Here is a 72089-nt window from a genome sequence, read left to right as displayed (position 1 = left end):
TGTAGGTTTGTTAAGCCGAACAATTTAAATTTTGGTGTTGTGTGTGATTGATCTATTTTTCTATTCTGTACTTTTCTTCTTCTTTGGGATCTTGTATTTTTAATTTTGTGCACAACATCTCCCATTAGGGTGGAAATCCTATGTAGGACAAAGTGATAGAAGTCAGAGAATGAAAGAATAGAATGATACTTCAACTCTATTTATAGAGTCATGATTAGCTCTTCACTAAGAGTTATATCTTATCACTTATCATAACTACCATGGAAGGGTATGATTGTCTATGAGGATAACCACACTAGTTATGGTGTGATCATCCCTAAATTATCATCTCTCACTTGATCACACTATAACATTATATATATAATCTAGTTGAACATTATCAATTTGGAACCAATAATAACTTTTATACATGTCAACTCTCATCTGTAGAGATTACAGATCGCCGTTAGATTATGACATTTTATAATGTATATACAATTTTGTCATCTTATCTAACCGCAGCTTTTACCATATACTTTCTCACCAATTGTATATTAGGGTGACTTCATTTCGCTTTTTAGCTAAACGAATGACATCAATTCTCTGTGGTTAGGAATATTAGTTCACACCTATTCTACAATTGACGATTCCAGGCATACACAAAACTATGTGCTGACTTGCACTGATTCTTGATCAAGTGTTTCCTCGATACACCTTATCAATGTCTTTTAAACTTTTAGAACATGAATATTACTTACTTTAATATAATTTCTCTCGATGAACCTTACATCTATGAGAGTTGTAATATCCGTATTTCTTTAGTGTCTTCTATCTATTATCTAATCAATTATTCCCCTTATATAAACATAATTGCATAGAATCGTTCATTCAAGCGTCCCCGAATCCTTTCGTCTTTGCTTTAACATATATATAGCTACCACCTACGTGTTTCTTAATCTAATTGTAGCTACATGCATTTTGAATTTATCTATTGTAACTACATGCTCTTTGGTCATAAGATCGGCCACAATCTTTGTTGAGGGAATGAATTCAACTTTTATTTTCACTCTTGAATATAATAATAATTTACATCAATATGTTTACCTTTGGAGCTATGTGCTCCAATTTTGATTAAAGAGATAGTAGACTTGTTGTCGCAAAACATATTGACTTGTTTGCTATTTAAACCTAATTTTAAACTTTCTGCAAAACGTTTAATCCACACTGCATTACTTACTGTTGTGTTGCATGATATATATTCAGCTTCCATAGTGGATTTTGCAGTGCAATTTTGTTTCTTGCTTAACCAAGAAACAGTTGTTCCACCAAACAAGAACACATACCCACTTATTGATTTTCTATCATCAGCATCTCCAACAAAATTTGCATCTGTGAATCATGCAATTTCTAGATCACTTATACTAAAACATAAGCCCGTGTTTTTAGTACTTTGTAAATATCTAAATATACGTTTTTTTGCTTGCCAATGTGTATTCCCTGGATTAGATTGAAATCTGCTTACTAATCCTATTGCATGACAAATATCAGGTCTTGTACTTGTCATTGCATGCATGAGACTGCCCACTGCTTAGGCATAGGGGACAGATTCCATTTCTTGAATCTCTGTCTCATTTTGAGAACACATTGTTTTGCTTAATTGCTAAACTTTTAAAACATGTGTACTTAAAGGTTTACATTTATTCATATTAAACCCCTTAAGTATCTTTTCCATATATTTTTCTTGATCCAAATATAATGACTTTAAATTTTCTATTTCTAGAAATTCTTATTCCCAAAGCATAGGTAGCAACACCCATATCTTTCATTTCAAATTTGGACGACAAGAAGCATTTTGTTTTATTTATCATATCTAGATAATTACCAGTTAGCAATATATCGTCTACATATAATGATAATATTGTTAATTTATCATTCTCATTACATATGTAAACACGGTGATCTAGTGGACTTACCTCGAAACCAATTTCTAGTATTGCTTGGTGAAACTTTAAATACCATTACCTCGAAGATTGTTTAAGCCCATACAGTGACCTTTTTAATTTGTAGACTTCCTCTTCGTGTCCTTTGATCTGGAATCCTTTAGGCTGTAGCATGTAAATCTCTTCTTGTAATTCTCCATTGAGAAAAGTTGTCTTAACATGCAACTGATGTAATTCCAAACTCATTTTAGCTACAATGGACATGATTATTCTCATTGAGGCGAATTTTGCCACAGATGAGTATGTGTCAACAAAGTCTACATTGGGTTGCTGAGTAAATCCTTTAGCCACTAGTCTAGCTTTGTACTTATCAAGACTTCTGCCAGCTTTAAATTTCTTCCTTAGAACCTACTTGCATCCAATTGCTTTCCTTTGACTTGGCAAATCCGTGAGCTCCCGCACATTATTTTTCTTGATTGATTCACAGCTTCAATCCATTTTTCAACATCATGACTAGTTACAGCTTCTTTGAAATTTGCTGGATCTTCTTGCAAATTTACATCATATGTACTTAGTACATAATCATTCTTGAGTGTAATTGATGGTCGCCTTTGTCTTTTACTCCCACTGTTCTAATTATTTATAACCAAATGAGGTGGATCATTGGATTTTCTTCTGCTCCCACTGTTCTGAAGATTTGTGTTATGTTAATTTTCTGTCAAAGTATCTTGTGCTGTTTGACACTTAAGATCTTCACCTTGTAAGAGTCTGATTTCATCCATGCGAGTAATCTAATTGGTATTTTCTAGAAATGCAGCATCCTTGCTTTCTATTAATCCCTTATTTGGATGGTAAAATCTATATCCATTACCATTTTCTATATACCCTATAAATCTGTATTTCCATGTTTTACTTCCCAACTTATCCCTTAAGGGTTTCGGAATAAGTACATGTGCCTTACATCCCCATACTTTGAGGTTGTAAAAATCTAGTTTTAGGCTTGTCCAACATTCATAAGGTGTAAGAGGTTTTGTTTTAGTTTTAATTCTGTTAAGAATATATGCTGCAGTGGATAAAGCCTCTCACCAAAAATGGTTGGGTAACTCAACATATGCCATCATGGATCTTGTCATATTCATTAAAGTTTTATTTGTTCTTTCCGCAATCCCATTTTGTTGAGGCTTATAAGACATTGTTTATAATTGCCTTATTCCATTTTCTTTGCAGAAGAAATCCATGGCTTCATATTCACCTCTCCTATCATTATTCAAGTTTTTAATGGACCTTCTGATCAGGACGGCCTATCTTATCTTTCAGTCTTTTATTTGATTTAGTTTTCTTTGTTAGTCTTTTATTCTATCTTATCTTTCAGTTTTTTATTTGAATTAGGTTTCTTTATTAGTCTTTTATTTGGTTTAGTTGTCTTTCGTAGACTTTTAAACTGACTTTATTTCATTGTTATCTTAGGACTAGGAGTCTTGGGGACTTGGGGTTATAAATAGATGCTTAGAGCCCTGAGAATGGAGATTTGGTTTATATGTGATTTTGCTTAATAAGAATTACTCAAAGTTGAGTTTCTTCTTTATTTTCCTTCAAAACCTAGAGAGTATCTAGTTTGTCAAGAAGATTTCTTAGATCATTAATAGAATTAAGATCTAGAAGTATCTATCCGCTGCTTATTGATGTTCTTTGCTGCAGCTCACTAAGTCACGCTGCATTGGTTGGTATCAAAGCTCAAGTTACTTTCCATGAATGGGCAGGAGCAACCGTCTGGTAGACATGAACGAAGTGCATGTGCGCACAGAGGCAGCACATAAAGAGCAACTAGTGATTCATTTGCGGCACATGGAGGAGAGGTTTGGTGGTCTAATTGTGCGGAAGGAGCGTGCGCACCCAACATGGGGTCCCTACTGATCACTTGGTCTACATGGATGGTTCGAACTTTCGTCGTCGTCAACCAAGACCACGGCATGCAGTGGTGGGAGACAAATTTATCATTGAGAGTGAACCTGTCAATCCTTATGCGGGGCGTAGAGTACTGAAGGAATTTCCAATGGCACAAGCCCATGCTATATCACGGGACGCAGGCGTCAAGCTCGACACCGAAAAAGGAAAGGTAAAAAATTCTGATAAAATGAAGGGGCCTAGAGAGGCAAAATAAAATAGGAGTCAAACGGAGATTCGTTGGTGGCAACATATGGACGATTGAATAGAGATCTTGTGGGAAAAGCTACAGACCCTCACAACTCGATTTGGCAATCCCTATCGACCATATCCACACTTTGTGGATGAATATAACGGGGTTGTCATTCGTAGGGCGCAATTGCAACGACGGAGGGCACGGATTGAGGTGGAGATGCCGCCACAGTCCAACTCTACCATCATTCGCGAGCCTCAAACCCATCAACCAAATCCATATTTTGTTGAGGAGGGAAAGGAATCAGTGGATGAAGAGTTTCAAGAATCCGATTTCATTAATGAGGAGTTCATACATGAAAATATTGAAGATCCTTCGTAAGGATCTGTGGATTGGAATTCTCCACCAATCTATGACAGTTATCCCGACGAAGAGGTGAGTTCTATAGATCAAGTGTTCGATGAAATTCCTAAAAGAGAAGTCTTTGATTTGGAAGCTGATTTCCTTGGAGTAGATGCTATCTTATCAAAAACTTTTAATCAAAGTTGTGATGAGATCTACGGGACGGAGACGACTTTTCTATCAAAGAGAATGGGTTTTTGTGAGTACTTTGGGAATTCTCATAGCATGTGGGAAGGCTAAGGCACGACAAGAGCATGGCAAGCCTACATGGCAAGGGAAGGTGCAGGGTCTTCAATATAATCGTGGTGGTGTGTTGATGAATAAGGCCATCACGTTTATTATGTGGTGTGGCCTTGTTGTGATTTTGAGAAGAGAAGATTGGAATGAGCTGACTGGACACCCGAAGGACCGTTGAAAATACAGTTTGAATTCGGGGCAAATTCTCTCCAACCTAGGGAGGATGATGTAGATCAAGACGGCCTATCTTATCTTTCAGTCTTTTATTTGATTTAGTTTTATTTGTTAGTCTTTTATTCTATCTTATTTTTCAGTCTTTTATTTGAATTAAGTTTCTTTGTTAGTCTTTTATTTGATTTAGTTGTCTTTCGTAGACTTATAAACTAACTTTATTTCATTGTTATCTTAGGATTAGGAGTCTTGTGGCTATAAATAGATGCTTAGAGCCCTGAGAATGATGATTTGGTTTATATATGATTTTGTTTAATAAGAATTACTCAGAGTTGAGTTTCTTTTTTGTTTTCCTTCAAAACCTAGAGAATATATAGTTTTGTCAAGAAGATTTTTTAGATCATTGATAAAATCAAGATCTAGAAAAATCTATTCGCTGCTTATTGATGTTCTTCGCTGCAGCCCACTAAGTCACGCTACATCACCTTCCCTATTGTTTTTCTAACTCTAATTTATAATTTTTCAATAGCTTCAGATTTATGTTTGATGAGATAGATATGTCCATATCTTGAATAATCATCTGTAAAAGTAATAAAGTATTCCATTTCTCTATGTGTTTTAGTTCTTAAAGGCTCACATATATCAGAATGAATTACTTCCAATAACTCTGATGATTTCCAGTGTTTTGAAAAAAATTTACTAATCATTTTTTCCTTAATACATGATTCACATGCATTAAAATCTTCAGAATTAATTTTAGGTAGTAGTTCACTCTTACTCATTCTTATCATTTTTTTTTTGTTGATGTGGCCTAATCTTAAATGTCATAAGAAAAAACTATCTTCAGACACATATGAATAATGTGAAATAGAAACTTTATTATCAATTTTGAGTAAGTACATATTATCTATTTTCACACCTTTAACAGATACATTTCATTTTCTAATATAGACCCTCACAGACTTAAACTTAATACCATATCATTTGCCATCTAATACGGGAATAGATATTAGATTTCTCTGGATATTAGGCACATACAGAACGTTATGTAAAACAACGACTGACCCTTTAACATAAATCTTACATTTTCTTTCGCCTAGCACATTATTGTAAGTGTTGTTACCCATGTATACTTTGTGTTCTCTGACTGCTTTGTCCTTAAAATCTACGAAGAATTCTCGGTCACTTGTGATATGCCTGGTTGCTGTTGGGTCGATCCACCAAGAATTTGTAGTCCGTTTTGCCATCATCACTTCAGTAATGATCATAACTATTTCTTTATGTTCCTTGTCATCATTGTTCTTTGGACAATTCACGTTGAAATGTCCAATTTTACTACATTTGAAACACACTCATTTGATTTTGTTTTTACCTTTCGACTTACCCTTCCACTTCTTGAACTTTTTAGGCTTGCCTTTAAATGATGGAGCACGTGAAGTCTGAGCTTTGAGTTGAGCCATCATGAAGTTGCTGGATTACCCTTCTCTCCTTCTTCTTTTCATCATTTCTTCTTCTAACACGAGCAGCACTGGTAAGGAAATCATGGATATATCTTTTTCATTATGGGTCAACGAGGTTATCACATGTTTCCAAGACAAAGGAAGACCATTTAGTATTGTAGTTACTTGCATTTTGTTGGATATTGGATGACCAGAAGATGCAAGTTCTGTTGCAATAAGATCCATTTGATTCACAAAGTCGCCCACATAGTCTCCCTCACTCATACGTGCACTATTATATTTGTCTAATAATAGTTGTCTGTGAGTGTCCAACCTATGACCATACTTTTTTTCTAGTGCCTCCATCATGTCCTTAGCTGTCTCATGTCCTTCAAAGAGATAGATAATGTTATCTTTCATGCTATGGAGAAGAGTGGCCCTTGCCATTAGATCATCTTCCATCCATTTTTCTTTTTTCTTGATGAAATCATTATCTTTTTGGTCGGGTTTGTGTGTTGTGAGAGTGTACAAAGTTCTCTCATGCATCGGTACATAAAAGATGTGACGTTTCCACATTCTAAAATTAATTCACTTAAGGCTTCGATCGCTTTTAATAGCCATTTTAAAATGTGGATTCGATAATTTAATATAAATATTTATTTACAATAACTGTAATATATTTGATATTCATTACAAAACACCAACAGAAAAATTAAAAATGTGTTTCTAACTTATTACAAACTAGCAAATAATAATAAATAAATAAGTTTATTATTGTTTTTATATTATGAGATCACTTGTCTCTGAGATAAGTTAATCTTGTCTGATAATTATTCATATAGGCCCTGTAGTACAAGAGGTTTGAATCTAACGGCATAAACTTGTCACCTTTAGGTGGAAGGGTGTATTGATTGTTGCTCATTGGCCATGAGTCCCTTGGATTTTGTACAATTGTCCTTGCAATCCTCAAAGGACGTGGAATCCTCAAGCTTCTATCACTTAAAATTTTTGATTGAGCCAAATCTAGTACAATGAATTCCACTTCCTTATGTTGCCTTGGTGACAACCAACATGGGTGAACAAACCTCCGATTTGTGTGCCTTTGACTTTGATAAGAAGATCGGCCCCTTTCTCAATGTGGTTTATAATATTTTCTTTGAGAATTGTAGTTTGAAAACCCTGCAATACTCTTCCCCCTCAAATTAGCTCTCCAATGGCTTTGAAATGAGTTAAATCGAGTTTGAAATGAGTGAGAAGGGGCAAAAAAATTACCTTGGGGTTGAAAATGGTAGTTCTGGCGGTTCAGTTGAACCGGATTGGTTCGAACTGGACCGGTGTCCGTTGGCTCCATCTGCTGGGTGTGCCACACGCGCCTCAGGTTTGGTGAGTGGAGCGATTTGATTTTGACGTGTGTCAAATACGACACGTGGGTCAGATCTATACTCCGGGTTGGATTTCAGGTCGACTATCGGGTATGATCTGGGCCCGTGGATAGTTGGCTGGACTTGGGCTTGGGCCTTTTGTGTTTGGGCTTGGGCCCTTAGAACTGATTTTTAGGCCATAAATTTTCACTTTGGGTCGGGTCGGTTTGGATTTTGAATCGGGTTTTGAAAATCTAAAAACGGCGTCATGTTTGGTACTATCCACAACGACATTGTGTCTTTTTTATGTGCTTGTTCGAGTGTACAAGGAGCGGCCCCATTTCAGCGTCGTTCCAAATAGGGCTGAAAACGTCCTCTTGTAAGGCCGAAATAGAGTCGTTCCCGATATGTAGAATGACGTCTTTTGGAGAAGCGGGGTGCGCCCCGTTGGAGACACCGAAACGGCGTTGTTCCGAGGGGAAGCTTTAGGCGCCCCTAGATTAGACGCCAGAATGACGTCGTTCTAAATATCTTATTCAGAGGCACTTTTTGTGCCTTCCTTGTTGGTCAAAATGACATAGGTTTGACAACAAGGGTTTTTTTCTCCGTTTTCTGACTCTAAACAGTGAAAAAATACAGATCTATTTCCAAAAAATTCAAATTCTTCAACCCTAGAATTATCCCATTCCATTGAAGATCCAAAAACCGTACCTTTGGTTGGGGATGATTCAACAACAATGTCAAAATCCGAAGGTGGAGAATTTTGCCTTTGAAAATCAACTGAAGAAGATGCTTCAAAAGGAGAAGAAAAGAAAATTTTCTAGTATTTTTGCTCCTACATGTAACACTTCTTCAATAACTGAATATCTCCAATGTATTTTAACCCACCCATAGTAATTTTAAGAAGTTCTTCTTATGGATTTGAAATCAATAGATGTAAATTATAAAAAGCCACATAAGAAGCCAAACCTAAAAGTTGTATGTTGATGGTTTGTAAGATCTTCTGCATGTAATCCCTAGATTCCTCTTCATTTGAACTTTCTTTTTCTTTGTCTTCATCCATGACCTTCCGCTTTGATACCACTGTAGGAAAATATACGTATGATTTTTGTATGTAGGAAGTCTCCTGTTAGGGTGGAAATCATATGGAGGACATGTGATAGAAGTCAGAATAAAAGAATAGAATGATACGTATGTTTTCTGACTTCAACTCTATTTATAGAGTCATGATATAACTCTTCACTAAGAGTTATATCTTATCACTTATCATAACCACGATGGAAGGGTATGATTTTCTATGGGGATGACCACACTAGTTATGGTGTGATCATCCCTAAATTATCAATTTTGTCTATGTGATACTTGTATTTTAATGAAAGTTTGTCTATGGTAATGGTATTCAGAAGATGTTTTGTGAAGATCCTTGTATTTTAATCTCCTCTATTTGTTAGGAAAATGATGTGATAAAGAAGAAGAATTAAAAACAAACACTGAAATTGTTAGAGAAATATTTTGTAAGAAAGAACAAGAATTAGAAAGAAAAAAAAAAAAAAAAAAAGGGCTTTGAGGCGCGTAGAATTGCCATCTTTAAGACAATATTTACCCCCAATCAAAAAGAGCTTGCTACCACATAGATCGTCTCTAGAATATAACAAAGCGTATAAATTTTATCGACAATTCTAAAGAATTCCAACAATTTCACTTGTGAACTTTTAAAACTGTGAATACAAATTGAATGAGAAAATTGATGGAGGAATGTCTTATTTATAAATGTTGAAGGGGCATGTGTGAAAAAGGTCATAATTTTTCATTTTGTGTAACTGACAATTGTTATTTTCAAACATAAGTGCACCTATATAGTTAAAAAATTTTAGGGGAAGCTTCACTTAACCCTCTTAAACTTCCAAAGCTTTTAATTACTCCTTAAAGTTTAAAAACTCTCAATTTAGTATATCAAACTTTCAATTTTTTGCAATCTCATGCATAAATCTAAAAATGACATTACCCCCTAAACTTTTACCCCTTCTGCACTTACACATCTAAACTTTAAAAAACGAAATTAGGGCTTCTCATACTACCATCGACACTTTTGTATTTTTATCTCCTAAAATATCCTTAAATTTATTTTAAAATAACCATTTGAAAAAAAAATTAAAATTCTTAAAAAAATAAACATAAAAAAAATTTAAAGCACCAAAAGGGGTGGCCCTTTTCATATAGCCCCATAACATATTTTTTCAGATGGTTATTTTATATACTTTTAATTTTTTATTTATTAATAACTTCAAGGGTATTTTAAGGAGAAAAATACAAAAATGCCTAATTTGACACACGATGATAGTATGTGGGGTCTCGATGTCACTTTTAAAAATTTGGAGGCATAATTGCACATAGGGGTGTACAAGCGGGGTTACAGTTAGCGGTTAATGGCTCTAACCATTTGAAAGAAAAAATTTTTGTTTTATATTTAAAAAAGAGAAAAATGAAAATGAAAAGAGTCCTAGCACAAACAAGAAAAATGAAAATGAAAAGAGCCCTAAACCGCTAACCGCCCACCCTTATCTCTAAAACCGATAACCGCCCCCTAGGCGGTTAGCAATTTTTTATAACCGCTTACCAAAACAGTTATGCGGTTAACGATTATACGGGCAGTCATAACCATCATTTGTAATTTGCAAAATGGGTGATAATTTTGGGGGGTTAAAAATTTATTTTCCCCTTGTTTTTTCATTCAAATTGTGGAGATTTTCACATATCAATATTTATCACTTCATTATTTTGTATATTTTATCACTTCCTATGATAAATTAAGAGATAAACAATGTTGATAAATATGAGAAATAATAAAGTGATAGATGCAGATATGATGCTGAGTTCTGGTTGTCGGTAAATGGATTGAGATAATGGTTTTTGTAAAAAGGGAATGAATAGAATTGAAAATAGTTCTCTACTTCGGACAGGAGTTCCCGCATACATGCTGCTTGACTCAATGGCTCCTTGTAGACTTAATCGACTTCTCCCATAGAAGGATTACATGATCATTATTCTACTGCCTTAGGATTACATGATGATTGAGTCTTTTTAAAATTCACTGTGGAAAATAGTGGCTCATATTCTCTAAAGTAGAGAGTAATATTAGAATACCGGTGATTGGCAAAGTAAATGGAGTAGAGTAAATGAAGCGAAGAGATGTTCACGGAGCGGGAGTCTACTGGCCCATATGTGTAATTAAGTTTGCGGGGGAACGATTAGGTTGTGGGGGTGTGGGGGAAATGCCCTTGCGGTATGGTACACGGTATTTTGGGGTTTTCCAAAATACGTTTGTACAATTAAGACTTTCCTATATACATATGTTATATTGTAACCCTGAATCATTAATAGTAAAATATAGCCGCACTCTCTATGGGCATAGGCACCTTGCCAAACCACGTAAATCTATGTCTCGACTCTCTCTTACTCTCTCTATTTTTCGATTTCATATTATTCATCATTGTTATGTACAACAAGAACAACCACATTAGTATAATGGCTGATAATTTTTTTTCTTTTCTTAATTTACTCAGTAGAATAACTTAAGAATTCTAAGGGAATAGTTCTTCTTGTGTAATGTTACATACACTCTTACATTTCTTGAAGTGGCTTTTAAAATCACTATTAAATCAAATTTTAAATTTTAAATTTTGATAGTGATTAATTTCAAATCCAATAATGATTTTAAAAGCCACACTAAAAAATGTAGAAGTGGGAGTACGAGAGAGCGCTATGTGTAGCATTACTATTCTCTGAATGAAATATATTCATCAAAGGTAACCATCATAATGAGAAGAGAAATTTTATTTTGAAATCTCATAGCATTCTCTCAACATACTCAGTTAACATATCATGCTTAAGTCACCCTTAGATTAATTTTAATTAAAAAGGAAAAAAAAAAAAAATCAAGGATGGACTGAGTATACTAGTGTTAAATTGTTAAAATATTGATTTATAAGTTCTCTATATTTGGCTCATATCCTTCTATAGATTCAATGAGTAATACTAGAGACCATCTTTTTATCCTCCTAAAGCTGATATGACTTTCAAAATTACCATTGGATTAAAATTCAAGTATGATTCATCTAAAATTTAATGGTAATTTTGAAAGCCACATCAACTTTAGGAGGATAAAAAGATGGTTTCTAGCATTACTAAACTTCGATAGATCAACTCATTAACTATTAGGTTTGTGGAGTCCACCATTGCCTACATAAGTCCACAAATTTAATAATTGATTTTAAGAGAATATGAACCAAATATGAGAAAAATATGGACAAAGTTTTCCTCCAACCTAGTCTATAAAAGTGACACGTGTCCCTTGAACATGTGAGATGCACATATTTTTTTGATAACCGGGGCAAAGTTGAAATAAATTTTATTAAAAACTCATGTGCATCTCACATTTTATTAAAAAGAGGGACACGTGTCTATGGAGGAAAACTTTATCCGAAAAATATTGACCTCTAACATTTCGCTTGATTAAATGATTAAATTTATTTATTCTTATTTACTTAGGGTGCGTTATAGACAAAATGCAATTTTAAATTAAATCGTATAAAATAAATTGTTTGGGAATGCGTTTTTAAATAATTGCGATTTGAAAAAACAGAAAATATTTGTTTTCGAATTGCAGGTAAGAATGTGTTTTATTTTTTTATTTTTTTTAAAACGCCTAATTTGAAATGTTAAATTGCGATTTTAAAGGTCAAATCGCGATTTTAAAAATCGTAAACCTAAACGAATCCTTAAACTTTTAAGATAAGTAATAATTTAATGTTAGGAGAATGCAAAATAATTATTTCTCTTATGAAAAAAGATGAAACAGGCTTGTTTTACCAAAACCGAACTTATCTAATCAACTATTTGCTGATTTTGATTCCAACTTTAACCGATGGTGCCAGTAATGAGTATATTGTTTGAGCAAATACCATATGACAGTGGACCACTCTTTTATTTTTTTTTGGTAATCATAACATATGCATTCAGTGATATTTAATAATAAATTTTTTTTAATATAATAGCTCAAAAAACAAAATTCCACATTTTACTTAATTAATAGTTTTATATTTCTTTTTTGGAGTGGCTTACACAAAATGATGATCAAATAATTCTCTAGTCCATAAATATCTATTGGCACGTGACAAGACCATATTTTATATGGTATCATTATCAACATGGGTCATTGCTCCACCCCAACACCCTCGCCATGAATAGACATCTCTACAAGTTTGTTGTTTTTTTAATTAATGATATTAGAGTTTTGATTTGACTACAACCAATTTGATAATGATGTTCTGAATTGAATGAATATGTGTAAGTTGGTTTAATTAATGATGTTCTACTTTTCTTTGTGTTTTTAATTTTCTCACCCAATTGCGCTCTAATCATGACTAAAAGAAAATTTTCTAAAAAACAATTTTCTAAGCCGACCCTAGTTTTCCGGCCAAATCTTTCTTTTTCATATTCTATGGTCTTCTAAGATCCAATCAGCCACTTGCTCATTTTCTATTTCTTTGGATCCAACCTGAGATAAAGACTTTTTTTTTTTAAAAAAATATCTCTCAAACTATCACCCATTTATAATAATATTTTAAAAATTTGCAAAAAAAAAAAAAAAAAAAACCTACAGTAGCTGTGAAAGACCCATTGCTGTTGTCGTAGATCACCAGTTTTCTTTATTTTTTTTTTTTTATAATGTTTTTATTTTTTTTGTCATTTTTTGTTCGGAGAGAGTTCATTACAATATTTGAGTAATTTGAGAAGAATATTACTTAAATTAAAAATTTAGAGAAATATTGTATATTGCTTGATAGCTTGATGGGTGACTAATGCAAATACATCATCTCTTTATTTTATCATTCTCAGAACTTATATGATGTGTTTTTCCAATACAAAAGATTTGGGAAAAAATATAAAAAAAACATCATAAACTATCAGCCGTTTGCAATATATTAGTCCCTAATGTTGAAAATATACTAAAGAAGCCCCAAACTACCAAAATATATCAAAACACCCACTTATTTTTTTTTTATATTCCTATAATACCCATATTCTTTTAACAAATAAAATAATTGTAAAAAAAAAAAAAACCAAACAATTTTTAAAAATACAAAAAAAAACCATTCGGCGAATAAATACAAAAAAAAAAAACAGAATAAATAAATAATTAGTCATTGTAGTTAGCCTAAATTTCAAATTGCTTCATGTCATATTATCAATGGGCGAATAAAAACAATTTTTTAACAGAGTTTGGTTTTTTTTTTTTTTAACAATTATTTTATTATTTTATTTGTTAAAATAATATGAGTATTATAGGAATATAAAAAAATAAATAGCATTTTTGATACATTTTGATAGTTTGTGTGGCTATTTAAGTACCTTTTGAATATTGAGAGCTATATTGCAAATGGTTAATAGTTTATGAGGCTTTTTTATATTTTGACCCCTGCCATATAAATTTTGGAAGCCAAGAAAAAAATAATGGTATATATATATATATATGTTTTCTAATTAATGAAATGATATATATGATTTATCTTTTGAAAGCTACATTTCCTCAAAGACTTTGAATACAAGTTTCTCCAACATACACGCCACACCCAAACTATTAAAATCGTAGACAACCCCAAAGAAAGGGTCGAAGGAAAAAATAAAATAATAAAAAAAGAAAAAAGGAAAAAGAAAAGGACCTTCGCGGTTGCTTCTCATCGAAGTTAAGTTCATGAAAGTGTACCTTTATAAGCACAGCTGCTTATCGTTCCCCTTCATTAACTCAATGTTGACTGGGCTTATCAGTCGTCCTTTTCCTAGGAGCCTCACAGTCACTGACATATACGAAAACCAAGCCCATGCGCGTGGAAAACTATGATGTATTGGTACCATCGTGTCTTTTGCATAGGTTGCCATGCTCTGCCTATTTTCTGACAACGTTATGTTTTCTCATCATTTGACGGTATGGCTATTCGATACGCGCTTTCTGGCGCGTAGAATCGTTCTTTTCTTCACGGAAATTAATAGATATGATTATTCTAATGAGAATTATCGCCTGAGATGCCACCCAGAAAAGCTTCACGCTAAGTGTTGATCAGATGACATTAATTATACAACAGATTTTAAAAAACAATATCTACTTAAGATCATGATCCCTAATATTTCTCTTAAGAAAACCATAATTCTATATGCTAGAGATTAAAAAATTTGAATGGATGGCAATTCTATTATGCTTCTCAGTGGGATTTTTTTTGGGCTTCAGTTGCAAACAATTCATTGAGCCATGCCCGCCAACAAAGTAATAGTCTTTGCATGGGTGCAGGATTTGTCCAACAACATCCATGGATACATGAAGTATATATACATACCTTGAAAGGGTTTCATGTCATTAAAAAAAGAGATGTTGAGCTTACAAAATATTTTAGAAAAATAAATAATTGGTGTAAATAATTTTTTTTATATTTTCTCATTTCATCTTATAAATCAATTATTAGATTTGTTGATTTCTGTGGACTCAACATAAGTCAATGACAGACCATATAAATCTAATAGTTGATTTATTGAATTTGTAGGAGAATATAAGAAAAATATGGGCAAATTATTTATACCAATTACTTTGTTTCTCAATCATGTTGTGCCAAGTAATTTGTAAGATTTTTTTTTTTTTTTTAAATTTTTAATTTTGTAAGGGTAATATTCCTCTAAAAAAATCAACAAATAAAATGATACTTCATATCTTATATATATATATAAAAAAAGGATTTAATCAACTCAATTTGATATGGTCTTGTGTAGAAGGGTTCTATCTGAATACTCTTTGTTGAGATTGTTTAAGATAGGTAATTAATGCAACAAGAACCTCGTAACATAAGTGTGTTTTGCATTGCAATTTCACAAATTAACAGTACAATTTTATATATAAAAAAAATGTGGGATGTAGGGTGCATTTTGAAAAAAATAGAAAAATATGTATTTTTAAATTGAAGGCAAAAAGTGAGTTTTTTAAGAACGCAAATTTTAAAAGCCAAACTCCAGTTTTATCAAACATTTAACTGCGTTTTTCAAATCATGTATTCAAATTGTACATTTTAAAATTGGTATTTTTAGATCGTACATTTTAAAATCGGAAATCCCAACCGAAAACTTGGGTTTGTTTAATAAAACATTTTAAATAGTATATTTTTTTTTTGACTTTTTGGTTGTGACGTGACAGCAAAAAATAATTTGTAAGTATTTTCTCAAAAAAAGTATTTTGTATTAAAGTTGTTTATTAATATTTTTAATTTTTAAAAATTGTCTTAATTAGATTGTGATTATCCTTACTTTTACGGATTTGACTTAGGTATGTGCTGTAGTTTTTTATTGGCTAGATTTATTTTTTAAAAAGAAAATTGAATTTCAACTATTTAAAAAACTAAAATACATATCCTTTACTGTAGGCTTAAGCCAAACCCTAATTTTACACGACATAACAATTAATTAATTTTTGTTGTTGTTAAAAACAATTAATTAATTTGATCTCTCATAATTAGACTTCTATTATAGTGTAATTTTGTATGAGGGATTAGGCCAAGTATTAAATGGTCGCTCTATCGTGAATAATAGGACGGCGGCACACCGGAGAATCCTCCTTTTCGTAATTCCCTAGAAGTTGAAGGCAGTTATATAAGCGGCAGGCGCGATGGCGTTATAGTAATAATGGCCTTTTCACTTCAATTAATTCCTTTTCCGTAGTGAGAGAGAGAGAAAAAAAAAAAAAAAAAAAGGAAAGAAAAGAAGAAAAGGACATTATATAAACCCCACCAGTCATTTCGTCGTTGTCCTTCACGTCTACGCTGCTCTCCAAGTCTCGATCCGCTGCCCTCTCTCTCTCTGAGTCAAGTACACGAAGAAACAAAGAGGTCTCTCTCTCTCTCTCTCTCTCTCTCTCTCTCTCTATATATATATATATAATATATATGTTGTGTATCTGTGGCTGTGGGTATATGTACGTGTTTGTGTGAGGTTTGGTTGGGTTGAGGGTTGTAATTTTGGGAATTGGGAACTCAATTTGGAGTGGTTTTGCAGGGGGTTTGGGATCGGTTGGTGTTTCTTTCATTTGTGAGGTTTTGGATGCGTTTGGATTGGAGGAAAAATGACTTCGCTGAGCAGAGAACTGGTTTTTCTGATACTTCAGTTTCTTGATGAAGAGAAATTCAAGGAGACAGTTCACAAGTAAGGAGATGCTTTTTTTTTTTTTTTTTTCTTTTCTTTTGGGGTTTATTTTTTCTTTTCTTTTGGCGGAATTGTTACTTGTCTCTGGTTGGTTGGTTGGTTGCCAAGAAATGTTGATGAAAAAGAAAGAAAATGGAAAAAGATGTTGGATAGTGTTTTCTGTGTTGTTTTGGTGGAAGTGATGAATGTTGTCAAATGTTTCAAGAATTCAGTATTTTTTTTTTCTTTAATTTTTTTTTTAAATTTTTTATTTTATTATAATTTTCTGGGCAACCAAACAGAGGTTAAATTGTTTAATTGATGCTGATTGTGTATTGGTGTGTACGGTTGTGGTTTTGAACGAAGGTTGGAGAAAGAGTCGGGGTTTTTCTTCAATATGAGGCATTTTGAGGATTGTGTCACGAATGGTGAATGGGATGAGGTGGAGAAGTACCTCTCTGGGTTTACTAAGGTTGATGATAATAGATATTCAATGAAGATTTTCTTTGAGATTCGGAAGCAGAAATACCTTGAAGCACTGGACAGGTGACTTTTTCGATTTTTTTATTTATTTTTTATTTGAATAAATGCTAGTAATACATTTATGTTTGAAATGATCAGTGTGCACTAAAATTTTCAGGGAATAATGGCTTTCTCAATTCTTTAAGTGGGTAATGTTTGTAGGGTTGTTTTCATTTTGCAGGAATGACCATGCTAAAGCTGTTGAGATTCTTGTAAAGGACCTGAAGGTGTTTTCTGCATTCAATGAAGAACTCTTCAAGGAAATCACGCTGCTTCTAACCTTGGGAAACTTTAGGTGCGTTGAATGTTTCTTATTGAAATGGTAGAATAAGTACTTTCAGATCTTCCTTTCCCCATAAGATTAGGTTGGAGGGTGAGGTATTGGGTTCAAGACCCGTACGTGTTAATTTACCACTTTACATCTAACTATCTACCAAGCATTGATAAATTTCATTACATAACATAAGGTCCAATTTTAGACATATGCCTCTAGTTCTCCACTCATTCATAAATCTCTAATACTCCTGTATCTTTTTGCCCTCTTTCTAATCTCAAATTTTGTAGGAGATGGCATACAGTGTTCTCACTTTAAATTTATTTTTTTGATAAGTCAGTGTCCTCACATTTAATTTAAAAGCTACTATCTTCCAGTGGCATTCATGCTACATCGAATTTGCTTAAGCTTGCTATGAGATTTAGTATACAAGCCATTGTTATGATTGTTTCCTATTTACACTTTCATTATGTCCATTGCAATCTCTGCTGAACGTAGAAGAAATTTTCAGATAGGTGTCCGGAAAGTGTCCTAGAATTGAATCATACTTTTGGACTTGGGCTCTGATAAAGAAGCGCTGAAACAAAATAAGATGTATTTAATTTACCTCCATGGTGGAATTCTCTAATACCCATAATTTTGAAATGGTGGCATGGGCTCTGAATGTAATGCAAGTGGAAGCTTATTCTAATGTATAAATGCTGGATTCAAAGAGAGGAACTCATAGTTATAGGTGTTGAACTATGCTTGTGTTCGCATAAGCAGTATATCATGTGTGTATTTGTTCTAAATGAAGTTTCACGGAAACATTTTTCTTCGTCAGGGAGAATGAGCAACTGTCCAAGTATGGGGATACTAAGTCTGCGAGAGCTATAATGCTTATTGAGCTTAAAAAGTTGATTGAGGCAAATCCACTTTTCCGGGATAAGCTTCAATTTCCTACCTTAAAGAACTCAAGGCTGAGGACATTAATCAATCAGAGGTAGTTGGAACAGTTATCCATTTATGCTCATGTTTTATTATTTTATTCAAAAGCAATGTCAATTTTTTCTTGTCAACTCTGATTGTCTTATGTTATTCTTGTTAAATTGCAGTTTAAATTGGCAGCATCAGCTTTGCAAGAGTCCAAGGCCAAACCCTGACATAAAAACCCTTTTTGTAGACCACACTTGTGGAACATCGAGTGGTGCCCATGCTCAGTCCCCTGTAACTCATCCTCTAATGGGTTCCATTCCTAAAGTTGGTGGCTTTCCTCCATTAGGTGTTCATGCTGTAAGTCAATAAAATAACATCTCTATCTCGGTCGGGGACAACAATCTTCTATTTTTCCCAAAAATTTGACTTGGCTGTTTATTTCTTATTTATTCATTTCAGACTTTTCAGCCCGCCCAAGCATCTCTTTCAACATCTCTTGCGGGATGGATGGTTAACCCTTCTTCTGTGCCGCACCAAACAGTTCCTGTCGGGCCTATTGGCCTTACTGTTTCTAGTAATGCAGGTACTCCTTGCTTTCTTTGGATTATTTCTTTAAACTACATTCTTTAAATACAAGTTGTCATTAACGGAAAACACCTGGGATTCACTGGTGTTTCTTGTTTTGTTTTGTTTTGTTTTTTGTTTTTTGTTTTTTTTTTTGTTTTTTTGTTTTTTTAATTTTAAGTATGCCTTACCTGTATATGAGAAATTCACAGTTATGATATTATGGCTATTTAAATTGTAATTTAAGTTCCTGTTACAAGTGATCTATAAATCGCTTTGTAATATAGGTTTAAATGCTCCTTTCATAGTTTTGGCTGGTATGGACTGTTTGAAGGACTTAATTTAAGCCCTTAAATTTTTCTTGTATTCTTTGTGGTTTGTTGGCAGTTCAGTAGTTGGGTTGCTTGTAAGTTGTTGCCTTTTTAGTTGTCTTAGTCATGGAGTTACAGTTGCCATGATCATTAGTAGACATTGATAATCTCTATAATATACTTAACTTCCTTGAATGTTTTAATGTATTAATCTGCAATTTTAAGACAAAAAACTTAGTTTCAAGTTCGTTAATGCAGTATCTTGTCAGAACTGTGCAACAGATAGGGAAAGGGGTATTTAAGCCAGCTTCTCCATTGATTTCCTGGGACTTTCTGATACTTATTATGCTGACTTTCAAATTGACAGAGTTGCACCAGTGATTTTGATGGGAATCTTATTAGCATTTGGTGACCATGGAAAGTACGTTGGTTTTAGTTGCCAAGGTTGGTTTTGGATAGAGCATTAGACCATAGGGCCATGGCGATTTTGTCTCTGAAATATTTTCTGATCAAATCACATGTTTAGAGGATCTGTGAACCTTTGATCAGTGTACACAGACATGATGACTCTCTTTAAGATGGAGATAAGTTGTTGTATTCAACAGATTTGCATATGTATTAATCTCATACTTTTCAGTATAGAAATTCTTAATAGGAGTTCTTGTTTGTTTGCTGAAGCTCCCTAAAAGTTAAATGATGAAAAAATGGATGACATCTTACAAATGTATGAATCAATGAAGATGGACTTTCTTTTAAGTTCCAGAGCTCTTATTAGACATGGATGTTGTATTGACAAGTGTCTGATATGTTTATTAGATATGAGGATTGGGTAAGCGTACCATAGCTATGAGCACATCTAATGTGGCTTTCTAGTTGCAACTGATCTATTTTTTCAGAAAAGGACCCTGACTTATTGTGGTAGATTTCCTTTCACGAGGTATATGATTGAGATTGTTATCTTTTATCTCACCGGAGGAATGGCTTCAAATGCAGTTTAACATCTGTAGTTAGTTGTGCATGATTGATAATATCCAAGTAATAAAGGGATTTATTAATCATATTGATCTATTAGTATATAAATTTGTTCTAAGGTTGATGTCTTTCTAAGGTTCACATCTTCTATTTTCTATTTGGATTCTTTTCCACTCTTCTTCCCATTGATTATTACATATGCCAATGCGTTTAAAGATAGGCTTTTCTATATTATATTCTCTTTTCTCTGCTTTTATTCAGAGAACATGGTCATTTTAATTCTTTAGTAATGCTTTCCTTTTAGAGAAGTGGTTGAGGAGGGTCTGGCTAGTGCCTGCCATGATTGCACTCGTTGGATACATGCCAATCAATCTTCTTTTGGATGAAGGAATGTTCCTTAGAATGCTCATGATACACACCTATGTTTTCTTATTCTATGTTCTCTCATTCCAACTTTACTTTTTCAACTGAGTTTGTCATCCTTCTTGCATATACTTTTTGTGGTAGCTTCTATGCTAAAGCGCCCTAGGAGTCCTACTAACAACCCGGCAATGGATTATCAAACTGCAGATTCTGAACATGTGCTGAATAGATCAAGACCTTTTGGATTATCAGATGCGGTATGAAAATTTTGTTGTAGACTTTGCTTTTTCTAATTACATTGATTATTAGCCACTTTCTGAATAATTTCTTTGACAACTTATTTCTTGAATGGCTTAGATGTTTATTTATTTATTTTTCTCAATGCGGACCCAAAAATTGCTTATAACAATATTTGAAACATCTTGTGGCTTCACATTTCAGATAATGTCTCTTTCATGTTGTTGATGTAGATTTATGGTTAAATGACTGTTCCACTACATGCCTCTCTCCCCTTGCAGGTTAATAATATGCCGGTCAATATCTTGCCAGTGATGTACGCTGGCCAGAGTCATGCCCATACTTTGCACTCTTCTGATGACCTGCCAAAGACTGTTGTCGTGAACTTGATTCAGGGTTCTGCTGTCAAGAGCATGGATTTTCATCCAGTGCGACCAATTTTGCTTCTTGGTAAGCTCTTGCTGTTCATATATTTGTTTCTGCTTCTTGAATCTATGAAGTCAAAATGTAGTTGTTTAAGGCTTTCATTAATGTGTTTCCTATTATATATTTTATGTTCTGTCAACTTCAGTTGGAACGAATATTGGCGATATAACAATCTGGGAAGTAGCTGGGAGGGAGAGACTTGTTTATCGAAGCTTTAAGGTTTGGGACATTGGAGCATGTTCAATGGCTTTGCAGGTCTGACAACTTTCTCTATATATCTGTGTTTATATATGTAGATGTATGTAGTAGTAAATATGTACCCACACGAACATGCATACATACATATAAAATTTTAAGCAAGACTACTGTAGGAGCAATTATGCAGCTAATCTGTCTTTATGTTATGTGATAGGCGTTGTTGGCCAATGGACATACTGCATGTGTAAATCGAGTGATCTGGAGTCCTGATGGTGACCTTTTTGGTATGTCCAAGGGTATTTATTTGTGTATACATATATTTTCTTTAGCTTTTCTTATCTGTGATTTATAACTCGATATAACAGATATGACTAACACACATCACAGTTTTTAGTTCAAGCATGGGACTTACCTTTTTAACAATCGGACATTTTAGCGCACAAGGCTGTTTTACTTTTCTAAAAGAGGGCATAAGAGGACTGATGTCTCAAGAAACAATTTGTATCTCTGATGATTTTTTTCCTGCTTTCCATTTCAGGCGTTGCATATTCAAAGCATATGGTGCAGATATATTCCTATCATGGTGGTGATGATTTACGGAACCACCTGGAGGTTTGTCTCTCTCTCTCTCACACACACACACATAGCTTTTGGGGATTATCAAGAAAAAGAAGTCGCTTTTGTTAATAATTGGATATCTATCATGAAATTTTTTCAGATTGAGGCTCATGTTGGTAATGTTAGTGATCTTGCCTTTTCACATCCAAACAAACAACTATACATTGTAACTTGCGGAGAGGACAAGACCATTAAGGTTTGCTTTATTTGGGATTCTTTCAATTAAATGATGATGATGGACTACATTTATAAACGTCCAATGCCGTGCAGGTATGGGATGCTATCACTGGTAATAAGCTGTACACTTTTGAGGGGCATGAAGCACCAGTTTACTCTGTGTGCCCACATCAAAAGGAAAACATTCAGGTATTCATTTTGTTTTATTTGCATTGTTGCTATAGTTAACAGTCTTCCCTGGTTGAAACTTTTTCTTGAGATACATCCAAGGCTTATTTATTGTGCCTTGCCAGAGTTTTAGGCTTGGGGGATATTATTCATGGTTAACCTTAGCAGCTTTGCATAAAGTTTTTGCTGTAGTTATTACACACCAAGTCCATGCTCCAGGGGGGCCTTATGCATTGATCTGAAAAAAGGTTTAGCAAAAGGATTTGAAGGAAAACATTTTTCTTTCTCCCATTTCTTCTTTGCCTTTAATTTTCCAAATTAACATTTCAGCTTTCTTCATTCCATATGAAATTTCCTTATGTTTGTCAATGATCTATGTGTTTAATTTATAACTTTTTCTTTCATTTTTTTTTTGAAATTCGTTTGTACAAAAAGTGACTATTGGTTGCAGCTTTTTATTCTGAATTGTTTATGAAGAATGGGAAATATGAAGCTTAACTCACACCCTAAGGCTATGGTTGCCATTTTTTTTTTCTTCTTTCTGCTATCTAGATTTGGTTTGCATCATTAAAGGTTTTCTTCCTTCCAACAGTTTATCTTTTCAACGGCTATCGATGGGAGAATTAAGGCTTGGTTATATGATAACATGGGTTCAAGAGTTGACTATGATGCTCCAGGTCAATCTTGCACAACAATGGCCTATAGTGCTGACGGGACAAGGTAGTAGTGAGACCAATCAAAGAGTTTATTTCCTCCATATTTTCAAAATGATTGGGTGATTGCTCAAACTTTATATCATCTTTCTCTTGTTACGTGCATTATAGGCTATTCTCATGTGGGACTAATAAAGGAGGAGAATCACACCTTGTCGAATGGAATGAAAGTGAGGGGGCTATTAAGCGGGTATATAATGGTCTTGGAAAGCAGTCTGTGGGGGTTGTGCAGTTTGACACAACGAAGAGCCGGTTTTTGGCCGCTGGTGATGATTTCCAAATTAAATTTTGGGACATGGACAATGTTAAAATCTTGACAACTACTGATGCAGAGGGTGGATTACCGGTAACTCCCATGGAGGCACTCTTGTTGACGTACTTCTCTGTATACTGAAGAATCTCTTCTTATACTTAAACAATTTTTACCTTGAACATCTTTTAGGCTTCTCCTTGCATTCGATTTAACAAGGAAGGGATATTGCTGGCTGTATCAACAAGTGGGAATGGTGTCAAAATTCTTGCAAATGCGGATGGTGTACGGCTTTTTCGTTCTATAGAAAGTCGTGCAGGTGATTCATCCAGAGTGCCTTCTGCGACTGTTGCAAAGGTGCTCCTTTCCCTTCAACTACTGTAGGAACTTCAACTGTGTACATGCTTGTTAAATGCATTGTTCAATTTTCAGGGACCCAGAGTTGGCATGTTTGCTGGTTCTGGTTCAACTCATGGAACAACCATAGTTGATGCAGATAGGAGTGCTCCGATGACAATGATGGCTGGACTGGTAAGCTTGATTTCTGTCATGTCAATAATTGGGATCTTCCTTTGTTAAAAATTTAATGGTTTTGGTATTTAGGAGCCCTAAGTTCGGTCCAATCAATAATTAATTGTCCCACAATTTTGTGTTTGTTTTTTTGGGACATAAGATTTCATGCATTAAATATTGATTTTGATCTTTAAAATTTATTAGAATGGAGATAGCCGAAGTTTTCCTGATGCAAAACCAAATCATACTGATGAATCGGAGAAATTAAAGGGTTGGAAGCTGACTGAAATCAATGAATCATCTCAACTTCGTTCCCTGCGACTTCCTGACAGCCTGCTGCCAGTAAGGGTAATTATTATTATTAATATATATATATATATATATTTTTTAAGCTCATTTGAAGTTAATATCATGTATCCTTGTCTCTTTTTCTTAGTTAATTGGGTCCTATTAGTTGATTGTGTTATTAATATTTAATTGTAAGTGTCAATAGTATGGATTTTGGTTATTTAATAAGTAGGTCATTGACCTATATTATGTAAGATAAATTAAGAAATGGGTGTTGCCCTAGATTATGTTAGGCAAGTCAATAGATGGGCATTGCCTTAGGGTTTAGTCGTTAGTCTCTTTAGTGTCTTTTGTATTCCAATGGAAGCAGACTTAGATGGAATAAAATGTATGAGAAATTGAGTCACCCACCAACTTCCAAACACCCAAGTCTGCCACCATTGAAAAAATCATAATAAAGGAAAATCCAAAATTCCCAAACACCCCATGCTATCGAGCCACCGCCACCCAGCAACCACTTGTAGCTTCTTTCCCCTACTTTCAGCTTACTCTCTGTGATTTTTCTGATTATTGTTGTCCTACATCAAATTGGTATCAGAGACTAACCCGATTGTTTCCCATAACAATCCTGCGATCCACGCCGTGCTACCCCAACTGAGCCAATGCCATGTCCATCACCATCCCTACACGGCTGCTGTCCGCCATCCCAAGCTTCTCCATTGTCGGCCAAATCAAACCCTAAAAAACCCACCAACTTCCAAACACCCAAGTTTGCCAACGTTCACAAAATCATCAATTAAAAAAATAAAAAAATAAAATTCAAAGTCCCCAAAAACACCCAATGCTATCGCGCCACCGCCACCCAGCAACCCATCGTGATGGACATAATCCTTCGTATGGCCCAGGCACCACCACCAAACCCCCAAGCCAACCGATCAAACACACCACTCCAACACCCAAATATCCACTAAAACCAACCCACAAATCTAACCTGCCATTTAATCCTAAAAAAAAAACAAAAGCATTCAGAGAACCCCATCGCAACATTCTTCCCCATTGGAGCCAACCTTGTGCTGCAACAATTAAGAGATTGGGCTTGCACTCAAAATGTTCTGAGCATACTTTTCACATGTTCACATTTCCAAACTCGAGGTGGAGTTTTCTTTAATCAAGAGAGAATCATGCGATACAAGAAGTTCATTGGGTCCTATTAGTTGATTGAGCTATTAATATTTAATTTTCAGAGTCAATGGTGTTTTTTTGTTAATTCAATAAGTAAGTGATTGCCCTAGATTATGTTAGGTTAATCAATAAATAGGGTTGCCCTAAATTATGTTAGGTAAGTGAATAAATGAGCGTTGCCCTAGGGTCTAGCCATTAGTTTATTTAAGAGTTTTTTTTTTTTTTTGACATGTCCGCACAAGAGGGGAGAGGGTGATTTGAACTGATGACCTCTGTTTCATTAGGCGTGATCCTAGCCGATTGAGCTTCCTCTTGGAGACTATTTAAGAGTCTTTTGTACTCCAATGGAAGCTGACTTCGATGGATAAAATTTATGAGAAATTGATTCTCTTCTCCCTTTCTCCACCCTCCTTTCTCTCTCTTTGCCCTAGCTTCCCTCTCACTCTTCTTCCCCTTTCTCTTCCCCTGGCTTCTCTCTTTTTAGCTTCTTCTTTCTCTTTCTACTTCTAGCTTCTTTCCCCTACTTTCCTCTTTCCTTCACCGTGTGAATTTTCTGATTATTGTTGTCCTACATCATTTGGTTTTCTAGGTAGTTGGTTCTTTTCTTTTTGATAGTTTTTTTTTTTTTCCCAAGTCAAGGGTTGGCCAACAAATTGCAATTGTACTGTTATGGACCAGAAATTTTTTACAACCAAAGTATTTGATGCAATTATTATCCCCAATGACTTTATATTAAGAATGTGAGAGGTCTTGATCGTTCTCTTTGAAAAAAAAAAAAAATTGGTGCTTATAGTACTACCTATTGTTTCAAGTCCTAGTCCATTTTGTTAGGATCACTTCTGATTAGCTGTGGATGAGCTTAATGTTATAATAAAAGTTCAGTGTGGCTGGATTAGTTATAGACTTGTTGGTAGTACAAGCTGATAGCATGTGGGTAACAAAAGTGGAGGGCATATATATCTATTGCCACATGGTGGCATATAGATTTTGGCTGCCCTTGAACTTATGTTTTGCTTGTCAAGTCAGAGACCAAGTTATTTGATATGATATATCCATGAATCCATGCATTTGGTGATATTTATTTTCATGGTAATTATGCGGTTCCATGGCACTATTGCCATTCATGAACCAATGCAATCTTCGCTGTATCTTTTTGTAGACTGTTACATATATGAGCACTTTTGAGAATTTAATTTGTAAGTTGTCTGACCATGCGGTTCACCAGTGCCGTATATTGTGTTCAAATACCCTTGCAGTGGGGTTCATTTTCTCATCATCCTTTCTTTGCACTACAAAGCGTATCAAGCTTTTTTAATTATTAGAATGTCTGGAAACACCATTGCTACTTGGTTATTTTGGATTTAGTCTCTGCTCTACAGTTTTGAATGCATCCAAAATAGCTTTCCTTATTTATAAGGTCCTCCTCTGTTATGAGGGATATAAAGACTAAGCTGGATTGGAAGCATTGGATTAATGGAAGACGTTATACTTTTCAATTGTCTCACTTTTAATGTAAAATCAATGATAGAGATGTAATGATTACCTTTTGCCCGCCTGATGGGATCATCTGGTATTTCAGATTAATCCACAATTAGTCTTTAAGTCTTCGGTGTTGTTGAAGGAGCAGGTCTAGTGACAAAATTGTTTTGTTTTGGGTGTTACCTGGTTCTCTCCATCCATGGTCTTGAGCACTCTAGTATCTGGTGTAATTGGGTTTGATGGGTAAGCCATACGATGATAGTTATTGTGTATGTGTTTGTATTGTGCCTAGGTTTTACAGACAGTGGAATTTTACTTTACTTGTTATCCGATAAAAAGCTATGGTTTCATTTTATGTTTCCAGTATGTGGTTGGATCTCTGGAAGATGAATGGACAATTTTTATGAATTTAGCATGATATGACAGAAATGATCATATATTTAAGGGATAAATGTAAATCAGTCCCTGTAGTTGGCCTAAATTACAAATTACTCCCTGTGATATAAAAAATAATTCAGAAGTCCTCGAGGTAAGCCAATATAACAATTTAGTCCCTATAGTCAAATTCCGTTAAAGCACTTAATGAATTTTGTTAGTGTGCCACATAAATACCAATAGAATGATGACACTGGTCACTCTTAATAAAAATATATATAAATATATAAACTAAAAAGTTGTTAAAAAAAAAAAGAAAAAAAAAAAAAAAAGAAAGGATTTTTTGTTTTCTCTATCTGTAATCATCGCTGTCCTCAGACTCTTCCATCTCCAAGAGATTTTTTTTTTTCTGCTTCGTCTCTCTCTCTGAAGATTATATGGATAAGAGATGCAAAAACGGTTCACATGTGATTGCAAAATTTCTGTATATTCTTGTGATTCTGTCCATATCTGAGTTGTTCGATCGATCAACACATTGGGTACCAAAGTTCCTCCCCAAATAACACCCACTGAAAAATAACAAAAAAGATCAACACAAGCTGACAAAGTATCCTATTTCTAATCTACTTGTAATTTTTTCCAGATCCATTTTCTTGAAATTATTTAGATGTATGAAACAGAATTTCCATTGGTGCCAGCTCTTTGGCAACGACAAACATGTCACTGGGAGGGGTAAATCTAGTGGTTGGGTCACCTTTGACCTGAAGCAGTGACATTAACAATTTTTTTTTTATTAACTTTTTAAGTTTTAGTTTTATATATTTAATATATTTATATTACGATTGACATGTGTCATCATTTTATTGGTGCTAATGTGGCATACTAACGGAATCCGTTAAGTGTTTTGATGAAATTTAATTGTAGGGACTAAATTGTTATTTTGGCTTACTCCGAAGACCTCTAAATTATTTTTTATACCGTAGGAGCAATGTGTAATTTAGGTCAACCACCGGTACTGATTTTCCATTTATCCCTATATTTAAAGGTGATGAAGTAGGTTAATTTGTACCATTTTTAAGGTTCATGGACCTTTCATTTTTATTTTATTATAAGAATGTTGGGTCCTATTTTGGCTTGAACTGGACAAACAGATATTTAAGGACATAGTAATTGCTTAAATCTAATACTTTATTTTTTATTTTTAAATCTGTTTTTAATTTATAGAAAGTTCATTCTTTCACGTTTACAATCCAATGTCTGAATTCCCAAGCAATGCTTTTGCGAATATATGCTACGATAAAACAAAAGTAGGCCAAAGTACGAAATGCTTTAGTTACTATGGTTTTTATCCTAATTTTAATAGTTCTTTCTCTATTTCAGATTATTAGGTTGATATATACAAATTCAGGAGGCGCCATTTTGGCATTGGCATTCAATGCTGTACACAAACTATGGAAATGGCAGATAAATGAGCGGAATCCTTCGGGGAAGGTATGGATGCCTTTGTTTATAAGGCAACATGTCCAACTTTATTGTTAACATATAAAGCTTAGCATTTTACAAATGCTTTACTGTAGGCAAGTTCAAGTGTGCCACCACAGTTGTGGCAACCTTCCAGTGGAATATTAATGACCAACGATATAAGTGAGATAAATCTTGAAGATGCTGTTCCATGCTTTGCTCTTTCAAAGAATGATTCTTACGTTATGTCAGCCTCTGGTGGAAAAATTTCCCTTTTTAATATGATGACATTCAAGGTAATACTATTTCAGGCAGTCTAGTATCTTTCCAGGAGTCTTTTGCAATGTCTATAATAATCTCAAATGCCAACTTTTTCCACTCTTATCTTCTTTATTTGTGCAGACGATGACAACATTCATGGCCCCACCACCTGCAGCAACATTTCTTGCCTTCCATCCACAGGACAATAACATTATTTTCATAGGCATGGATGATTCTTCTATTCAAATCTACAATGTCAGGGTTGATGGGGTATTTGCCTGAACTGAGACCTATATTTATGTTAAAATTTCTTGAAGATGTGCATATGAAATTTTTGAATAATGACATTTGAAAGTTTTGGATGTGGAATTTTGACAGGTCAAAAGCACGCTCAAGGGTCATCAGAAGAGAGTAACTGGCATAGCCTTCTCTAAAGTTCTAAATGTTCTTGTATCGTCAGGAGCTGACTCTCAGGTATATTATTCAAATATGAGAAAGGAATATGTACGTGTGAGCTTCGATTGTGAAATGACACTCTAAAAAGGACAAAGTTTTCCTCTAAAGTGGGGTAGAGGAAAATGTCACGTGTCCATAATGCATGTGATTCTCACATACATGTGTTGGTTTAATAGATTGGGTTGGAGGAATTCCTCCAACCCTGTTTGGAGGAAAACTTTGTCTCTCTAAAAATATTGTTACTAATATGTATTCAATTTCATTTTTCCTGCTGTCATTCTATTCTTAGTTTTCCCATTTCTTTCTTTTTCTCTAGAGCGCTCTAATTTTTAAGGTTTTCCAGCTCTCTTGGTTATCTTCTTTGTTGCTTTGAATTCCCAAGATCTTTAATGTAATAATGTTGTTCTTTCTTCTTATGTGGTTTCCTGTGTGCATGACAAGAAGTAAATTATGTTTTGGTGCTTCATTTATCGTGGATATTCCAAAGTGGACTTGTCATGGATATTACAACATTATGGACCAAACTATATTTTATACACAACACATAAGATTGTTTATTTCTCATTTGTGTTCTCAAAGTAAAAAGATCAACTTTTCTTGCATATTTATTTTGTGACCCCCATAAGATTTATTCCGAGAACTGCCCCTTGTATGTACATAAGAAGAAAGGGGCCAAAGGTGATGGAATTCAAGTCTGGTAAAATGGAAGAGGTCAATTTTTGAAAAGTTAAGTATGGCCTGTGTCTGTCTTTGTCTTTTATGAATGGAATGTGTCTGTTTTTTATAAATCATATCTAAATAAAATACTCTTTTTGGTGTAATTATTTGTGTCCTTAGTCTCTCCTAGTCTCTCCTAAGATTGGAATATTGTATTATGTAAATTGTAATAATAATTGAAATTTTTATTCTTTGTAGCTTCATAAAATCTTACTTAACAATAAGTATTTATTTTTCAATAGTAGCTTGGTCATCTTATTTGACCAATTCAAACTTCTTGATTTGAATATTTTGTTTTGTTTTAAGTATTTGGAAAAGATATAGAATAATTAAGAATATAAAATTTTATTTTAGTTTTACATATCTTAATTAAACCTTAAGTTTCCAAAACTGAGAACTAGTTGACGTTCACAAAAACATTGAAGCTTTTAAATTCCCAGAGAGTCTTTAAGTAGTATGCGTATATTCAGTTGGCCCATCTGAATCTAGAGGAAATATGCCTGGTTCAATCGAAGTTCTCTGTTAGATCTAAAGATGTGCATTTTATCATACCTATGTTATTACTAATCTTGGCATTTATGGAGCAGCTTCCTTTTTAGATTCTTGTATGTATTATTGTAGCTGGAGTTTGTGCTTCATCAAACTATGGATCCATTTTGAGGTGCATAAGAAACCTGATACTATTAAGATATGCTATTACCATGTATTTAAATTACTGTTAGGGCCATTGTGGATACAAGAAATGAGAAATGTTCTTATTGGGTTGTATGTAATTGATTTTATCGGTGAGTGATGACTTGAAGAAGTACGAAACATTAATTTATTTTTCTCTTTTTTTTGGTACTGATTTCCAGTTGTGTGTATGGAGCATGGATGGATGGGAGAAGCAGGCTAGTAAGTTCTTGCAGCTTCCCTCTGGGCGTGTATCATCTTCTCTTGCACAGACCCGTGTTCAATTTCACCAAGATCAGATGCATGTGTTGGTTGTCCATGAAACTCAAATAGCCATATATGAGGCACCAAAGTTGGAGTGCCTTAAGCAGGTCTGTGAGAAATAATTTTCCTTGTACATTCTTGTCTTATTTGCGTTTACCAAAACTTATAAATGTGAAGATATTTTTTAATGTGCTCATAATAGAGTTATTTGATTGTTGAGTTGCTATCTTTATGAATATTGTTGTGTTTGCAATGAAAATCCATGCAATCTTAGTCTCAAATGCGTGAGAATAGATTTGTGCTTGCTCAAAAGTGCCTGCTTTTGTGGAGGGAAATCAGGTTATTTTTTGCAGTGTTAGTAAATTGTTGTGCTGAAAATAGCTAGGTATAAATTTGTTCATCGAGAAGTTTTATTGATGACAGTGGTTTCCCCGGGAAGCAAGTGGTTCAGTCACGGATGCTACATTTTCATGTGATAGCCAGTCAATTTATGCAAGCATGGAAGATGGAAGTGTGTGTGTTCTTACTGCCACAACACTTCGACTTAGGTGTCGGATTACTGCCTCTTCATATTTACCTTCTAATCCCAGGTATGTCTTCTTGTTAGTTATAACCATTATGGGTACTGGTACCCATATATATTTACATTCTCCACGTTTGCCTTCTTACTGATGCTACTTTTGGATAGCACAAGGGTATTTCCGGTTGTCATTACGGCTCATCCATCTGAACCTAATCAATTTGCACTTGGACTTACTGATGGTGGAGTACATGTTATGGAGCCGCCAGAATCAGAGCGAAACTGGGGTGCCGCACCTCCACTTGAAAATGGTGCTGGGCCGAGCATCAACTCTGCTGCAGGTTCGGATCAACAGGCAAGGTGAAGATGATTATTCTGGGCCTTTACTAATGGCTGCGTGCATACCCCAGTGTATGGACCCCTTTTAATCCCAGGAGGAACTGCTAATTTTTAGGTTTCTTAGTTTGTAGGATACACGCCATGCCTAGTGGCTGGATGCTTAGACAGTAGACCTTTTGGGAGCCTGTGGGTTTGGACAGGAAGTCTTCTATACATATTAAAGAAAGAAAAGGTTCAGTAGTGTTGATATAATAGAAGAGACATTGGAAGTAGTTATAAGGATTGAAGGAGAGATATTTGCCTCTCGAATGTAATATTGTCCTCCAAAATTTTATCTGATTCTACATCTCATGTATAATTGATCAAGCGTCATGTCTTCCTATTTGCTTTAAAATGTGCATGCTCCATGTATATATTTTCTACTTTCAGGGCCACTCTCCAAATTGAGGAATCAGTCATCAGTCATGTGTTCCAAATGTTGTAGAATGATCCAAGGCATGATTTGTTGAGGAGTTAGATTGAGTTTAAGCATTGAGGAATCAGTCATTCATTAAGGAAAAATCTTTCAATTTCCTTTCCTCAAAGGTTCTAGTGCAAGCTTCTTTGCCTTTTGCAGAAAGCTCTTTTGAGGAGGTGAGAACCAAATATGTTTTTGCCTCCAACTTGTGGTGCCTATGGAATAACTTGTGCCCTTAGGAGATTGTTAATTCAATATTAAGAGTACAATTGGTTAAGGGGTTACAACTACGGAATGGAATAATTATTCCAGAGTTTGGTAAGTTTTTAAATCCCAAGAATCTTCACAGGAATAACTATTCCTTAAAATGAAGAATAGCTATTCCTCTATTAAAAATAACATTTTACAAAAATACTCCAAAATCATTGACGAAATGGATGGATGCAATCTGTCGGCCAATGCTGATCTTAACCATTGCTTTCCTTCCGGAGGGAACGAAATGGAAGGATGTAATCTATCACTACACCTTTCCTAGCACGCTGAGGTGGTCGGAGAGTTAGCAGAACCTAACTTACGCATTCCAGTCGAAAAACCAGCTCTTGAATGACGTCAAGAGCTTGTTTGGTGACTTTGGCAATAGATCTCTGCCCGTGGCCATGCACAAGATATGGCTTCTTCTAGCCCTCGAACATTCCTGTGTGGATGGCGCAATCATGTACCCTACGATCTCTTCTCAAACCAAGAAGGTCAGGTTGGCTCGCAATGATGTCACATGCATTTAGGAGTTGAACGATGCAATCCCAAAATAACATTATAATCGTTGCTTTCTTGCCAGAGAAAGTGCTAGGAGAACTTGGTTCACCATGTGACGTCGTTTGTTATGGGATTAGGATATTGGGTGTTTTAGTTAATTGTAAGTTAGAATTGAGTAATTGGGTATTTTAGTTAATTGTAAGTTAGAATTGAGTAATTGAGTGTTTTAGTATGCTTATATATATAATTTATTTTTTTAGGACATCGATAATTTCTTTGATTAAAATGTATGATAAGCGATACTATACACAAACTTCATATTTGCAAATTGAGCATAAGCTCGATCGACACTCCACGCGTCATCTAATATCCTGTTGCACATATGCATTGCTACGTGTCGCTCGCAAGAAACTGTAGCCATGCAATTTTGCAAATATATATTGATTTGGACGCGTGCATGCACTCAACTGAAGCAATCTTTTGAGAATTAAAGACAACATCTCTACTCCGAAAGACACTTCCAATCTCATCCCATAGCAGCAAAAAAAATGCTGCAACAAACGGGGGAGCTCAACACCACCACCATCACCACCAAGCACAGCAGCAGCACTGAAAAGCAACCGCTGAGAGACAAGCATGTGAGGGATTTGATGGTGAACAAGAGGAGACTGGTGGAGGTGCCTTACACGGCGTCGCTGGCTCATATGATGAACACGCTGGTGGCTAACCGGGTTGTGGCCGCACCGGTGTCCGCACCGCCTGGGCACTGGATTGGAGCTGGTGGGTCTATGATCATGGAGTCTGACAAGCAGACGGGGGTTGCACGGAAACATTATATAGGGATGGTTACAATGCTAGATATCCTGGCCCATATTACTGGAGATGATGATAAGATGGACGGCAGTGATGGGTCTGATCTTGATCAGAAGATGGCGGTCCCAGTCTCCTCGATTATAGGGCACTGCCTTGAGGGTCTCAGTCTATGGACTCTAAACCCTAATACCAGGTGATTTTCTGTTACCTATATATATATATATATATATATATATATAAAAGTTAATCTTGAGAAATTTTTTGTTTATTTTATAAAGTTCGAGTTTTTGGTTTATCATTATGTTATGTGATGTTAACTGCATGCATGTTGGGATATATCATTACAACATCAACACTAATTACAATTAATTCTATAAGGTACTTAATACTTATCCTATAAGAAATATACATCTATTATGGAACCATATTTTATATTCTAAAATAATGTTACACGTCACCCTATTATCCCCGATTCCCAAAGCAAATGTGACGTGGTTCCTCTTAGCATTTGGTGCATGAGGATTAGTTTTTTTTGTTGGGAGTCCATGCATCATTAGATTTGGGAGGAGATGGAGGGGGGATAATAGGGTGATGAATATATTTATTCTATATTTTAACGTCCCTTCAAACTCAATGTGGAAAATTTTGGAACCTTGAATTTGAAAAGAAGGGCTTTTTTCTTTTCTTGGTGACGACAATTGGAGATGGTGGCAGAAAAATGGTTGGCAGCTGTGACCAAAAAATCGCCGGAGTTGGTGGAGGTTGACCATAGTAACTGGAGGGTGGCAGCCGAATTGAAGATGATGGCTGCTGGAAACGGTGGTAAGAGATGAGCCGTTGACAACAATAGGCCAAAAATAAGACACAATAGGCTGAACAACGTGCCAAAACAGGGTCAACTGTGGGCCAAATATTAAGGCTAACTTTGGCTGATAAATGGGCCAGCAATGGGCTGAAAATAGGGCAATATAGACCTTAAATGGGCATGGGTCATTAAACAAATTTGAAATAATTAGGCCACCAAAGCATAAAAAGATGGGCTACATTGGCGAAATATAGGCCTCATAGGCCTTTTTTTTTTTTTTTTCAACCGTTTTTCTTTTCTTTTTAAGGAGCTAAACGATATGTCGTTTAGGTTTATATCTATTGAACCAGAACCACCTAAATGATTTGTCGTTTAGAAAGAGACAAGAATTTTTTTATTGGCACTTGCTAACGGTCTGCTGTTTAGGGGTCGTACCCTTGACCTACCTAAATGACATGTTGTTTAGGCCAGAGTGGAAAAAATGTTACCGGTGCGTGGAGGCTCGTCGGACTTGTGGCATGGCTAGTAGAAACTTTGAGAGGTGAGTGTGGGCGCGTGAGACCTCCGTTTGGGCTTATTTTTGTGCCATTGTGTAGATTGTCCAATGATCTTTTGACAATGTTCTAAGGTTTCCGTTAGGATTTAATAGAAATGCTTAATGGATGGGTGACATTGCAAACTTTTTAAAGTTTGATACACTAACTTAAGAGTTTTTGAACTTTAAAAGAGTAATTGCAAAAGTAATGAAAGCTTATGAGATTAAGTGAATTGTTTTTCCTAAGAAATTTTTATGGGGGGTTTAAGTGTAGGAATTCTCATCATAGAAGGGAAGAAAGGTCATTTTGGAACAGTGATAAGGTGGCATATCAACTTGGTGTGCTTGACTTGGTTTCATTGATTGTCAGTTCTCCCAAAAGTTTAAGAAGATGGGAAAAAATTTATATTATTACCCTCCTTCAATAAGTGAGGTCTAACACATATCATATTGATGCAGGATGAAAAATAAAGAATCGGATCTTTTAGTTTTATTTGTATTACGAGTATTTTATTTTTATATTTTAACTTATTTTATAATTTAATAATGAGCTTGACTCAAAGTCAATCAAATTAGCGTTAAGGTTTTTTTTTCCTAGTCTATTTAACAATTTAGAAATCAATGAAGAAATATATTTTCAAGGTGAAATACTCTTATTAGAAATGGGATTTCTCTTTTTGAGGTACGACTCCTCTTCCTTTTGGTAGCGAGACTCTGCCAAGCATGGATTTATTTATTTTATATCGTTTTCCTTTTGTGTTGCGTCAATTTGGTATCAGAGGTAGGTCTATCCCAAAATCAGTCAAATTAGGGTTATGGTTTTTGTGATTCTATTTAAATTAACTATTGTAACAACTTAGAAATCAATGAAAAAATATATTTCATGGTTGAAATATGCTTGTTAGAGATGTGACTTCTCTTTTTGAGGTGTGATTCCCCTTTCCTTTGATGGTGAAATTCTGCCAAACTCCATTGGTAGCTCAGTGAGACTCTGTTCAACATGAATTTATTTTTATTTTATATCATTTTCCTTTCGTGTTGTGTCAATTTGGTATCAGTGCTAGCTAGGTTTGTCCCAAAATCAGTCAAATTAGGGTTATGGTTTTTGTCAGTCTATTTAAATTATTGTAACAATTTAGAAATCAATGAAAACATATATTTTATGGTTGAAATATGCTTGTTAGAGATGTGACTTCTCTTTTTGAGGTGTGATTCCCCTTTCCTTTGATGGTGAAATTCTGCCAAACTCCATTGGTAGCTCAGTGAGACTCTGTTCAACATGAATTTATTTTTATTTTATATCATTTTCCTTTCGTGTTGTGTCAATTTGGTATCAGTGCTAGCTAGGTTTGTCCCAAAATCAGTCAAATTAGGGTTATGGTTTTTGTCAGTCTATTTAAATTATTGTAACAATTTAGAAATCAATGAAAACATATATTTTATGGTTGAAATATTCTTGTTAGAGATGTGACTTCTCTTTTTGAGGTGCGACTCCTCATTCCTTTCGAGGTGAAACTTTGTAAAACTCCATTGTTAGCTGGTGAAACTTTGTTCAGCATAGATTTATTTTTTATTTTCTGTCGTTTTCCTTTCGTGATGTGTCACATATTTAATTTAGAGGAATCATTTTTTTTTTTGGATCAATTTAGCATTTGTATTTCATCAAATAATCACTGACAGAGCATATTGCTCCATCAAAATAACATCCCCGATACAATCAAGAGTTTCCTCCAACCAGGCCCTATCTAGGACATGTTGTGTGGCATTCTTTGCCATTTTATGGGCAGCATGATTAGCCTCTCTTCTTACAAAGCAACAAGACCAGCTTCGCAGAGAGCGCATAACCGATCTAACATCCTCCACTAAATGGCCATTATTCGTCCAAATTTCTCCCAAGAAGACACCGCTTTCACCACTTGCAAAGAGTCTCCTTCCAAAATAATGTCATTAAGCCCAATCTCCCAACAGAAATTTACTGCCACAAAAGCTCCTAACGTTTCTTCAACAAGAGGATCCCGCAGACCCGTTTTTGTGATACTACGAGCAGCAATTATGCAACCTGCATGGTCCCTAACAACGACACCCACTCCTATTCTGGCAGAATTTTTATCCAAAGCTATATCCTAATTAGCTTTATATTTACTCACCGGCGGAGGACTCCACGTGACCATCGGAGCATCACGATCCTCATGTATCCTGAGATTTGCATTGGCCTCAATGAACTCCTCCAGAGATTTCATCGTAATCTAAATAATGGTGTTGGGGTGGGTAAAAAGACCTCCGTGTATTACCTCATTCCGACGAAACCAAATGCTCTTTGCAATCCCCACAAATGTGGATAAAACTTCTTGACCCCATTTTTTGTAAAATATGCTCCTCCAACTCCAAGAAATCTGAACCAGTGAAAGCACACTTTTGGATGGGCCGAATACTAGCCCCCCATACGTCTCTTGCCGCAGGGCATTCCCACAAAATATGAAGCACTGTTTCCGCTTCCAAGTTACATAATGGGCAAACCAAATCCGCCACTATCTTCCTCTTCAACAAATTATTCTTCGTTGGTAGCAAATTGTGACATGCATGCCACATGAAGTTTTTTGCAGCATTAGGGATCTTAAAACTCCAAATGACTCCCCAAATGGAACTCGTTTCAACTCGGGAAGAGCATTCCGGTCGTTGTTGTCGGTCTTGTTCCATAGCTAGGTGATATGCACTCTTAACCGAGAAAATCGCCGTAGTTGTCCCCCTCCAGGTCTGCTTGTCTTGCTGGTCCGTGCAGCTAATTGGTGTAGACAAAATGACCTTTATCTCTTTAGGGCTGAATAGAGAATTAATAAGCCCAATGTTCCACCATTTTGAATCAGGATCGATAAGTTCACTTATAGTTGCATTAGCTTCTAAAAGGTGTGGTGGGGTGTGGATAGCATAAGTGTTAGGACTATTCACCCATTTGTCACCCCATATATGCACCTGTTTGCCATCACCAATCCTCCAAATCAAACCATCTTTCACCAAATCATAAGCCCCAAGTATGCTCTACCAAGCAAAAGAAGGTTTGGACCCTAGCTTAGCTTCCAAAATTGTTTTTCCTGCAAAATATTTTGCTTGCATAATTTTTGCTGTCAACGTCTTCGGAGAGATAAACAACCTCCAAACCTGTTTCGCCAATAACGTCTTATTGAACAAGGCCAAATCCCTAATACCCATTCCTCCTCTCGCCTTTGATTGCCCCCATTGTTTCCAACTTATCCAATGTATTCGGGACTCATTGGATTGTTGCTCCCACCAGAATTTCTGCATTTAAAAACTAATTTCATTGCATAGGCCTTCGGGGATTTGAAAGACGCTCCTGCTATTCGTTGGTATGGCTTGTATAATTGCTTTCAATAAAATCTCCTTTCCTGCTTGGGAAAGAAATTTTAATTTCCAGCCTTGTAATCGCTTCCACACTCGATCTTTAATACTCTTGAAGGCTTGTGTACGAGACTTTCCAACAAGGGTTGGTAACCCCAAATATTTATCGTATCTTTGGGTAGCAAGGATCCCTGAAATGTCTAAAATCTTCTTTCTTGCCTTCTTTGAAGTATTACAACTAAAAAAGAGTGAAGTCTTCTCTTTATTTAGCCATTGCCCCGATGCTTTCTCATAAATGCAGAGAATTCTTGACATCCTATTCCAATGTCTGGTATTTGCCTTATAAAAAAGAAGGCTATCATCTGCACACACACACAAAAAAAAAAAAAAAAAAAAAAAAAGATGGTTAATACGGGGACCCCTTCTAGATGTAGGGACACCTGTCAATACACCCTGTCGGTCAGCTCTAGAAAGTAGGGCACTGAGGGCTTCCGCACAAATGAGGAATAGGTAGGGCGAAATTGGATCCCCTTGTCGTATCCACCTGGGTTGTTGTATCCTCCCTGTTGGGATTCCATTAACCAAAACCGAGTAATTAGCAATACGGACACACATCATAATGAATTGAACCCATTTGTCATCAAACCCCATCCGCTTCAAGGAAATGCCATTACCTGGTCATAAGCTTTGCTCATATCAAGCTTAACAGCCATATACCCCTCTTTCCCCCGCATGTGGGAATTCATCGTATGTAGAGTCTCATATGCAGCTAAAATGTTGTCAGTGATCAATCTACCTGGGATAAATGCACTATGATTGAGTAAAATTATCTTTGGTAGCACCACTTTTAGTCGGTTTGCAATAACCTTGGACACAATTTTATACAAGACATTGCATAAGCTAATGGGCCTAAATTCCGAAACATAAGTGGGGTTTTTTGTTTTGCGAATCAGAGCAATATAAGTGGAATTAAGCTCTTTATTTGAAAAACCAGAATTTAGCTCTTTAGAGGAATCCTATGCGTACAAACAAATTTTACAAAATTTTTTTTACAATATGTTGTGGTACAAAAAGTTTAAACTCAAGACCTCGGCTCTTATATCGTATTAAATCATCCGTTATCTCAAAAATTTAAATGGATAAGAAAGTGTGAATTTGCTCTTCTATTAACAACAAACAAAGAATACTGCACACTCCACACTCGAGCAAAATCTTGCTACATTGCCCGATATGCCAGCAAGGCATCTACAACATCCAACAAATTCAAAACAAACTACAAAAAAACAAAAAGCTATCAAACAAACTATCAACCAATCGAGTGGCAGCTCTACACATGTTCTGCTACTACTAGCCATAAGACTCAGAAAACACTTAAATGACCACAAACAAAACTAAAGACAACTATACAGAGCACAATCCCTATCTCCATTAGCCTCTTCAACCTGCCAATAGCACCTATTTTAACCATGTTTCATATTGTGCGGATTCAAACTGTCAAAAACCTGCTTCTTTGGACACTTGGAGTTGAATTAACTCTGTTGGTTGAATTTTTCACATGTTTGTGTAAACTAAATTCATCGTATTTACTTACCCGAAAATAACGATATGGCAATTAGGCTGTGGTATATTTATTTTAATCAGCCTCTTGGTAATCATTGAATTAAGCAATTGATATTAAAACCACATGCAGCATGATAGATTGTATGGAAGTGTTTAGCAAAGGGATCCATCGTGCTTTGGTGCCGGTAGACAGTCACATGGAAAACATGTCGGGAGTGGAGCTCGTAGACTCCGCGTCGAGCTATCGAATGCTTACACAAATGGACATGGTGAGGTTCTTGAAGGAGCATGCTTCTGAGATTGGAGACATCATATCGCGTACAATTAGTGAATTGGGAGCAGTTACCGAGAATGTCTTCGCCATCACTCATCGCACCAAAGTAATTGAAGCAATCAAGTGCATGCGGGCTGCGATGCTTAATGCCGTTCCTATCATTAGAGTTGTCACAGATGCTCCTGAACAAGAATATCACAAGCAGCTTAATTGTAAATGTAAGTCTCTTAAAATTTATGTTTAAACTAAATATTTCTCTTTTTTTTTCTCTAGTTTTAAATGTTATAATTTCAGCTCACAGATAATAGATATTGTATCTGGTTCGAAACTGTATGGTAACAACTTCATTTTGGAGACCTTTGATCAGTTTGGCAGACATAATTAGTAGAACAATTTGACATGTATATTAACACTTTTTGCGGACTTCACTTGCACCCTCCGAAATGTAAGCGGTTTTGTAAGTATAATTACGAAGTTTAACAACTTTCAATGTTGGTATCTCATGTTTCAGTCCCTTTTAATATTAGGTCTTTTATGTTAAAATGCCCAAAGTGCCCCTATTTTTTTCTTTTTAATGAAAAAAAAAAAAAAAAAAAAAATTCTGGCGACCCACTGTGTGGCTGTTTGGTGATCCATTGCCAAGTCGTGGGGTCAGTCCAAGGCATTTTTGATTTTTTTTTTTTTTAGGGGGGCATTTGGGGTATTTTAACCCAAAAAAGAAAAGAAAAAAAAAAGGTGAAATTAAAAGGGGCTATCGGCGTTGCAAAGATTTAAAAAAAAAGGGCTTAGAAAACCTGTGATTTCTCTTGTTTTATCAAATTTTTGGAAGCCATAAAGGACTAATTAATGAATTATGTAAATGGGTTTTTAATGATATGCCAATGTGGATTTAAGTTTCCTTAGTTAATTAACTATGCTTGCAACAGTCAGTATTGAAGATTCTATCCTATATATGTTATGTCCCAACTGAAACCAACACATTTGAGAATACAAAATGCAGGGCAGAGCCAGGAAGCTAATAGGTACATTTTCAGCAACAGATTTGAGGGGCTGCCACCTTGCCACACTGCAATCATGGCTGCCTTTGAGTGCACTGGACTTCACTGAGAGTGTCTCAAACAGTCCTTTATATGAAGCATCAGATTCACCGAGGGAGCTTGTGAGTTGCCTTCCTGAATCATCCCTTGCCGAGGTGATAGACAAGGTTGTCACTAAACATGTTCACCGAGTTTGGGTCGTGGACCGACACGGTTTACTTGTCGGGCTGGTTTCTGTCACGGACATAATTAGAGTGCTAAGGCTTTCGCTGCTATCAGAACCCAGGTGATGTGAAAGGCTTGTTTTCAAGTAGTGTGAAAATTAAGCACTTGTAAAATGCAGTTTTGTGTTATAATTAATAAAGCCAATTTGGATTATGAATATTTGAGATTAGTAAAATGCTTCAGCCTTCAAGAAATAGGATTGCTGGAAGCATTTGCGTATGTGTTTATTTTGCATAATTGCCCCCATAAAGTTTTGAGATGTTCTCCAATTTTCTCCAAAGAAATTTCTAGTTTTACCATGTATATATTTAGTTTCACAATGAATTTGGACCTTAAACCTCGATTTATCAATGGAGTTATCAGTACTATTGATGCATTTTCTGGTCCAAGAATTTGCTACTCAATGATTTTCTTGATGGTTAAGTTGTGAGGAATTTTCTGTACAGCAATGAGCTAGGGTTCTTGCAAAACAATGGCAAGGTCAGAGGGTCTACGGTTGTGGCTAAAAACTCTCCGATGCTTAAGTTAACATCTTTAGTTATGATATCAAAAAAGTAATAAGAAATTAGTTTTAATGACTGTGTATATGAAGAATACTGGAAATATGAGAAAATGTATGCGGAGTCTTTGGGAGAGAGAGAGAGAGACATGAGTGAGGGTCTAAAGAGCAAGAGATGAGTTTCCCTATGTGAATTGAATCATCCTTAGAGAGAGAGTCGTAAGGGAGAGGTTTTTGGAGTCCTTGGGAGAAGGACCCTTAGGAGAGGAGAAAGAGCCCCGAGAAAAGGTCCCTCTTTTTCATTTTGTTCCCATGTGCAAAAAATGGTATGCACATGTGTGATAAGGTGAGTGGGTTATAGCATATTGTAAATAAGTGTAAATATGTGAGATCCATGGTGAGATATTTTCTCCCCCAACAAGTACTATAGCTGTCAGTTCTTACATGGTATGTTGCTGCTGCTGCTGCAGTTTCAAATCATGAGGGTTGTATAATACCCTTCCCCTCCTGTTGTTCAAAGAAAAGAAGCTGACATGAACTCAATTTAAAGCGAGAAAGCATAATTAAATTTCCACCTAGTTTACTATATTAATATTTTCCCAAAATATTATCCAATATTGATTCCTGAGTTCCCACATAGTTGATCATAGGAAGCAGGCTTGAAATGGTGTCCTCTTGGCTTTATCTTATGAGTCTCTCTGTCTAAGTATACAGCACAATATTCACTACAACAATTATTGCCGTTTACTTTTTTTTTTTTTTTTTTAATTGAATAAGGAAGGAATTATAGGGAAGGATGCTTACCACTCCTGATTCAAAAGGAAGAATGAGGAGACAATCATAAAAAAGGGGTCGTTTACTTAGGATGATAAAAAATATGCATACTTGTTCATGTATCCTACCCTCGGTGATTCATTTGGCAATATTATAGCGGAGGCAGTTTCTAAGAAACATCCATGGTGGATGTAAATGTTGGTGAAACATCCATGGTGGATGTAAATGTTGGTGAAGCCTTAGCTGTCAAATTGGCTACTTCTTTTGGCTGCCATTCTTTGATGTTAGAAGGCGACTCTTGCCATCGTTTTTTCAATTTTTTTTTTAAAAGATCGTTTCGACAATTAATTCTCTAGTAATTTATTCCGATTGGAATTTCTCTTCGATTATTGGAGATATTCTTAAGCAACTTGAATAGTTGAATGTTTTCGTATGTGGACTGAATTGAAAATCTCTTGTAGTGCCCAACTCTATATAGCACATCAGCTCGCTTTTTAGGCGGCTACCAATAGGATCTATGGTAGCATTCTCACTACTTGTCTTTTTTAACTATTATTTGTATTAATGGTGGGATGGACACGCATATAATATAAACTTTTTTTTTTTTTTGACATGTCCACATAAGAGAGGGGAGGGGGATTCGAACTAGTGACCTCCGCTTCATAAAGCGTGGTCCCAACCGATTGAACTACCTCTTGGGAACAGAAAACTCACTTATACCCTCAATTGTAAAGCATTTTTTTTAATGTCCCTCACAAAATTCAGAAATTTGTAGTGTCGGATTTCTGATTTTTCAGTCCTGGCCTTTCGATCACCCCTTCCGTTAGGATATTTTATTAAATACAAATGGAGAAAAAACTAGCAAAAATACATTATTTAAAAAATTAAAAATTATAAACACAAAAAAAAAAAAAAAAAAAAGGAAAAAGAACTCACGGCCATGCCATGGGTCATATTTTTACTTGTCTTATAGTAATTAAATTATAGGATAAACTTTACAAAGCCCCATAAACTTCAACCTCTTAAACTTTCACACGTTTTGATACTATCTTTCAAAGTTTAAAAATTCTCAATTTTACCCCATTGAACCTCTAATTTGATGCAACTGCCAAATATTGAAGATAAATTGAATCAAATTAAAAGTTTAAGAGATGAAATTGAGAATTTTTAAACTTTAAAAACGTAAAAATTCAAGAAAGCTTTGTGAAGTTATAAATAAGGTTCTAGTTTTGTCGGGGATTGAATTGTGGCCACCCTTAGGACTTGAGTTGAGCAGTATATATATATATATGGTAATAGTGTAATAGAATTGAATGTGATTCCCCAAATACGTGGATGGCATTGTAACAAAAAAAAAAAAAAAATCGGAATTGGATCCTGTCCACGACTTGGGGAGCATATATGGTTATACAATTTAATGTCATTCCCCATGCTGCCATGCATATGTCTGGATCACATTATCGGAATTACCAATGGGTACACTTTGTTGGGATTTTATTAATTTTTTTTTTTTAAACTTCTATAAATTTAATGATAAATTTAAGAAAAACATAAGATAGATAAGAGAGGAAAGAATATCTAAATCTATAATCATTTTAATTCAAATACTATCTTTTAGTACGTAATTGATAGGTCATGCAAGTAGTAGGTGGATCTTAATTAAACCTACGAGCTTTACTTTGTCAAAGATAAGGATTCATCATTACTCATTAGGTTGAGTGTCATTCCCTACCCACTGCCTACCTTCTTTTCTCATAATGGCTTGGCCTTGACGGCAGTACATATATCATCATCACGGATTCATATTTTTACGGGGAGTAATGTTATTTATTATTATTATTATTATTTTACTTTATTTTCTTCCTCAAATTAAGTTGAAGTAGATTTTAAACTTGTCATTAGATTTGAGATAAATTACTATTTAATTTTGATCCAATAATGATATTAAAAGTCACGTCAATTTTGAGAATAAAATAAAAATAAAATGATGGTATATAACATTACTCTATTATCAAATCTTTCTATATATGTAAGATGAGAAATGCTATTCTCATCTTTTTCTTTACATTTTTTATTTTAAATAAAAATAAAATTAATCATTGGATCCACCTTTACTTAAGTAAGTCCCACAAATCTAATAGTTTATTTATTATTATTTTTTAATATATAAATAATGTCCCACCAAATTACGAAAATACCCTTACAAAAAATATCTGCCCCCAGGAAAGAATAATATGCACTGCTGGTCCTCACCCTATAGAAGAATCCATCCTTCAATACCCGAAACACATTCAAGACATCAGAACTCCATTTCAACACCTACAAAGTAATAAGCAGGCATTAATTATAAACACCACATATATAATTTACATATTTTCAAACCCTAAAATCATATGCACTTTCCTGATTTCTGTACATATATTCAATTTTTCTCCAGCAATTACTATATTGTTAAAAAATTATGTTTTTTAATTTTTCTTTTTCCGAATTATAGGTTTTTTTTGTCTTATTAAAAATATTTTACGGATGAAATTCGGATAAAAAAAATGGGACGTGTCATTACGTACTCTTGAGAGTTACATTCCATGAACTCATCACATGAAGACTTTTTTTTTTGTAAAAAAAATCTTCTACCCAAATTTGCTGGCATGATTGATTTACATTAAATTATGAAAAATGATTGGTTAATCACAATTGATGGGCATTAATGATAAGCCAATCCTCTCAATTTCAAATGAACTACAGTTAGTTATAATAGAAGGGTATTTTTTTATTTTCACTTTTTGAGAAGACAAAAATATTCCTACATTATAACTAACTAGATATTCAATTCATTATCCTAATTCTATTTTGTGGCAAATGGTCCAATTGGGAAGTGTTAGATAAGCAAACAAATGAACACAGAAAATTTTTTAAACTAACGTGACAGACTGTGAGTAATAGACAATGAAAAAATAATTATATATATATTTTTAATTTAAAAACCCTTACCAAATTAATTTAAATTTTTTTTATATTTATTTATTTGCACTTTCCGGATTTCATTTGAACCCGTCACATTAAAAACTTCATCAAAATGACAAAAGAAAAAAAGAGAGTAAGAAATACGTTTTGCTCATACGTAGTCAAAATGTGAACCACAACCACACACTTTGATGTTTCTGAAAAAAACGTGAGAGATTTGAAAACACAGAAACGGAAATTAATGGAAAGCCATGCGGCATGCGCCCACAAAGAGAGAAGGTCTATTGTCGCGTCCCCTGACTCCCCTCCTTTTTCAAAACGCGTAAACCCACCACAAAACGACCACCCTCCAAGGCCCACGTCAACAAATTTACTGCCAAAAAAAAAAAAGAAAGAAAATTAATAAATCTTTGGTAACTCCGCTCCGAATCCCTCTAACTCCCTCTGCTTTATATCCTCCGGAAACTCTTTCACAATGTCATTCGCCTTTCGCCAATATCTCCGTCACCTCTAACGGCAATGAACGGCGCAGCGTTGGCCCCCCTTCACGCCCCGTCGTGCGGGCTTAAACACAGGCCCGTAACTAACGGCGACAACGTTAACGGCGTCCGTAGCAGGGACACGGGGAAGGAAGAGAAGAAGAGAGCCGCCTCGTTTATGACGTGGACGGCGGAGGATGTGGCGCACGTGGCCAGGTTCCATTGGGTGCCTTGTTTGTTTGGGGTGGCGCTGCTGTTCTTCATGGGCGTGGAGTACACGCTCCGGATGATTCCGCCGTCCTCCGCTCCCTTTGATCTGGGATTCGTCGTCACGCGCCCACTCCATCGCCTGCTCGTCGCGCGACCCGAGCTCAACACCTTGCTGGCGGCCCTTAATACGGTATGTGTTGGGATCTGAAAATCATTAGATTGAATCCATCCATAGAGAAGGAGAGAGGCTTTCTGCATTCTTCACAGTACTTGCGCTCCATTATTGTGGCACTTCTATGAGCTCTCTCTCTCTCTCTCACACATTCTGTATTAATTGTCGAATTATTTTTCATTATAATAATTTTCTTATTAATACACCAAGATAGAGGTAAAGGTAAAAAAATTTGTTTATTTAATTAATAAAAAAAGGAAGATATTAGCAATCAAATCATTACTTGATTTGGTTGTTTCGATGTGGTAGCACTTCTTTGAGATTTTCTTGAAGGAAAATGAATTTGACATATAAAGTATAAACCCCTGATCTGATATAATTATATTGTAGCTGATCTGCCATTTTTTGTTAATAATAATTAATTATTATTTGGTATATTTATGGTTAGGTGTTTGTGGGAATGCAAACAACATATATTCTGTGGACGTGGTTGATAGAGGGCCGCCCAAGGGCGACAATCTCCGCTCTCTTCATGTTCACTTGCCGGGGAATCCTAGGTTACTCCACGCAGCTTCCATTGCCTCAGGTTCCCTATATCTTATCACATCTAATTAATCAATCTTATTAAAATTATTTATTTATTTTATAAAATGAATACTATCAATTTCATTTAATTTGTTTGCTTATGAATTTAATAGGGATTTTTGGGCTCTGGTGTGGACTTCCCGGTAGGGAATGTATCTTTCTTCCTATTCTACTCGGGTCACGTGGCGGGGTCGGTAATTGCGTCGTTGGACATGCGGCGGACGCAACGGTGGGAATTGGCCTGGTTATTTGACGGGCTGAATGTTCTCCAATCCGTGAGGCTGCTGGGTACGAGGGGTCACTATACAATTGATTTGGCTGTCGGGGTCGGTGCCGGAATTCTCTTTGATTCTCTGGCCGGAAAGTACGAAGAGAGCAAAAGGAAAGCAGCAATTGCTGCCGTCCTACTGTGACCAAAGAGAGGCTTAAGTGTCTCTTTACATGAAAAAATTGGAAGAAGAAAGAAAAATCGAGAAAGAGAATTTGGGAATGTGGAAAGCACGTTTGAAATGTCAAAAAAGATGGTGGGAAATGTGATTTGTGAAGAGGGAGAGAGAGAGGGAGGAGCTGAGTGAGGTCAACTGCTACCATGGCCGCTCTTTTTCCACCACAATACGTCGGCTTTTGTTGAGGTATTTTCCATGTTTAAAAAGTTGCTCACATTTGGATTTTGGGTCTCCAAGGAATTAATACATACAAGTTGAAGGCAAAAAGAGGCTGTGGGAGATAGTGGGGAAGGGTTTTAACCCTATTCTTTTTCTATTTGTATGTTTAGGTGGATATATAGGCTGCAAAATAATAACTATTAGCAATTAGATCTCTTCTCTGCTAATCTCTTTCGATTGTCATAAATGGGATAGACCTTAAATTATTTGAGACCCTTAAATTATTCTCTCAAAGTTGACGTGACTTTTAAAATCATAATTGAATCATGTTTTTATCACATGGGAGAATCATGTTTTTATCACATGGGAATGGGTTGCACCTTTGGAGATGACAATCCCACCGCTTGTCACACCTTTATTTATTTATTTTTTAATTAAATTATTGAAAATTGTTATTTTAATGTGATGTGGCACTAATAGACGGTATAATTTCGGACGAAAAACCAATGGAAGGATATATTTTACATTCTCCAAGAACTTATGCAGTTAAAACTGTAAATAAATAAATAAATAAAAGTTGAGGTGTGATCTGTTTTGGTGCATTGACCCATGAATTAATCTAAAAATTCCCTTTAAATATTTTAAGATACAATTTAAAAAATTTAAAACAAGAACCTTCTTTGAATAACTAGAAATGTTTATCCATCCCATCTCAAGGATGAGCAAATCCTCATATTCCAATTTTAATGATTTCCTATGGTTATGGTGGCAACATAAAATGCTGACTTGATGGCAACCATGAAAGAAAGAGTAATGCTAATACAACACCCTTCATTCCTGTAAAGTTTACATAGCGTGATTTCTTAAAACATTTGGTGTATAGAGATTGAGTTTTTGGTTGGAGGAATCACATCACATAAGCTTTGGAAATAGGAAGGAAATTACTCATAAAAGAACTTTAGTGAGTTGGTTTCTGAAAGTTTTTCCTCCTTTCCTTATTTTATATTTACCTTTCTTTCCTCTTTCTTTTTTCTTTTTCTTCTGAAACTATACTTAAATGTTGGAGCCTTCAGTCTTTACAAGAAATTGAAATTCATAGGCTATCAACTCAAATTAAGGAACTACTACCTTTCCAAATCCAAAATTTAATGATTTTTGGGCATAAACAAATCTCACTTATTACTATTTTTTTAAAGACTTAGACTTAGACCATAACGCACGACAATGACAAAACAGCCCGAATAATCGATCATCAAAACCTAGCAAACCAAACCTACGAAGAACTCTTTCCAAACCTTAATCCTAACAAGTGAGAATTGCTAGCACCTATTATATTTGGCTTTGGGGGCCCGGTCAATTGGCACATAGGTCTCCGCAAAGTTGTAACACCATGTATGGGGGTTGGCGTCTGTCCAGTGTTAGAAAGTTAAGAAAATTAGTGACTTGATAATAGGAGAGCTAGCGACTGAAACCCTAGTAAATGGCGACCATAACTATAGCGATTCTAAAGAAATATAATTCCTTGCTCCAACATTCCATAATTAGAAGATCCATGGGGTGAATTTTGAACAAAAAAAAAATGTAATTTGTGCATTACAGGTCATGATGCCAACCGTCTAAACGATTGGAAGTTGGGGAACCGTTGGTTATGGTTCAACCACTTGTATTGATTTCAACATACACGTTATCATAAACGTGATCTTCTTGCAAACTTGAATTTTACTTATCAGGGTGTATTTGGGAAAAAGATATAATCATATATGAACTTTAATTAATGGACCGTGGGTTTCAAACTTTCAAAAACACGCTTCAGTTAATAATTGCCCAAAAGAGTTTTTAGGTATGGTTGTCACATAATCGTGGAGGTTAGCCTTAAACGTGTCCTCTTTTCTTTCTTCTTTTTTAATATATTTGGAAAAATTATTTTTATAATTAAATTAAAACACTTCTTAGAACACTTTTTACTATACCAGACTACTAAATAACATTATTCTACTCTTAAACACAACACTTTCTAATGCATATTTAACAGATTTTGTATCTCAATATCAATGCGGAATTTGAATCCTCTCAAGTTCAAAGAGAAGCCAGTCCTTTATAATACAAGGTCAAACTTGTCAAAAAAAATATGAAATGACAAATTTACCCTTATAGTATAAAGGACTGGCTCCTCTTGAGTTCATGCATTTGCACTGGAGAGGATCCTGGTCCATCAAAGTGGAATTTGAATCCTCTCCAGTTCAAAGAGGAGCCGGTCCTTTATAGCACAAGGGCAAAATTGTCCAAAAAAAATGAAATGACAAATTTAACCCTTATAGTATAAATGAGTGGCTCCTCTTGAGTTCATGCATTTGCACCGAAAAGGATCCTGGTCCTTCGAAGTGGAATTTGAATCCTTTCCAGTTCAAAGAGGAGTCGGTCCTTTATAGCATAAGGGCAAAATTGTCAAAAAAAAAAAAGAAGTGACAAATTTACCCTTATAGTATAAATGACTGGCTCCTCAAGTTCATTCATTTGCACTGGAGAGGATACTGGTCCATCAAAGTGGAATTTGAATCCTCTTCAGTTCAAAGAGGAGTCGGTCCTTTGTAACACAAGGGCAAAATTGTAAAAAAAAATGAAATGACAAATTTACCCTTATAGTATAAAGGACTCGCTCCTCTTGAGTTCATGCATTTGCACCGGAGAGAATCCTGGTCCATCAAAGTGTACGAGATAATTGGCAAATCACAATCATATATACTAGAAATTGTAAACCCAGTATAAAACAATAGTCTATCCCTTTTCTAGTTAACCCAACAAGATTGCTTTTGTGTTTTTAACCTGTATATATTCTAAACCTTGCTTGTAACAAGCATCCATCATGATATTTACGTGTGATGAGGTGTTGGAGTGGATGATACTATTCCAGATCAGATTCTAAATCAATGGGGCAGGATCCATCATCTACATTAGCAAGTGGGTCATAGAGGGGGGAGCTAGGATCTGTGCATCCTAGTACGAGATCCAGATTGCAACGATCACCCTGCATTAATGTTGTTGTTTCCATCAAACTAGTTAACAAACTGAAATGGATGGTTCAGATTGAGTTGATCAAGAGGTTATATATAGTTACCCCTTCAACTGTCAAATTTCCAATCATAGCACATCTTGTCACCACAAGATCTGTGTCTGGAAAGATTGCTCTCTCACATGCACCTTCTTTACTTAACTCTTCTGTTAGACCCTGCGATTAGGTATGCAAAGACCTCATTTTCAGTTTATGAAATAAATTGCTGGAGATGATTTTGTTTGAGTAATTCTAAGCAACCCCTTTCCTTTTTCCTTTTCTCTTTTCTGCCTAAAAAGTAAAAACATTAACAAACAACTTTCTCTACAAAACACTCACAAAAAATTTAGAACTTCTTTCACCTTTATGTCACATCAAAACATTTTTCAACCAAAACTCCAAAAAAAAAACCCTCAGAACTACTTTGGGTTTGATAACGTTCTTTGGATTTGCTACTAAAAAGCAAAACATAAATTACTTAGAACTACTTTCACTTTTATGACATATTAGAACACGTTTTTAACCAAAAAGCAAAAAAGCACTCTATAAAAAGTTTTTATCAAACCCTATATTTTTGACCTGTCTTGCACTTTTGTTTGATATCACCCAAAGCGTTTGTGACATGACATATTCTTCACATTCATTTCCATTTCATATCTTCCTTTTCAACAAGAATTTGGTAGCTTACAGTAACTGGTTTTAAGCAAGAGGCAGTAAACTCAGGCTGCAAACAGAATGTGTCATATGATACCTCATTAAAGAAGCCATCTGGTTTGTTTCGCCAACCCTTGGGAACTTGAAATTGCAGTTTGTAAGGACCATCCCATTCAACTCCATTTGTGAATGAGAAGATCAAGTACACAGCTGTGGAAAGACAATAAGTTCATAACAAGAAAGAAATATACATTAGTGGAAAGCAAGATATTTCAGTGAACAATTACCAACAACACACACTTGCTCAGAAAAAAAAAAAAAAAAAGGGTACCAACCATGCTTAGGAATGCATATCTGGATGGTATAAAAAGGGGGATCAGCTTTGCCTCTGTTTTTCCTAAGCATTGCCCTTGGCTCACCACACATAATGGGCTGATTAAAGCCTCCTGCAGAGGAAGCGACTCAAGAAGTCAATTGGATTGAACTGTAACTCAATAGTTGCAAAAGCAGAAGCAGAGGCCCATCCAACTGCAGTTTCAATTGGTTTTCATGTTTATAAGATTCAATGTATATATTTTCACTGATAAAATTAAAATGACACATTTCTACTCATTGATAAAGCTTCTGTTTTCTTAATCCCTTTCATATTTGTGCCTGCTTTAAATGGTAATTTATGGACAAGAAAACTGGTTAGGATTTACAAGATAGTATGAGGTCATATAGCTAGTGTATCATAAATTACCGTTAAAAGCAATCCCAAATTCTTCATTTGGAACAACCTTCTTTGCAGCCGGATTGTAGAAAAGCTTTAGCTTTTCCCCCTGTCAAACAATGTCATTAGAACAGGATAACCAAGAAAAGCCCAAACACCACTGAACTTTTAATTCAGCAGCAATGCCAGGCTTACAGAAGTAGGAGGAAGACCATTCATGGTTTTCCAATATATAGGGGCCTTGCCAAGTTCAAACATAGCCCACGTAGGAAGGGTAAACCTGAAACGAAGGAATTTGAAAATAGCACCATAATCACAACTCACTTTCTCAAAATAAGGCAATGAAAAAAAAATTAAAAAATTGGGAGGGGTGGGGGTTGATTAAAAGATATACTTCCAAAGAATCTAAGAAACCATTGTGCCATTTTGTTTAGGAATAAGACTTTCTATGACAGCAACATTCATGAAAGCATACTCTTTGATGTCCTCAGCAGGAGGAGTTGCAACAGCTGCCACAGCTCTCACTTTCCCGCTACTCTTGACAACTCTCTTCTTCTTAGGGAAACACCTTGGCAGGGAAGAACCAATAAAATTGCTAGCTGCATAAAAAACACAAATTATGAAGCTGTTGTGCATTTGAAGTCTAGGATATAAATTTCTGGCTATTTGTTCATTCGACTTTTGGGTAGAACAGTCCTGTTTCCAGCTTGTAGATAGATTATTAAGAGCATGTTTGGGATTGCATTTGAGAAATAGAACTTTTAAGTCAAAAATTACTTTTTGACAAAAGCTTCATTTTTAAGCTTTTGCCAAAAGTGGGTTTTGGTCATTTTAAGCTTTTTCGACCTTTAAAAGCGCATTTAATTCTTTTTATCAAATAGGTACTTTTTTTTTTTTTTTTTTCAAAGGGGTTTCATGAGTGTTAAACGCACTTTTAAATCTCTCAAACGCACATCCAAACAGGTCCTAATGGAGAGAAAATTAGTAACACATAATGACATCATATATATCCAAATAGTTAGCAAAGGATATGGTTAATTAATTACACATGCTCATGATTGAGCTTCACAAAGCTTGCATTCTTGATGGATCTCAAATTGAGTAGCAACTTAATTTCATGATCCTTGGAGTGTTATGATACAAAGCAGAATGGAAAATAGCTACTAAGAAGCATAACCGTCTACAGAAAACATAGAACCAATTATAAATAAGTGGTATGTTTCAACAAATAAATCAATTCAGTTCATTTTACTTTGAGTATTTGACAGACGATATTTTATGCAAGCAGCTAATCGAAATTACAAACACCTCAATCCAATTTTTCTTATAATCATAAAGACAGCATCTTCTCATTTCAGAACTGTTTTCTCAAACCCTTTTCAGTACAAATTTGTCAGTAAGAAATCTAAGAGAAGAGATTGATGATTAGTAAATGAAAGTTTCTTTGTGATGCCATGAAGTATGAATGTAAATCTCTAAGTGAGGTGAAAAAATTCTATTCCCATAGTTATACATCACAATTTTCAGAAGCAAAAAATAAAAAATATAAAAAAAAAAGGTTGTTAAAAAGTACCCTAAAGAATTTGCAGTTGAATAGAAACCAAAGCAAAGAGACTCACCAAGCATGTTTGAAACAGGTCGACTTGTACTACTATTAGAAGCAGACTGCACGCCCAGAAAAGGTTGAGTGGAAGATGTAACCATTGATGAACTCACAGCCGCCATTTCTCACACTTTCAATGCCTTCTCCAACAAACAGAGAGAGACACAGAGAGAGAGAGGGAGAGAGAAAGAGAGAGTTGAAACTCAATCTTTTCTGCGAAGATAATAGCTAAGATATATTAGAGATAGAGAGAACTACAGAAGCAAACGCGCACGACCACAAACGCGCAGTGTTCCTAAATATCTGTCTATACAAGTCAGAACTGGAAAAATATCTATCTATGCAAGTAAGAACAGACAAAAACCAAACATCCCTTATATATTTATATATGGATTTGCTGGAAATGTAGTATAAAATCAAATAATCAGTACATAATTTTGAATTGGGTTATTTTCTTATTTGTGAAAAGACATTTATAGAAAGAGACTTGCTATAGACGTGCAGAGTCCCACTAGATCTATAAGACCCCCTAGATTTTTTTTAAAAAATATGGATGAGAAAAAAAAAGAAAAGCATTTTACTATTTCTCCGGCTCTCGTTCATTTTTTATTTTAAATTTACTATTGAATTTATAGGACTATAAATTTAATGATAAAATTTGAAATATATATATATATATATAAAGATGGATGAGAGATGAGTGAAATTGTAGATGGCAACTTGGGAAAAAGATGTTTGAGATGTGTGTATGTGTGTGTGATTTTTTTTATTAAAACTCATCTTGGTTGTCATCTAGTTTTTTTTTTTTTTTTTTTGAACTTTATTCATCTTTAAATGGATAATCTAGAGCGTGGAAACTCTAAACACATCAAGAGCAAACAACTCCTAAGAAACAAGAGCACTTTGCTATAAAATTACAATATCACGGATATCCTCCGGGATTTCGTTGATCCATACCTTATCCATCACTTGTCAAGTAGCTGCTTCGGCGAGTCCATGAGCCGCCTAATTTGCTTCTCTTCGAGTATGCTGAATCTGCCATTGCCATAATTTGTTTAACACCACTTTGATATCTGCAAGCACTTGCCCATATTTGCTCCAATTTTGATCATTTACATTGAGCACATTGACAACCTGTAAGGAATCTCCTTCCAAAATAACACGTTGAAGCCATATGTCTCGACTAAATTCTGCAGCACTCAATGTTGTTTGTGCTTCAGCCACCACGGGGTCCTGTGCTATACAAATTGTTTGCCCCTCTGTAGTAATCGCATATCCCTCAAAGTTCCTTGCAATTATTTCAATGCCCATACGGCGAGTTTTGGAATCTATAGCTGCGTCTCAATTTAATTTATACATTCCATTAGGAGGAGCTTGCCACTTCTTTGGGACTGAAATTATGGGAGAAAAGTTGTGTGCCACCTCATTGGCATTTTGCAGCCTTGTAGTCTTGTAGAAACATATCCGCCCCTTGAATCAATTGATTTGGATGAGTAAAATTCCCCCCATGCACCACTGTATTTCTTTGAACCATATTTTCTGGGCAATCACGGCATGAAATTCTATCTCCTCCATTGTCCATCAAAATTTCTACAAAATTCTTTCCAGTCCATGGACTCTTTTGTATAGTTCTCCCACATGCTCCCCAAACATCTTTCGTTGAAGGGCAGTCCCCAAGAATGTGTGCTTTGTCGTTTCCTCTTCCACCTGACAAAAAATACTTAGGAATTTTGGACAATACCTAGGGGTGAAATGGTTGGGAGTTATTAACTGCCCCCTAACCGCTAACCGTACTAACTGTTAACCTCTAACCACTAACCGCCTTTAGATATATTATATTTATATATATAAAAATACACGAAAAGACATCGTTTTTGTGTTTAAATATATATAAGAATATATAAATAATGTCATATGTAGCAGAGTATTATCATATTACCATAAAAACGATGTTGTTTTGTTTTGTTTTTATTTTATTTTTATTTTTTAAATTAACTTTTTTATTTTTTAATTTTTTCTTTAAAAAGCTATTAGTGGTTAGTAAAGTTATTAACGTATAGGCGGTTAGGGGATTTTACTAATCACCTTTTCACCCCTAAGAATATTGTTACAAGCCCGTCATATGAACATCTTCACCGGATTGGGTACCTTCATGCTCCATATTGTCTTCCAAAAATTACTCATTTTCGAGCATGTGGATCCCTCCCCTCTCTGCCTTTCTGTTCTTTCTTGTTCCATGTGATAAGCACTTCGGAAAGAGAATTCACCTGTTGTGGTACCCCTCCAAATCATCACATCTTTATGTCCTTATTTGGTAAGTGGAATTTTGGATATTATCCTGACCTCCTCCACCCAGAAAAAATTCGCTATTAGAGGCACATTCCACCACTTATTTGCTCAGCAACTTTAGCATTTTTTGGAAGTAATCTTCTTGGTGATTGAACTGCATATGTTGATGCTGTAGGTATCCATTTATCCCCCCATATGTTAACATCTTCTCCGTTCTCAGTTCTCCATATCAGTCCCTCTTTTAACAATTCCCTACCCGAGAAAATACTCCTCCATGCAAAAGATGGCATTTTGTATAGAGAAACATACATAAATGACGCATTTGGAAAATATTTAGCCTTCATTATCCTTGCAACCAAACTGTTGAGGTTTTGCAGAATTCGCCAACACTATTTTGCTAGCAAAGGTTTGTTAAAACATAATAGCTCCCGGAAACCCATACCACCCTTGAGCTTTGAAGAGTCCAATTTTTCCGAACTCATCTAGTGAATCTTATAACCATTTTCTTTATGCCCCAACCAGAGTTGTTGCATCAATCCATTGATCTCCTTGCACAAAACCTTTGGCAGGAGAAATACATTCATCATGTAAGTTGGAATGGCTTGGATAACTGCTTTTAATAAGATCTCATTTTCAACAAAAAAAGAAAAGAAGAGGAAACTTCACTTAACCTGGATAAACTTTCATCATGTTTGCAATTTTCTCACTCCTCCCAAAAGTTCAAAAACTATCAATTTAATGTATTGAATATAATATTTTGCAATGTCACATATCCGGTGTAGAATTCCAAAAATACCTTCATTTAAAAAATTAAAAAAATAAATGAATAAAAAATAAAAATAAAGGTCTAGTGGATCACCAGATCCACCTTCTGACCCACTGTCTTAGGTTAGTAGACACACGATGGGGTGTGGGTATGGTTGTGACCCAATGTGGGTCACGGGGTGACCCATTGTCATGGGTCACGAAACCCACGGATCAGACCTTGCCGTGTAACCCTCTCGAGAATAACTAATTTGTAGTTAACTCGGCGTGCCTTCCATAGAATCATTTACAACATAAATAAGGAATCACTAACTAGTTAACTTTGTATAAATACCAGCGGAAATATTTGTAACTTAATACAAGATAACATATCTAAATAAGTCCATTAACCATTAAATATCTAGAGCAAATACTAAATCTCTCAAAGTGAAATGACTTAAGAAAAAAAAAAACATAGCATCAGAATTCCCAAAATATCCTCAAATCATCAATAAGTAAAGAAACTCCAAACATAATAAAGATCCCAAATAAACATCAAATATCATGGTCAAGTCTTAATAAGCTAACAAAAACTCTATAATCTCCTCATACAAAGAAACTTATTTAAATTATTTTCTAAAATAAGGATAGAAAATATATGAAAAGAGAGCCTCTACTATCTGAACCATCTGTAAAAACCATTTATATATACAGTCTCCAATAAAACTTTGACACGTTAGCTAAAAACAACAAATAAAATAAAGATAAAAGCAGCCAATCCATCAACAAATTGGGGCACTTTTGCCTTTTCCCTTCATGGTATAGCCAGATATGTAGGTCCGGTTTCTCTCTCTCTCTTTGAACTTGAAGACAACAAATTGAGTAGCCATCAACAAATTATTTCATCCTCTTCATCATTCACTTGTTTCACTCCAAAGCTTATGCAAATCCAGATTTGGAAGCTTTAATGGCTTTCAAAGCCGCCTTAGACACAACCAGGAACTCCACCTCCAATCAATGCGACTGGTCTTGCGTCTCCAACCTCACGACTCTCAATCTTCACTTCTTTTTCGGCAACGATTTCGCTGGCTATTAACCACATAGGAGCAAGACACATGGGGATAAGTGAAACTGGATTCCTTTTTTGTTATATAAGCAAACAATCCAATGTTTTCTTGTTTATTTCATATCTATTGCTTTTGGTGTTTTAGATGATGTGTTAACCTCTTATTGAGAGACTGTAAAAGCTCACTTTACAGCCCATCCGGACCAAATGTATTCTCATATGAAAATAGTTTTAAAAAGACCCTAGCCTCTATGTTGTCTTTTGAATCTCCTTGGAATGGTAATGCAAGCCCTTTTATCTTTGCACCTTTTTCGTTCGCCCTATTTTTTTTTTGAAGTACTGAATTCCAATCCGACCCGTTCATAATTTCAAAAAATGATATTGTTACTAATTTTAAAAGCAATTATTTGTACTTTTATGGCCGGGTCAGCTTGAGGGCCGTTTGGTCGAGTGGGTTTTACCTTCACTTACATGCACTTAATGCAAATGACCTCTGAAAGTGTCCTACATCAGTATCAATAACGTGCTTCAATAGCATATGATTAATGTTGACATGGGTGCCTTTCACCCATCAAGTAGATGGGACCCATCGTGTGGCTTTTTGGTTTTACAATTACATGTCGATCATATATTACTTGTATTTTGGCCAACCGACTTTCACACTTTATGAAAGGACATGCGTCCTTCTGTTTAGTACATCATATATCAGAGCCTCACAAAATGGCTAGTTGCTAAAGGTGAGATAAAGTGGGCTCCTGTGTATGCTAAAAGAGAGAAAAAGTGGGTTGCTATGGTTTTGGAGGAGCCAAAATAAGATAGAAAAAGAAATGGTGCTCCCGTAAAAGAGAGAAAAATAGAGATTAGTTATAGTCTTGTCCCAATAAAAGAAGAGTTTATATTTTTGTCTTTTATATTCTCTTTGGGAGAATAATATCTATTGTGTGATAGTGATATTTTGATGTATTATGGCTTTGGGTTTTGAGTGATTTTCTCTCCTCTACATTTTTGTATTCCATCTTTCATAGTGAATTTTTTCGTAGTCGCCTCCGCCAGTAGATGTACTTCACATTAAGGGAATCGCTTAAATCTTGATGTTCTTTTTGGTATGATTGTTCTTGCCTTATTTACTGTAATTGTGATCGTTTTTTTACAAATGGTATCAGAACCAAGTTCGGGATTCAAATTGATGGTAAATATGGCGAGTACTTTCAAATTGTGAAGAAAGAAAGAGATTGAAGAATGAACTCAAAACTGTTCTCATTAACTTGCCAAAATACAAAGCAATACATGAGTTTATATACTCTGTTTTACAACTCAACTAACAGAGTATAGGCTAACAACATAACTAACATAACTAACTAGCTGCTATAACAAACTAAACTAACTTATATACACGTATGTAAGATAAGAAAGAGTAATCTATTGATGATGAGCTGCTATTACTCCCCCTCAAGATGAAAAATATTGAGTATGTTCATCTTGGATAGCAAAGCACTAAATTGTGCAAAACCAAGAGGCTTGGTAAATATATCAGCTAAGTTGGCAGCAGAAGAAACATATAAAGTATGTATAACACCTTGTTGAATCTTTTCCCTAACAAGGTGACAGTTGATTTCTATGTGCTTGGTGCGTTCATAGTATACTGGATTGGCTGCAATATGAATTGCCGCCTTGCTGTCACAGAAAAGAGCTGCAGGCTATGGATGAAGGATTTGTAAATCCTTGAGTAAACTGAATAGCCAGGTAACCTCACAGCAAGTGGATGCCATAGCCCTATACTCAGACTCAGCAGATGATCTGGAGACCGTCTGTTGTTTCTTGGACTTCCATGAGACTAAGGCATCACCAATAAAAATACAATAAAAAGTGATGGACCTTCGAGTGTCTAAGCAGCCAACCCAATTAGCATCACAAAAAGCTTTTACCTGAAGATCTGATGAAGAAGGAAAGAATAACCCTTGACTAGGAGAAGCCTTTAAGTACCTTAACACCCTTTGAGCAGCATCTAAATGAGGCTGCCGGGGTTGATCCATGAACTGACTCAGAGTATGAACCAAATAAGCTAAATCAGGATGTGTGATTGTGAGGTAAATCAATCTGCCAATGAGACGTCTGTAGCTAGTTGGATCTGCCAATAAGGAACCAGCATCCTTAGAAAGTTTGAGGTTCTGTTCCATAGGGAATTTAGATGGTTTAGAAGCCAATAAACCAGAATCTTGAAGGATCTCCAACGCATACTTCCTTTTGAGATAAAGAGATTCCTTTGTCTGATCTAGCTACCTCTAAGCCAAGAAAAAACTTCAACTTCCCCAAGTCTTTAAGTTTAAATTTCTCATTGAGAGAAGAAGTAAACTGTTTGATGGCTGCAGAGTTGTTACTAGCCAAGACAATATCATCTACATAAACCAAAAGGGCAATAAAAATCGAACCCTCAGTTCTGGTGAAAAGACTATAACCAGCTTTAGACTGAATGAAGCCTTGAGCAACCAGTGTATTGGAGAACTTAGAAAACCACTGGCGAGAAGCCTGCTTCAATCCATATAGAGACTTTGTCAATTTACACACCTGTGACTCCCCCTTGATGGAAAAACCAGGTGGAACAGTCACGTACACATTTTCATTAAGATCTCCATGAAGAAAGGCATTGTTGACGTCCAATTGGTGAAGGAACCAATTGTTAGCTACTGCAATGGCTAAAAGACATCTAACAGTAGTAAGTTTGGCAACAGGGGAAAATGTTTCATGATAATCTAAACCCTCACTCTAAGTATACCCTTTTTCCACCAACCTAGCCTTGTGTCTCTCTATATTGCCATCAGCCTTGAGCTTTGTTTTATACACCCATTTGCAACCAATAGCTTTCTTATCGGGGGGTAAAAAGGTTAACACCCATGTGTTGTTTGCTTGCAAAGCATCAAGTTCTGCTTGCACAGCTTCACGCCATTCAGGTAACTTAACAGCTTAATGAAAAAATTTTGTTTCTTTGTGGGAAATAAGAGATAAACTGAATGCTTTATGGGAAGGAGAAAAATGGTCATAGTTCAAAACAAAAGAAAGGGAATATGGGATTCCTGCATTAGCATTATCAATTACAGTGTCATCAAAAAATCCAACCATAGAATCAGATGAAGTGGAATTGGAAGAAGCAAGTTGACAATGATAATTCTGCAAGTAACTAGGAGATTGCCTGGTGCGGCTTGATTTCCTAAGGGTTTCAGTTGGGATGATAGATGATTCTGCTATAGAATCTGATTGATGACTAATGTTGGGAGAAGATAAATGATGATCATGAGAAACTATGTCATGAGTGGAGTGATCATCATGCAACTGATCTTCTGCAATAGGAGATGAATGGTGACAAGTATCATCACTGATATAGGGAAGATATTGAACCAAGGAGAATTATTGATTGCATCATTTGAATGGAAAGAAAATTCTTTTGATCCAAAAGGAAGAACATGTTCATGAAAGACCACATTTCTAGATACAAAAACAAAATTGGTATGAATGTTTAAAAGTTTATATCCTTTCATGCCATGAGGATAACCTTGGAAAACACATGCAGTAGCTCTAGGATGGAATTTGTGTCTATCTCGAGATAAAGGTGGAGGTAAAAGCTAGACAACCAAAAACCTTTAGATGAGAATAAGAAGGAAGCTCAGAAAACAGCAATTGAAATGGAGATTTATTAAACAACAAAGGAGATGGAATCCTATTGATCAAATGAGTTGCTGTTAAGACACAATCTTCCCAAAAAGAGAGAGGCAAATGAGATTGGAACCTTAAAGCCCTAGCAACATTGAGTAAATGTTGGTGTTTTCTTTCAACAATGGAATTTTGTTGAGGTGTCTCTACACATCAAAGTTGATGTAGAGTACCTTGAGAAGAGAAAAAAATTTTCATGTGAAATTCTACACCATTATTAGATTTCAAGATTTTAATCTTGAGATTAAACTGAGTTGCTACAAGTTTAAAGAAAGATTGAATAAAAGACCTAGCTTGAGACTTTTGATGCATGAGATGAACCCAAGTATATCTACTAAAATCATCCACAATAGTAAGAAAATAATGTGATCCATTTGTAGATTGCTGAGAAAAAGGACCCTAATGTCAACATGAATGAGATCAAAAGAAGCCTTTGAAGTTTTATTACAAATAGGAAAAGGAAGCTTTTTTTGTTTTGCCAAAGGGAAAACAGTACAGACTTTATTTGAATCAACAACAATGAACGGAACTAAATTGTGCAACATATTTATTCTAGAATTAGACAAATGACCTAGCCTAAAATGCCATAGGTCTGTTGAAGGATTTTTGAGAATAGAAGAATTAACACCATGGTTTGCAGAAAGCTTGCCTGCAGGTTGTATCAAATGGAACAAACCTTCTTTTTCCTCACCCACTCCAATCGTTTTCCAAGTGATCAGGTTTTGTATGAAACAATAAGAGTTAATAAAAATGAGGCAACAACCAAGGTGTTTGATGAGCTTTGTTGCAGAAATGAGATTGCATAAAAAAGATGGTACACATAAGACATTGGTTAAAATGAAATGTTCTGAAATTCTAACCGTGCCTATGTGTGTGACAGAAACTAGATCACCATTAGGTAGTTTGACAGATGTAGATATAGTAGATGTAATTGTTGTAAACAATGAAACACAATTAACCATGTGATCAGTAGCTCATGTATCAATGATCCAAGAAGTATCTGTTGGATTTGGTTTGAGTTTAGGCAAGTTGAGGTTTGAATGAAAAGCAGAATGCTTAACATTGAGGGCAAGGGCATTACCTGACACCTTAGAGAAGAGGTGATCTTGAGTAGCAGGTAAAGAACCTACTTGATTGGCGAAAGCTCGATGAGGATTGGTCTGCAAGAATTCCAGAAGCCTTTGACACTGTTCTACAGTAATTGGCAGCTGAGGAACTTGTGGAGTTGCAGGAAAATTTTCTCCATGATTCTGAGTAGCATAGTTCACACTTGAACTTGAGGAAAAAGAAGGCCTCTTTGTGAATTTGAATCCAGGAGGAAAGCCATGGAGCTTGTAGCATTTATCAATCGTATGTCAAGAAATACCACAATGAGTACAGACTGGTTTAACCTTTCGAGTCATCTGCCTAGGAAACCTATTCTGCTGTGTAGGGACAGATTTGGTTATCAAGGATGCAGGGTTTGAATTCATAGATCCTATGAAGATTTGTCTTTGACTTTCTTCTTGAACAACTAGTGAAAACACTTTGTTGATTGGAGGGAGTGGATCCATCAAGAGGATTTGGCCTCTAATGTGAGCAAAAGACTCATTGAGCCCCATGAAAAATTGAAAAACGTACTGTTGATCACAAAATGTATGGACAGATTTCAGGCTACCACAAGAACATGCAGGAACACAAGTACATGGAGAAAAGGACTTATAGTTGCTAAATTCATCACAAAGAGATTTGAGACGAGTGAAGTAATAGCTTACAGACATGCTATCATACGATAAGCTAGAGATAGCTTTCTGAAGCTAGAAAGCTTGTGGTCAATTTTTCTGTGAGAATCTTTCCTTCAGACTCAACCACATATCCTAGCAATTGTTGATGTAGATTATACTGGTAGCAATGTCCTTCGATACTGTGTTAACAATCCATGAAGATATTGCATCATTGCACCTTTTCCAGGCTTTGAACTCAGATTCATTCAGAGTGGATGAGTGAGGAAGAGTTCCATCAATGAACTGCAACTTGTTCTTCGCAGAGAGAGCAATGGTCATGGATCGACTCCAAGTCTTATAGTTCTCATCAGTTAATGGTTAAGGAACCAACAATAGCCCTAGATTATCACCATTATGCAAATAGTAATGACTGGAGGTTTTGTCATTGAGAGAGAAAGTTCATGAACAAGAAGAAGAAGAAGAAGAAGAAAGGGGAACGGCTTCAGGAATCGAGGAAACTGGGATCGACATTGATGAACTGAACTTTCACAAAGTGAAAAGCTCTGATACCATATCACATTGTGAAGAAAGAAAGAGGTTGAAGAATGAACTCAAAACTGTTCTCATTAACTTGCCAAAATACAAAGCAATACATGAGTTTATATACTCTGTTTTACAACATAACTAACGTAACCGTTTCAACTTACATAACTAACTAGCTGATATAACAAACTAAACTAACTTATATACACGTATGTAAGATAAGGAGTAATCTGTTGATGATGAGTGTTGTTAAGTACCAAGTTTAAAGTGGAGAAGTTCAATGGGAAGAACAATTTCTCTTTTTTGGCAAAGAAGGATGAAGGATCTGTTGATTTAGGAAGGAGGTCATATTGGGAAAGGTGAAGAAACCCGAGAAGATGGAAAATGAAGTTTGGGAAGAGATGAATGCGAAGGCTGCCAGTGCGATCCATCTTAATTTATGCGATCCTTCTTAATTTGTTAGATGAAGTCATTCACAATGTGATTGATGAGGAAAATGAAGAGTCAATTTGGCAGAAATTAGAATATGTATATGACAAAGAATTTAGCGAATAAGTTATACGTAAAGAATAAGCTATATGGTTTACAGATGAAAGAAAATAAAGATCTGCTAGAGCACCTCAACAAGTTCAACATGTTGAATACACAATTGTTGAATTTTGGAGTGAAGATTGAAGAAGAAGAAGATAAATCAATACTTTCATCGGCATCGCATTCCCCTTCTTATGATCACTTGGTTACAATATTGTTGTGTGGGAAAGATACTTTGGCATTTGAGGAGGTGACTTGACGCGGAGGAAACATGTTGATGGGCTTGTGGCACATGGTTTGAGCCAAAGCTCTGAAGAGATAAGTTTAAGTGGAAGAATGACAGAGGTAAACAATATCAATCTTAGTCGTGATCAGCACAAGGTGAAGAATCTAGGCCAGATGCAAAAGATGTGGAGAGCTATTATTCTCATAAGAAAGAGCACTGTAGAAAATGTTTCAGGTTGATGAAACAAGACCTGGAAGATAAGAAGAATCAAGGTTCTGCAGATTCAGTCAGTGTGGCCAATGGCGAGTCTAATGACAGTGAGGTTAGCGCAAATGTTCTTTTACTTTCCTTAGGTACAAATTCTTTCATAGACTCTTGGATTTTAGATTCTGCTTGTTCATATCATGTGTCCGAATAGGCAGTGATTCAACACATTTAAATCCTATAATGCGAGCACAATGCTAATGGGCAATTGACGTAGGACGATATTTACCTATATTTTCAGTAAAAACGAAAATAAGGAAAATATCAAAAATAATATTGGAGCAGCGCAGCTTGATCAGAATGTTATCTGTTCTCAGACAATAGAAGTACAAAAGAAAAGATTGTCACGATTCCCGCTGATTGCCAATTTTCTATTATGATTTATTTTTATTTTATTAGAACTTTATTTCATTTCCTTAATAGGGTTAGATTTGCTTTAATTATTTTGGGGAAACTTCACTTACCCCCCACGAACTTTCGTGCTTTTTGCAGACACCTCCCCATTGTTCAAAAACTCTCACTTTAATGTATCCAACTTTCCTTTCCTTCCACTTTGCCCCTTCCGATAGGATTTTCTGTGAAATCCTAACAAAGGGGTGTAAAATTCCGATCTTGCCCTTATTTTTTTTTTAATATAATAATTATAATATTTGGAGAAACTTCACTTACCCCTCCTGAACTTATGCACTTTTTACAAACACTCCCCAATCTTCAAAGTCTCTCACTTTGATGTATCGAACTTTTGTTTCGTTTCAGTCACTACATTCCGTTAGGATTTTCTGTTAAGTCCTAACGGAGGGGTGCGAAATTCCTAAAATGCCTTATTTTTATTAAAAAAAACTCTTGACCCGTAGGTTCATCGGTGTTCTATCCGCTCCTTACACTTTCACGAATTAGAACCGCACAGCATTCTAACAGTTTGAAAGACCTCGGTGGGTCACCAAATGACCCATCGGATGGTCACAGATGTGGGTCACTTTTTAAAAAAAATAATAATTATAATAATAATTTTTTATTTATAAATAATGGTAAATTTGAAATTTTTAAAAATTTTAGGGGTATAAAGGTCTTTTACTCATTTTACCGTTTGATTTAACTCCAATATCTAATGGTAGGGGGTATTTGAGAAAGTTCGATACACCAAAGTGAGAGACTTTGAAGATTGGGGGTGTTTACAAAAGACGCGTAGGTTCTAGGGGAATAAGTGAAGTTTTCCCTAATTTTTTATTTATAAATCAGGGTAAATTTGGAATTTTAAAAAAATTTAGGGGTATAAAGGCCTTTTACTCATTTGACCGTTTGATTTAACTACAAAATCCCAACAGAAGGGGGAAAGTGAAAGGAAATCGAAATTGAATACGTCAAAGTGAGAGTTTTTAAACAACAAGGAGGTGTCTACAAAAAGCTCGAAAGTTTTGGAGGGGTAAGTGGAGTTTCCCCAATTATTTTTCTTTCCTTATTAGGATTAGGCTTACTATTGTTCCTAGGATTAGTTTTACTTTCCTATTAGGATTAGATTTACTTTCTCAATTAGGATTCACATTTACTTTCTTTACTAGAAATAAGTTTACTTTCTCTACAAGTATTTCTCTTCTATAAATAGGCTAATTTGTAAAACTCAATCCATTGAATTATTATCAAATTAGAGAATTTTCTCTCAAATACTCTACGGAGTTTTATCTTTATTTTAGACGACGGGCTTGTTTTTATCTTTTTGGGTAGAAGACGAAGACGCTGCTCTTTGATTAATTACCTTAGTCTTTCGCATCGTCAGTTGGTATTAGAGCAGGCTTTATCCTGATCATGGCCAATTAGCGTAATGGTGAAAAACTTCTCCAACAACGCCGCTTGTAAGGGAGGGACTCTTTCGAGAGCCAAATTCATGGGGTATCCGAGCTGGCGTTATTCGGATTCGATGGCCAACCTATACTACAACAACTTCTATAAAGATGTCGTTCGTGAGAGAGATGTTGTTTTCAAGATCTGACTACCGGCAATACATCAAGCAATTAGAGGCTCCTTTGAGTGCCAAATTCCAAGAGCTCCGGCAGAAGGCGAAGATCATGCAACAGGAGGTGCGCCAGTTGTGCGAGTCGTTTGAACGCATGCAGATGCATGCCCATTGGAATCACAGAGCCACTCGAGAGTACCAGATGAATATTGATATCCCTTCATTCGATGGTTATCTTCATATTGAAGATTACCTTGACTGGATAATGGAGGTAGAAAGATTCTTTGAGTACATATATATTCCGAAAGAAAAGAAGGTGAAGTTGGTGGCTTATAAGCTCAAAGGTGGAGCATCCGCTTGGTGAGAATGGTTGAAGCTCTCTCGATTCAGGGAAGGAAAAATACCCGTGACATCTTGGCCTAAGATGAAGCGGTTACTCAATGCCCAGTTCTTACCCCCAGATGACTATGGGATCCGAAGGGAACCCGTTCGGTATCCTTATGTTGACCAATTTCGTGAGGATGATGTAAGCCACTTTCGTCATGTCCATAATCATCTTCAGAACTCTCCAAATAGGCCCTTCGCCTATGAAGAAAATTTTAATTATGGTGAAGAAGTTGTGGAAGATGTTAAGTTGGTTAAAGAAGTGTTCAGAGAAAACATATGTGCAGCCACCATCATTGATTCCAACGACTACATCAATGGAGGAAAAGCTACCACCTCCTCCACCACAAGTGCGACATCCTCCACAACAAGTGCAACCTCCTCCACCATAGATGCAACCTCCTCCACCACAGGTGCAACTCATCACAATCACCACAAAAATTAGGTTTCCTTTGGAAGATAATGGTGAAGTTAAAGATGAAGTCCATGAAGAAATTGTTGGGGGAATTTTTATGGAAAAGGAGGAAAAGGAGAAAACATGTGAAATCTATGTTGATTTCTCCAAATATATTTCTGCGGAGGAGCTACGAGTGCCATGTCCCAAAGAAAACTCGAGGACGAGTTTTTTTCAAGTGGGGTGTTTGATGTAGGACGATATTTATCTATATTTTCAGTAAAAACGAAAATAAGGAAAATATAAAAAATAATATTGGAGCAACGCCATTTGATCAGAATTTTATCCATTCTTAAACAACGAAAGTACAAAAAGAAAGATTGTCATGATTCTCGCTGATTGTCAATTTTAAATTATGAATTATTTTTATTTTATTCGGACTTTATTCCTTTCCTTAATAGAGTTAGATTTGCTTTAATTATTTTGCGAAAACTTCAATTACCCCCCACAAACTTTCGTGCTTTTTGCAGACTCCCTCCCATTGTTCAAAAACTCTCACTTTGATATATCCAACTTTCGTTTCTTTCCATTTTGCCCCATCCGTTAGGATTTTCTGTGAAATCCTAACGAAAGGGTGTGAAATTTCAATCTTGCCCTTATTTTTTTTTAATATAATAATTATAATATTTGGAGAAACTTCACTTACCCCTCGTGAACTTACGCACTTTTTACAAACACTCCCCAATCTTCAAAGTCTCTCACTTTGATGCATCGAACTTTTGTTTCGTTTCAGTTACCCCATTCCATTAGGATTTTCTGTTAAATCCTAACGGAGGGGTGTGAAATTCCTAAATGCCTTATTTTTATTAAAAAAAAACTCTTGACCCGTGGGTTCATCGGTGTTCTATCCGCTCCTTACACTTTCACGAATTAAAGTAGCACTGCATTCTAACAGTTTGAAAGACCTCGGTTGGTCACCAAGGTGACCCACGAAAGGTCACAACTTGTGACCCGCCGTGGGTCACCAAATGACCCATCGAAATGTCACAAGTGTAGGTCACTTTTTTTTTTTAATATAATAATTATAATAATAATTTTTTATTTATAAATAATGGTTAATTTGAAATTTTAAAAAATTTTAGGGGTATAAAGGTCTTTTACTCATTTTACCGTTTAATTTAACTCCAATATCTAATGGTAGGGGGTATTTGGGAAAGTTCGATACACCAAAGTGAGAGACTTTGAAGATTGGGGGGGTGTTTACAAAAGATGCGTAAGTTCTAGGGGAATAAGGGAAGTTTTCCCTAATTTTTTATTTATAAATAAGGGTAAATTTGGAATTTAAAAAAAAATTAGGGGTATAAAGGCCTTTTACTCATTTGACCGTTTGATTTAACTACAAAATCCTAACGGAAGGGAGAAAGTGAAAGGAAATTGAAATTGAATACATCAAAGTAAGAGTTTTTGAACAATGGGAAGGTGTCTATAAAAAGCTCGAAAGTTTGGGAGGGGTAAGTGAAGTTTCCCCAATTATTTTTATTTCCTTATTAGGATTAGGTTTACTATTGTTACTAGGATTATGTTTACTTTCCTATTAGGATTAGATTTACTTTCTCAATTAGGATTAGCATTTACTTTCTCTACTAGAAGTAGGTTTACTTTCTCCACAAGTATTTATCTTCTATAAAGAAGCTTGCTTATTTTGTAAAACTCAATCCATTGAATTATTATCTAATAAGAGAATTTTCTGTCAAATACTCTGCGGAGTTTTATCTTTCTTTTAGACGGCGGGCTTATTTTTATCTTTTTGAATAGAACACGAAGACGCTTCTCCTTACAAAATCAAAGACGCTGCTCTTTGATTAATTACTTTAGTCTTCCGCTACGTCAGTTGGTGTCAGAGCAAGCTTTATCCTGATCATGGCCAATTAGTGTAAAGGTGATAAACTTCTCCAACAACGCCGCTTGTAAAGGAGGGACTCTTTCGAGAGCCATATTCATGGGGTATCCGAGCTGGCGTTATTCGGATTCAATGGCCAACCTATACTACAACAACTTCTATAAAGATGTCGTTCGTGAGAGAGATGTTGTTTCAAGATCTGACTACCGGCAATACATCAAGCAATTAGAGGCTCCTTTGAGTGCCAAATTCCAAGAGCTACGGCAGAAGGCGAAGATCATGCAACAGAAGGTGCGCCAGTTGTGTGAGTCGTTTGAATGCATGCAGATGCATGCCCATTGGAATCGCAGAGCCACTCGGGAGTACCAGATGAATATTGATATCCCTTCATTCGATGGTTATCTTCATATTGAAGATTACCTTGACTGGATAATGGAGGTAGAAATATTCTTTGAGTACATATGTATTCCGAAAGAAAAGAAGCTGAAGTTGGTGGCTTATAAGCTCAAAGGTGGAGCATCTGCTTGGTGAGAATGGTTGAAGCTCTCTCGATTCAGGGAAGGAAAAATACCCGTAACATCTTGGCCTAAGATGAAGCGGTTACTCAATGCCCAATTCTTACCCTCAGATGACTATGGGATCCGAAGGGAACCCGTTCGGTATCCTTATGTTGACCGATTCCGTGAGGATGATGTAAGCCACTTTTGTCATGTCCATAATCATCTTCAGAACTCTCCAAATAGGCCCTTCGCCGATGAAGAAAATTTTAATTATGGTGAAGAAGTTGTGGAAGATGTTAAGTTGGTTAAAGAAGTGTTCAGAGAAAACATATGTGCAGCCACCATCATTGATTCCAACGACTACATCAATGGAGGAAAAGCTACCACCTCCTCCACCACAGGTGCAACTCATCACAATCACCACAAAAATTAGGTTTCCTTTGGAAGATAACAGTGAAGTTAAAGATGAAGTCCATGAAGAAATTGTTGGGAGAATTTTTATGGAAAAGGACGAAAAGGAGAAAACATGTGAAATCTATGTTGATTTCTCCAAATATATTTCTGCGGAGGAGCTACGAGTGCCATGTCCCAAAGAAAACTCGAGGACGAGTTTTTTTCAAGTGGGGGTGTTTGATGTAGGACGATATTTACCTATATTTTCAGTAAAAACGAAAATAAGGAAAATATAAAAACTAATATTGGAACAACGCCGTTTGATCAGAATTTTATCCGTTCTTAAATAATGAAAGTACAAAAGGAAAGATTGTCACGATTCTCGCTGATTGTCAATTTTAAATTATGAATTATTTTTATTTTATTAGGACTTTATTTCCTTTCCTTAATAGGGTTAGATTTGCTTTAATTATTTTGAGGAAACTTCAATTACCTCCCACAAACTTTCGTGCTTTTTGCAGACTCCCCCCCATTGTTCAAAAACTCTCACTTTGATGTATCCAACTTTCGTTTCTTTCCACTTTGCCCCATCCGTTAGGATTTTCTGTGAAATCCTAACAAAAGGGTGTGAAATTTCAATCTTGCCCTTATTTTTTTTTAATATAATAATTATAATATTTGGAGAAACTTCACTTACCCCTCGTGAACTTACGCACTTTTTACAAACACTCCCCAATCTTCAAAGTCTCTCACTTTGATGCATCGAACTTTTGTTTCGTTTCAGTTACCCCATTCCATTAGGATTTTCTGTTAAATCCTAACGGAGGGGTGTGAAATTCCTGAATGCCTTATTTTTATTAAAAAAAACTCTTGACCCGTGGGTTCATCGGTGTTCTATCTGCTCCTTACACTTTCACGAATTAAAGTAGAACTGCATTCTAACAGTTTGAAAGACCTCGGTTGGTCACCAAGGTGACCCACGAAAGGTCACAACTTGTGACCCGCCGTGGGTCACCAAATGACCCATCGAAATGTCACAAGTGTAGGTCACTTTTTTTTTTTAATATAATAATTATAATAATAATTTTTTATTTATAAATAATGGTCAATTTGAAATTTTTAAAAATTTTAGGGGTATAAAGGTCTTTTACTCATTTTACCGTTTGATTTAACTCCAATATCTAATGGTAGGGGGAATTTGGGAAAGTTTGATACACCAGCGTAAGAGACTTTGAAGATTGAGGGGGTGTTTACAAAAGA

The 72089-nt window shown here is 35.5% G+C and overlaps 3 protein-coding genes across 5 annotated transcripts; 2 read left to right on the top strand and 1 right to left on the bottom strand.

The window, feature by feature from the left end:
- The first annotated feature begins 16498 nt into the window (after positions 1-16498).
- Positions 16499-42058, top strand: LOC132188644 (topless-related protein 4-like). Of its 3 annotated transcripts, XM_059603162.1 has the most exons (30): positions 16499-16590; positions 16757-16903; positions 17249-17428; positions 17586-17699; positions 18502-18660; positions 18773-18950; positions 19053-19176; positions 20948-21060; positions 21322-21490; positions 21612-21721; positions 21879-21948; positions 22203-22276; positions 22383-22478; positions 22553-22648; positions 23220-23347; positions 23452-23686; positions 23783-23947; positions 24023-24121; positions 24308-24451; positions 28808-28918; positions 29005-29184; positions 29291-29419; positions 29528-29623; positions 31177-31365; positions 31682-31848; positions 31947-32138; positions 33318-33325; positions 33865-34333; positions 40525-40886; positions 41676-42058. In XM_059603162.1, the coding sequence occupies exons 2-30, from the start codon at positions 16824-16826 to the stop codon at positions 41993-41995; spliced, it is 4557 nt and encodes a 1518-aa protein (XP_059459145.1). In that variant the 5' UTR covers positions 16499-16590; positions 16757-16823; the 3' UTR covers positions 41996-42058. The 3 variants fall into 3 exon arrangements, with proteins under 3 accessions (XP_059459145.1, XP_059459144.1, XP_059459143.1); XM_059603161.1 differs by lacking the exons at positions 33318-33325; positions 33865-34333; positions 40525-40886; positions 41676-42058 and having other exon boundaries at positions 16500-16590; positions 21011-21060; positions 31947-32483; XM_059603160.1 differs by lacking the exons at positions 33318-33325; positions 33865-34333; positions 40525-40886; positions 41676-42058 and having other exon boundaries at positions 16500-16590; positions 24308-24445; positions 31947-32483.
- A 4511-nt stretch (positions 42059-46569) lies between these two features.
- LOC132187133 (phosphatidylcholine:diacylglycerol cholinephosphotransferase 1-like) lies at positions 46570-48513 on the top strand. The gene is made up of 3 exons (XM_059601326.1): positions 46570-47046; positions 47477-47614; positions 47727-48513. The coding sequence occupies exons 1-3, from the start codon at positions 46687-46689 to the stop codon at positions 48024-48026; spliced, it is 798 nt and encodes a 265-aa protein (XP_059457309.1). The 5' UTR covers positions 46570-46686; the 3' UTR covers positions 48027-48513.
- Positions 48514-50934: 2421 nt separating this feature from the next.
- LOC132187132 (protein POST-ILLUMINATION CHLOROPHYLL FLUORESCENCE INCREASE, chloroplastic) lies at positions 50935-54517 on the bottom strand. Its single transcript, XM_059601325.1, has 8 exons — positions 54253-54517; positions 53109-53232; positions 52829-52913; positions 52664-52742; positions 52257-52367; positions 52019-52131; positions 51334-51444; positions 50935-51243 (listed from the first exon to the last, which is right to left on the bottom strand). The coding sequence occupies exons 1-8, from the start codon at positions 54356-54358 to the stop codon at positions 51121-51123; spliced, it is 852 nt and encodes a 283-aa protein (XP_059457308.1). The 5' UTR covers positions 54359-54517; the 3' UTR covers positions 50935-51120.
- Positions 54518-72089: the final 17572 nt, after the last annotated feature.

The sequence above is a fragment of the Corylus avellana genome, chromosome ca7 (genome assembly GCF_901000735.1).
Source record: "Corylus avellana chromosome ca7, CavTom2PMs-1.0".
Classification (NCBI taxonomy): Eukaryota; Viridiplantae; Streptophyta; class Magnoliopsida; order Fagales; family Betulaceae; genus Corylus; species Corylus avellana.
Note: the sequence above shows the minus strand (reverse complement) of the source record. Positions and strands in the feature narration are given on the sequence as shown.

Bases quoted from the DNA above. Each gene is read 5' to 3' on its own strand.
- LOC132188644 (XM_059603162.1), top strand. From the start codon at position 16,824: ATGACTTCGCTGAGCAGAGAACTGGTTTTTCTGATACTTCAGTTTCTT. The intron at 21,491-21,611 runs GTAAGCTCTTGC...TGTCAACTTCAG, and splicing joins GCGACCAATTTTGCTTCTTG to TTGGAACGAATATTGGCGAT. The intron at 28,919-29,004 runs GTATGGATGCCT...GCTTTACTGTAG, and splicing joins AGCGGAATCCTTCGGGGAAG to GCAAGTTCAAGTGTGCCACC.
- LOC132187133 (XM_059601326.1), top strand. From the start codon at position 46,687: ATGAACGGCGCAGCGTTGGCCCCCCTTCACGCCCCGTCGTGCGGGCTT. The intron at 47,047-47,476 runs GTATGTGTTGGG...ATTTATGGTTAG, and splicing joins TGCTGGCGGCCCTTAATACG to GTGTTTGTGGGAATGCAAAC. The intron at 47,615-47,726 runs GTTCCCTATATC...TGAATTTAATAG, and splicing joins CGCAGCTTCCATTGCCTCAG to GGATTTTTGGGCTCTGGTGT.
- LOC132187132 (XM_059601325.1), bottom strand. From the start codon at position 54,358: ATGGCGGCTGTGAGTTCATCAATGGTTACATCTTCCACTCAACCTTTT. The intron at 51,445-52,018 runs GTATCATATGAC...ACCTAATCGCAG, and splicing joins CAGATGGCTTCTTTAATGAG to GGTCTAACAGAAGAGTTAAG. The intron at 51,244-51,333 runs GTAACTATATAT...ACATTAATGCAG, and splicing joins GAAATTTGACAGTTGAAGGG to GGTGATCGTTGCAATCTGGA.